Source organism: Pseudochaenichthys georgianus, unplaced genomic scaffold (genome assembly GCF_902827115.2).
Source record: "Pseudochaenichthys georgianus unplaced genomic scaffold, fPseGeo1.2 scaffold_180_arrow_ctg1, whole genome shotgun sequence".
NCBI classification, from domain to species: Eukaryota; Metazoa; Chordata; class Actinopteri; order Perciformes; family Channichthyidae; genus Pseudochaenichthys; species Pseudochaenichthys georgianus.
Window position 1 is genome coordinate 925752 of NW_027262575.1, and position 61963 is coordinate 987714.

At 43.6% G+C, this 61963-nt stretch overlaps 2 protein-coding genes across 2 annotated transcripts in view; both read left to right on the forward strand.

The window, feature by feature from the left end:
* Positions 1 to 7938, forward strand: part of LOC117441589 (zinc finger protein 383-like) — a 13962-nt gene extending 6024 nt beyond the window's left edge. The window contains exons 3-4 of the mRNA XM_034077656.2: positions 5816 to 6894; positions 7744 to 7938. Coding sequence (XP_033933547.2) covers positions 5816 to 6894; positions 7744 to 7938 — 1274 coding nt within the window. The remainder of the gene's footprint in view (positions 1 to 5815; positions 6895 to 7743) is intronic.
* Positions 7939 to 35938: 28000 nt separating this feature from the next.
* LOC139433302 (zinc finger protein 271-like) lies at positions 35939 to 58706 on the forward strand. The gene is made up of 4 exons (XM_071202243.1): positions 35939 to 36833; positions 52803 to 53189; positions 54587 to 55645; positions 55860 to 58706. Exons 1-4 carry the CDS (start codon positions 36752 to 36754, stop codon positions 56948 to 56950), a joined length of 2619 nt encoding a protein of 872 aa, XP_071058344.1. The 5' UTR covers positions 35939 to 36751; the 3' UTR covers positions 56951 to 58706.
* Positions 58707 to 61963: the final 3257 nt, after the last annotated feature.

A 61963-nucleotide genomic window follows, 5' to 3' on the forward strand; every position in this document is an offset into this window, starting at 1 on the left:
TTTAGTTGGTGCTGTTTGATAACTTTGCGTTTTAAAAAGAGGGTGTTGACAGCTTCATAGTATGTTGAATACTTAAAACGAAAGTTAGTTATAATTAAATATAATCAATTATATTCTTGTATAACCCACAATGAAAATGCTTCATATTTTAGGTTTTTCTATATTTACAGCATAAACAAAACAAAGTGGTTTGTTTAGTTGAGTGTAAGGCCTAAAAATGATTTATGCCCTAATCTCTGATAAGAGAGTAGGCAGGTTCTTCCCTCTCCTCTCACTGCAGGGAGGGGGGCTCCGGACTTAAGGAGAAACACATTGAGGCCTCAAAAGGGTGGTTATGTCATAGTCATAGAATATGTCTAGTCATGTTTTGTTTTACACAAACTTGGGAAGGTGTGTCTTATGCCAGAGCCAATAGAATATGTTGGTTGGGTATAGAGGAGGTGTTTGTGGGTTTTCTATCCGGTTTTTTGAGCATATAAAGACTGGCTTTTTTGGATTTTAGGGGAGAGAGGGGGAAACCCCTGGTATACTCTCTCCTGGTAAGCTCTGTCCTTCAGAGCTGGGTTAATAGCTCTCGGTAAGGTTCTCTCAAACTTGGTAAATATCTCTTGATTTTCTTCATTGAAAGCTGAGTGAATGTCTTGGTTGAAATGCTGAGTGAATTTCTTGGATGAAATGCTGAGTGAATTTCTTTGAATGCTGAGTGGAATGATTTGAGGGGGAGAGAGGGGGAAACCCCTGGTATACTCTCTCCCGGTAAGCTCTGACCCTCAGAGCTGGGTTAGATGGCTCTCGGTAAGTGGTTGCTGGAAGATGTTATTAGAACGACCAGAATACATGATTTGGGTTTTCTGCTGGAAGATGTTATTAGAACGAACCAGAATACATGATTTGACTTTTGCTGGAAGACGTTGCTAGAACTACCAGAATACATGATTAGACTTTTGCTGGAAGACGTTGCTAGAACAACCAGAATACATGATTTGGGTTTTCTGCTGGAAGATGTTATTAGAACGAACCAGAATACATGATTAGACTTTTGCTGGAAGACGTTGCTAGAACGACCAGAATACATGATTTGGGTTTTCTGCTGGAAGATGTTATTAGAACAACCAGAATACATGATTTGGGCTTTTGCTGGAAGATGTTATTAGAACAACCAGAATACATGATTTGGGCTTTTGAATGAATATGAATTAAGGTTTTAGATAAAAAATATAACCCCAGCATGATATGTTTTGTATGATTATAATGTGTTAAAAGGTAAAGACTCTGTATTGGTTTGGACCTACTTTTTCTTCAAATAAACTGATCTCACCTTTTGGATTGGGACAATAAAAGGGAAAATCTGTGCTCTCCTCTCCTGCTTCAAAGGTAAGACTGCACCCTGCCACACACATGTTTAGGTAGGAACACACCCCATTTACTGATACCAAAATCCTTCGGGATCGCTTAAACAGATTAAAAAGAGTTGTCTGAATAGAAACAGCAGTTAATTGAACCTGGTTCTTCGGGGAGTTACTAGAGGTGAGATCTTGCTGACGTTTGGTGGATCTGAGCCAAGCAGTAAACTTACATAGACTCAGTAACTTCGGTCAGGTCAATTAGTGAGGTCAGAGTAATTTACCGGAATAAATTATCAGGACCTCACCTATACTCTAAACACACTGAAGTTCTGCCACTGTCTGTGTTTAAGTGGATGTCATTGAAGACCTTTACAAGAGCAGTCTCAGTGCTGTGGTTTGGACGAAAGCCTGACTGGAACACATCGAAACAACTATTTAAATGCAAGAAGTTACTAAACTGTTGAAAAACTACTTTTTCAATGATTTTACCTAGAAATGGGAGGTTTGATATGGGCCTGTAATTGTTCATTACTGAAGCATCTAGATTATTCTTTTTTAAGAGCGGTTTAATGACTGCAGTTTTCAGGGCCTGTGGAAAAATACCTGAGTGAAGAGATTTGTTTACTATATGAAGTAGATCTGAGGCCATGCAAGGAAAAACATCTTTGAAAAATCCTGTTGGAATAATATCAAGGCAGCAGGAGGAGGACTTCAGAAGTTGAATAATGTCCTCTAGGTTTTTATCATTAATCTGATGGAATTGTGTCATGGTGCTTGAATTGATATTAGGTGGACACAGAGACAAAACATTTGCTGTTCCTGATGCAGAGGCACTGACTGCTCGTCTGATTTTCTGAATGTTGTCAGTGAAGAAGGAGGCAAAATCATTGATAGAAATTCAGAGGCCACTGACTCTGGGGGGTTTGTTAGTCTGTCGAGGGTAGCAAACAAGGCACGTGCGTTGTTTTTGTTTTTGGCAATGATGTCAGAGAAGAAAGACTGTTATGTAATTTTCCATTCCAAATTATAAAAGCCAAGTCTCTCTTTATAGATTTCAAAATGAACCTGGAGATTTGTTTTTCTCCACCTAAAGTAACATAAAGTACCGCGACCGCTGTTTGCACCATGTAATCAGAGGTATTGTTGGAAAGCTCCATCTCTCCTGCACAATCTCATTGGATCCAAATATGGTAATTTCCTTTATCAGCAACCAATCGTGAAAGTACAAAAGGGGTCTTAAACCAAAAAAAGGAAATCTCATTGGATGGTATACATTTCTGATGACGTTATTCGTTCAGATGCGTCACGTGTAGGGATGGGTATCGTTTGAAATATATCGATTCTGATTCTGCTTATCGATTCCGGTTATTATCGATTCCCCGTTTCGATTCCAAAATTGTAAAAGAAAGAGGTCAAACGTTTAGATAACAAAAATATATTTATTCTTTTAAGCTTGAACTGAAATGTTTACAAATAAAAAATATACATGCAATACAAATGTATTGCACAATAGCTGTGCTTTATTTTAACTGAGCTATGCCTGTGGCAAGCTATTAACAGGCATTACACTGTGCCTTGTCTTTTTCTTTTTTAGTGTAGTGGAGCCTCACTTCAGAGCGTTTACCATCTTCATCTTTGGTGTTATGAAGTGACTGAGCTTGTGAACTCTCTACGGGAGGGCGGGGGGGAGCCTCGCTGCGGGGCATCTGTGGACCTCTGTCGACTGTCAGCGTAATTTACATGATGCCGTTTAAAATTAATTAAGGGTGGTGCCGGCCGTCAGCGAACCGAGCCGGCTTTCAGCGTACCGAGCCTGCCGTCAATGACCCGCTGACGACCGGCCGTTCTGTGATTTTCCAGAACACACAGATGGCCAGTCAGCCTTTACCCTGTATTCCACTGGGTCACCGTGGCGCCCGGCATTTTCTTATCAGTTCTCATCTGGAACCGAGTTTCGGTTCCCAACCCTAGTCACGTGGTGTGCTAAAACACTTCCTGGTTTAGCTTTCACTGGAAATTTAAATCTCAAAATGGCAAAAGCGAAAAAAACGTTCACAAAGAAGACCACAATAAGTGTGAACTATAAGGGGCTAAGTGAAGGTATAAGTGAACACCTCTGCATTTAGAGAGCTGACAGTTTCCAACAAACATTTAAAGTCTTCTTTCAGCACTTCTGACTCTTGTTTCACAACATCATTTGTTCCAATGTGCAGAACCACATTCTTCACAGTCGGATGTTCAGCCCCAATATGCAGGATCTTCTCAGCCAAGTCAGAGACCACATCCTTGGGAAAACAGAGTACTTGGTGTTGTTCTGATTGCACAGACTTTTGACATCTCTTAGAGCAGAGTCACCCACAATCAGAGTTTCAGGCCCAGTCGTTAGCTTTCCCACTAGCCTTTTACTTTTGAAGTAGCTATTGGTCCTTACCCTGCTGTGTGAAGAGGACCAACCCAGTCTCATGGCATTTCGTGTTCACCAACACGATTTCCCCCTTTTTTTCATGTTGCACAGGACGATTTTAAAAGCAATGTATTTCTACTGGTAATGTGTTTTGTGCCTGCAGCACGTCTTTTTCTCCGGTCGGGTCGTGGAAGACCGGAAGCTGTGAAAAAATCTAACTGAAACTCTGCCGCACGGTCCCCTCGTCCCTTGGAAGAGGCGGAGAGGTGGGTGTTTGTCATCTGCTGGTGGACTACCGGAGAGAATTACAGTGCTGGCCTCGACGGGGAGGGATTGCATTGAATTACAGGAGCAAACGCTTGCCTCAGGGAGAGAGAAAAAGAGCCACAGCGGAGAATAAACAGAAGGGCAACCATGACAACCATGCGCGGGAAGTCTTCTTCGCTGCTTTTGTGGCAGACTACAGCGCCACTTACAGGCCTGGAATATGTACTACAGCGTCTCCAGCGCTTTCGAGCTACAATGGCCGTGGCCCAACCCCCCATTCCCCTGATAGGTGGAGAGTTGCCCATATAGGTGGAGCTCCTTGTTTCTGACGTCAGAGATATTTCAAATCTGGATCAGTCTAGATCAGATCCGTTGCAGCCCCGTTTTTAGAGATTTGGGTAAGGAGGAAAAGAGAGAGGGTTGTGTTTTCTGACACTTGGTGAGTTCCCTGACACACCGGGGACACATATTCATGTATAAAAGATGTACAAGAGTGCATTTTGCATGATAGGTCCCCTTTAAGCTAAATAGCATGCAGTACCAGGCTTTAGCTGTTGCTAGGACTGTTGCTAGACTGAAGTCGTCGTAAACATATTGAAATAAGGCTGAAACACTCTGTCTATTTACGAAGAATAACTGTCCCAGTGATAAGTTAATGTCCAGGAGCTTCTGCTCGAAATTTTCAGAAAAGAAAAAATAGGAAAATCAGCATAAATAAGTAAGCAGAGGCAAGAGCAAGCAAAAAAGCATCTGCACTGTAAGAAAGCAAGGTCGCAAGGTCATAGCGTTTGATGTTTTTTGCGACTGAACTTGAGGATACATTAAAAGTTCTTGACATTTTCCAGATCGACTGGCCTTAATTTCTCAAAGTGATGATGGACGGCCGTTTCTCTTTTCTGAGTTGAGTGGTTCTTGCCATAATATGGATTACAACAGCAGTCAAATAGGACTTTCCACTGTGCACTAACCCTACCTCTGCACATCACAACTGATGGTCTCAAACACATTAAGAAGGCAAGTAATTCCACAAATGGACTCTTGACAAGGCCCACGTGTTAATTGAAAACCATTCCGGATGACGGATTTGCCAGCCGAATACAGGAAAACAAAGCAGGGGACCCCTTTCAGCGCCGAAGCCTTCGTCCTCCTTTCGCCGCAGATTACTGAAGGAGGCCGTGACCAGGAGACGCTCTGAAGGTCTCATTCTTTAAGGAGCAAACCCCACATCCTCGCCGCAGCAGACCCCGGCTCTGCCCCTGAGTTTGCCGCTTGGTTTGCATCTTGCAAATTATTTATCTATATATCCATTCCATTCACTTGTATATACACTCTCTTGCACTATTTACTATTTTATTTGTATTTACTTGCACATCTCAAAACATTCTTTTGCACTATTTCATCTGTTTTATTTGTTTATGTCCTATATATATTCATGTTGCTCTGTTGGAGGAGCATGTGACTTTCATTACCATATCAACAATGTAGCTGCTGAGCACATGATGATAAAGCCTTGAATATTGAAGCTTGAAACCTGGAGCTCAACGCTCTTAAGATAGTGAGATGGTTGTGGACTTCAGGAAGAACGCAGCCCCACCCGCCCCCATCACTCTGTGTGACTCCCCAGTTTTTTTAAATAGCTGTCATAACAATCCTATTTTATTTAGTTTTGCTAAGATACTTCTTTCTGTTTATTTTTATGTACCACATATACTAAAGCAAATTCCTCGTATGTGTAAACCTACTTGGTAAATATAACCGATTCTGATTCTGATGAATATGTGTTTCCTGTTTCCTGCAGACGTCCAGCAGCTGGTGGTGGTTAAAGAAGAGGTTCCCCCTGAGCAGCAGGAGTGGAGCTCCAGTCTGGACCAGGAGGACCCAGAGCCCCCCCCACACATTAAAGAGGAACAGGAGGAACTCTGGATCAGTCAGGAGGGAGAGCAGCTTCAAGGGCTGGAGGAGGCTGATATCATGAAGTTCACATTCACTCCTGTCCCTGTGAAGAGTGGAGATGATGAAGAGAAACCTCAGTCCTCTCAGTTTCATCAAAGACAAACTGAACACCTGGAAACAGAAGCTGGTGGAGAGGACTGTGGAGGACCAGAACCAGCCAGGAACTCAGATCCAGAGAGACATTTACAACCAGAGACTGAGGACAACCCTGGAGACTCTTCTGAACCTGACACTGAAGATAGTGCTGATTGGAAGAAGACCAGAGAACCAGGTTCAAAGTCTCAGAGAAATAAACAAAACTCTGTCAGTGATTCAAGACGTAGTGCAGGAGAGAAACCATTCAGCTGCTCAGTGTGTGATAAAAAGTTTGCAAGGAGAGGACTAAATCGGCACATGAAAAGCCACACAGAAGAGAAACCATTCAGCTGCTCAGTCTGTAAGAAATCTTTTAAACACAGTGGAACTTTAAAGGACCACTTGAGAAAACACACAGGAGAGAATCTCTTCATCTGCTCAATTTGTAAGAAATCATTTGCAGTGAGAGAAAGTTTAAAGGGCCACATGAGAATACACACAGGAGAGAAACCATTCAGCTGCAGTGTTTGTGACAAAAGATTCACCTGGAGTCATTATGTCAAAAGACATAAGTGTCTTGGTCGTAAGTCCTCACAGCTTCATCAAACTGAGGAGAACAGAGAGGCAGAGCCTCCAGCCAGCAGCTCAGCTGAACACATGGAAACAGAAGCTGATGGAGAGGACTGTGGAGGACCAGAACCAGCCAGGAACTCAGATCCAGAGAGACATTTACAACCAGAGACTAAGGACAACCCTGGAGACTCTTCTGAACCTGACCCTAAAGACAGGGCTGATTGGAAGGAGACCAGAGAACTAGGTTCAAACTCTCAGAAAAGTAAACAAGACCCTGTCAGTGATTCAAGACGTAGTGCAGGAGAGAAACCATTCAGCTGCTCAGTCTGTAATCGATCTTGTAAACGGAGAGGACATTTACATGAACACATGAGAATCCACACCGGAGAAAAACCATTCAGCTGCTCAATCTGTAATACATCTTTTTCACAGAGAGGACATTTAAAGAAACACATGAAACTCCACACTGGAGAGAAACCATTCAGCTGCAGTGTTTGTGACAAAAGATTCACCCTGAGTAGTCATGTCGAAAGACATAGGTGTTTTGGTCGTCAGTCCCCACAGCTTCATCAAACTCAGACTGAGGAGAACAGAGAGATAGAGCCTCCAGCCAGCAGCTCAGCTAAATACATGGAAAAAGAAGCTGATGGAGAGGACTGTGGAGGACCAGAACCAGCCAGGAACTCAGATCCAGAGAGACATTTACAACCAGAGACTAAGGACAACCCTGGAGACTCTTCTGAACCTGACACTAAAGACAGGGCTGATTGAAAGGAGACCAGAGAACTAGGTTCAAACTCTCAGAAAAGTAAACAAGACCCTGTCAGTGATTCAAGACGTAGTGCAGGAGAGAAACCATTCAGCTGCTCAGTCTGTAATCGATCTTGTAAACGGAGAGGACATTTACATGAACACATGAGAATCCACACCGGAGAAAAACCATTCAGCTGCTCAATCTGTAATACATCTTTTTCACAGAGAGGACATTTAAAGAAACACATGAAACTCCACACTGGAGAGAAACCATTCAGCTGCAGTGTTTGTGACAAAAGATTCACCCTGAGTAGTCATGTCGAAAGACATAGGTGTTTTGGTCATCAGTCCCCACAGCTTCATCAAACTCAGACTGAGGAGAACAGAGAGATAGAGCCTCCAGCCAGCAGCTCAGCTGAATACATGGAAAAAGAAGCTGATGGAGAGGACTGTGGAGGACCAGAACCAGCCAGGAACTCAGATCCAGAGAGACATTTACAACCAGAGACTGAGGACAACCCTGGAGACTCTTCTGAACCTGAGACTGAAGACAAGGATGATTCTTAAGTTTAAACTCTTTGGGTAAGTCATATATAAAACCTGTTTGGTCAAAGTAAAGAGAGGACTGTGGAGGACCAGAACCGGCAACATTTACAACCAGAGTCTGGGGAGGTTTCCATATTGGTATATATAATTAAAACAAAAGTTCATATAATCAAATGTAATTTTGTAGAATCCACAATGTAAAATGCATGATATGTCACATAGCTCTATACGTATATACTAAATGTACATGGTTTGTTAAACTGACATGAAAGAGTGTAAGGTCTGATATAGCTTATCACTAAAGGTGTCACTATTCAGCAGAGGGAAGATACCCTTACTCTCACAGCAGGAGGCCCCTGACTCAATGGGATGTTACTGTAAGCTTTAGTTTAGTCTTTGAGGCAAGTCGGGACATGTCCAGTCTCACACCTGGAAGCAATGACTCTTCTCTACATACATGGGTCTGTTGGTGTGTATTCACTTCTGCTTCTGTTGGTATGATATAAAAGCAGCAGCGGAGAGAGGAAAAAAGGTCTTAGGGTTCTTAACTGGGAATCTCTCCCTAGATTGTATTTACCCGCTGTCATCCTGGCTCCAAAATGGTGGAATGAGCTCCCCATTGACATCAGGACAGCAGATAGCTTACACACCTTCCGGCGCAGACTGAAAACTCATCTCTTTCGACTCCACTTCGAGCGATAGAACTATTAACAAAGCACTTATATACTAATAAAGGGCTGGCTTATCTAAAGCCAGTTGAGTAGCACTTGAAATGTTTTAGCTCTATGAAACCTGATGTACTTATATGATTCTGTTTTCTTTAAGTTTGTATTTTGTTGGTCGAACGCACTTATTGTAAGTCGCTTTGGATAAAAGCATCAGCTAAATGCACTGTAATGTAATGTAATAAATGAGGAAATGCCTCTGAAGATATGCAGGGAGTTTTAACAAAAAGGAAAATATGCTAACCGGTAAATTAATAATTAATACCAGAGAGTAAAACATTGTATAACTGTCACATTGTAACCAGATAAAGTAACAAATGGTGTTAGAGTGTGGACCATCTCTTCATAATAAAACCATCTCACCCATTTGGACTGGGGTAACCTAAATGAATGATGCGCTGTCCTCTCCTGACTTAGGGTAAGATTGCACGACTTGCCACACTCACACTTAGATAGGGCCTCATTACAGATACTAGAATCCTACGGGATCGCTGCAGCAAGATGTTGGAGATCTTCTACCAGTCTGATGTTGGAGATGTTGGAGATGTTGTAAAAGGCATTTACATCTTTACAAACAACATAATAATCATGCAACGAAAGGCCAGCAAGGCAATAACAAAAAATAAATAGATAAAAGGCAAGGGATATGTCTTCATGTTGTTATAGTCTTGAAGATACATGTATCTGTTAGCTATTGTTCCAGTCAAATGTCTTTGTTTTGAGTCCAATGTTCCCACTTTCTGTTGAGTTTCTTGTAATCTCAATTTATGAATCATTTTTTCCGTAAAAAATATTTCTTCCATGATTGTTACCCATTGGGTAATCGATAATCAATATTAGCAGAATTTTGATCAACTATCTGTCACCTGCAATCATTTCCTAAGTGAATTTACATAAATAGAGTACTGTGGTGGTGTTTTAATCCTTGTCTACAATTTAATAGCCACCTCTGTCGGGATTGTGGGTTTTGATGCGCCTCTCTTTGTTTCAAAACAATTCAGCGGAGATCCTAGTTGAATCAGATGAGCTTTATTCATTGATCCAAACGGTACATACAGGAGGACACATTTATTCGCTTCATAAGATTCCAAGATGGTAGTAACCTCGCCTCCTCAATAACACCAGTGAGGATATTTTAACGTTTTCTACTCATTTAACTCCTAATTTTTAAAACGATCTAATTGTTTTTACTTTGTTTTTTAACTCCGTCTAAACCACCGAATCAAAGATTGCATTAAAAGTGTACAACTGACAGAGAACTGCACTCTTTTTGCGCCCAGCAAAAGTTTGTGTTAACCCTAAAGACGCTCGCAGTTACAAGCATGGCTGTGTGTGAGAACTGTCATACTGCGTACTCACGACTGGAGGGTAACAACTCACAGGCTGAGAATAGAAGTCAGGGAAAAAGGAAAAATGATCGACAGCTTTCTATCGATCGCCCATGCCCAGTCCATACACATCTCACAGATGCAGGCGTCTGTCGTCCTGTCACCGTCTTCCCAGCTGTTGCAGGCCACGGCCTCGGACTCTGCGGATACACTTCCATGGCTGTCAACAACCAATGCTGGTGCTGTTCCTGATCCAAAGATGGAGAGCCCGGTAGCTGTTGAGGATAGACTATCCAACAGGTGTCGCTATTGCTGTTGGAGCCGTTCGATGTCATTCCTCCGGCCGAGGCCCCTGCACACCCGGGTACTGACTGGGCTTGAACGGGAGCCAGACCCAAGGCCCCAACTCTTACTTCCACACCAAATCGGTCCCACTATGCGGTGCAGCCATCCTGGTCCGAGGTAGTTCGTGGCGGAAGGAACTGCTTTGCTGCAGCGACACTATGGCCTTGTCTGGAGACATCGAACCGTTTTGCTGCTCTTCCTGATGAGGCTCCTGCTCATCCGTCGGATGCCGCTGTGGTCTCGACACACCTGGAAGCATCTCCTTCTAGTGTTGCCGTCTCTCCTCCATCTCATCCCCCATCTCCGGCCCGGAGGATTTGCCAGCCGAATACAGGAAAACAAAGCAGGGGACCCCTTTCAGCGCCGAATCCTTCGTCCTCCTTTCGCCGCAGATTACTGAAGGAGGCCGTGACCAGGAGACGCTCTGAAGGTCTCATTCTTTAAAGGAACAAACCCCACATCCTCGCCGCAGCAGACCTCGGCTGTGACCACCCAGCCTCAGCTGGTAAGAGCTGCTCACGCTGTGGATACTGATTGTGACCTGTTCGGTTCTGGCGGAGCCCCGTCTACACTCCCACGGCCGCTCTTCTCCCCCTCAACCTTGATTATCGGCGATTCCATAGCCAGGAATGTGCGTTTTTTTTAATGCATCAACACACTGCCATGACATCAGACATTCAGAAAAAGCTCCTGGATTTACTGTCCACACTCTCGTTATCTATCAAAAGAGGGATAATCCACGTAGGCACAAACGATGCAGCTCGTCAACAGTCTGAGTTGACCAAATCTGATTTTAACCACCTTTTTGACTTCCTAAAGAACCGTGGAATGTCTGTTTTTATTTCGGGGCGATTCCCACTGTAGACTGCGGCACCACTCGCTTCAGCAGACTGCTCAGTCTTCACACCTGGCTGCAGTCCACCTGCACAGCTCAGAACATCGGGTTTATTGACAAATGTAACCTTTTCCGGAATCGCCGGTCTCTTTTTAACAACGACGGCATATATCCAAACAGAGCAGGTTCTCAGATGTTGTCCGCTAATATTCAACAATTAGTGTTCGAGTGCTGTCCTATCCTCGTGCCTGACTATTCACATAAAACTAATCTTCTTCTGGGGTCAGTCTGCTGACCTGGGGATTGGCGCCCGCTGCCATCGTCCACTGTCCCCTACAGCTACGCCAGCGCTAGTCACAACAACGGTCACTGACCCTGAACGCATTATCTCTGTTTTTCCGCCACAGACACTCCCAATCCTGCTCGCCAGCTCTACCCAGTGGCCAACGAGGCAAATACAAAGAAGAGGAATTCTCCACAAAAACCTCATAAAAGTTAACACCAAAAGTACATTAATGCAACAAAACAAGACAATCAATTGTGGACTGTTAAACATCAGATCTTTGTCGTTTAAGGCTGCATTAGTTCATGACTTAATAACAGACAATCAGATTGACTTTTTTGCTCACCGTTCTTGTGATCACTTTGACCCCACGGGGTGAGGTCTTGCGTGGAGCCCCAGATCGAGGGAGATTATCAGTGGTCTTGTATGTCTTCCATTTTCTAATAATTGCTCCCACAGTTGATTTCTTCGCACCAAGCTGCTTACCTATTGCAGATTCAGTCTTCCCAGCCTGGTGCAGGTCTACCATTTTGTTTCTGGTGTCCTTTGACAGCTCTTTGGTCTTGGCCATGGTGGAGTTTGGAGTGTGACTGTTTGAGGTTGTGGACAGGTGTCTTTTACACTGATAACGAGTTCAAACAGGTGCCATTAATACAGTTAACGAGTGGAGGACAGAGGAGGCTCTTAAAGAAGAAGTTACAGGTCTGCGAGAGCCAGAAATCTTGTTTGTTTGTAGGTGACCAAATATTTATTTTACTGAGGAATTTACCAATTAATTCATTAAAAATCCTACAATGTGATTTCCTGGATTCTTTCCCCCATTCTGTCTCTCATGGTTGAAGTGTACCTAGGATAAAAATTACAGGCCTCTCTCATCTTTTTAAGTGGGAGAATTTGCACAATTGGTGGCTGACTAAATACTTTTTTGCCCCACTGTATGTTGCCACTCTACCCAGTCATATAAATACTCATTTTGCTAGAGTCACTGGTCGAGGAGGCGGAGTCGCAGCCATCTACGACTCAAGTCTTCTCATACATACAAAATCAAAACAAAACTATAACTCTTTCGAAAGCCTGATTCTTAGTCTTTTGCACCCAACTTGGAAAACAATTCAGCCAATATTAATTGTCACAATGTATCGGGCCCCAGGTCCTTATTCATATTTGAATTTTCAGAATTGTTATCAAGTTTAGTCCTTAAAACCGATAAAGTCATTATTGTGGGTGACTTTAATATTCATGTTGACGTTGAGAATAATAGCCTCAATATTGTTTTTACCTCATTATTAGATTCAATTGGTTTTATACAGAATGTACATCAACCAACCCACTGTTTCAACCACACCCTCAACCTTGTTCTAACATATGGTATTCAAATTGAGCATCTATCAGTCAGTGCTCATAACCCTGTTTTATCTGATCACTACTTATTAACTTTTGGTGTTCTGTTATTAGACTCTATTAAAAAATGTAATGCATTATTATTATTATTATTATTATTATTATTATTATTATTATTATAAGCCACTGCATAAGAATGCCTACAAAATAAATCTATCAGATTCTGCTGTAGCAACATTTATGGAAAAAATTCCATCAGTGCTTAGCTCATTAACATCTCACAGTCCAAGGGAGGACTCCTTTACTAACCTTACGCCCCCCAAATAGATCATATGATTGATAGTGTTACAGGGGCGCTAAAAATAACACTGGACTCTATTGCCCCTTTTAAAATTAAGAAAATTAAGCTAAGAAGACTAGCTCCATGGCATAACAATGAAACACGCATAATAAAGCAGAGGACAAGGCAACTTGAAAGGAAATGGCGCTCCACCAAGCATGAAGAATTTCGGTTACTCTGGCTTGATAACCTTAAGGCACTACGCACTGCCAGAGCAGCTTATTATTCCTCCCTAATAGAAGAAAATAAAAACAATGCCAGGTTTCTTTTTAGTACAGTAGCCAGGCTGACCGAGAGTCACAGCTCTATTGAGTCTTCTATTCCTACATCCATCAGTAGTAATGACTTTATTAACTGCTTTGTGCGCCTGATAATGGACTTGCCTCTATCCTGGTTCTGTTAGATCTGAGTGCTGCCTTTGACACTATTGACCATAACATACTACTCCAAAGAATAGAGCTTTTGATAGGAACTGCTAAGCTGGTTCAGGTCATATCTATCAAAACGGTCTCAGTTTGTATCTGTCACCGATGAATCCTCATTACAAACTACAGTCAGTCATGGAGTACCGCAAGGGTCTGTACTTGGACCCATCCTGTTCATCATATATATGCTACCATTGGGCAATATCATAAGGAATAACTCCATCAATTTTCATTGTTATGCAGATGATACACAATTGTATCTATCAATTAAACCAAATAAACAATTTCCATTAGTTAAACTGCAATAATGCTTCACAGACATAAAGACATGGATGACCAGCAACTTTCTATTATTAAACTCTGACAAAACAGAAGTCATTATACTTGGCCCCCAGCACCTTCGGAACAAACTGTCCAACAACATAATTTCTTCGAATTGTATTACCAAGTCTTGGTGTTATCTTTGACGAGGATTTGTCTTTTAAATTCCATATAAAGCACATTTCAAGGACTGCCTACTTCCATCTATGGAATATTGAAAAAATCAGGCACATCCTAAATGACAACAATGCAGAAACACTAATCCATGCTTTTATCACCTCCAGGCTGGATTATTGCAATTCCCTTTTATCAGGCCGTCCAAACTCATCATTAAAGACCCTTCAATTCATACAAAATGCTGCAGCACGGGTTTCAACAGGAACAAAGAAGATGGACCACATCACTCCTGTTTGAGCATCCTTGCACTGGCTACCAGTTCAGTCCAGGATTGATTTTAAAATACTTTTACTCACATAGCTAAATGGTCAGGGACCATCCTACCTACAGGATCCTTTAATCTCCTATTGCCCCTCTAGGGCATTAAGATCCCAGATCCCAGTCTGTTGGTGGTTCCCAGAGTCCACAAAAAAAGGTCAGGTGCTAGAGCTTTCGGCTAACCCCGTTCCTCTGGAATCAACTTCCAGTGACGATTAGGGAGGCAGACAGTGTCCACACATTTAAGAGTAGGTTAAACACTTTCCTCTTTAGTATAGCGTACAGTTAAGACTGGTTTTAAACCCCCTTTTATGCATCCTCATGGACCCTTCGTTTTATGGAATTGTATTTATTGTACTCGAACTGTATTTGTGTCATTGTGTTATGTTCCTTTTTAAATTGGTATTTTCACATTGATCTTGTAAGATACGTTTGTTGTTTTTACAGTGTTTTACATTTCCAATTGTGTTTGTTGACTTGTGAAGCCCTCTGAGACAGATAGGATTTGTGATTTTGGGCTATATTTAAATAAACTTGAATTGAATAGTAACTCAAATTGTATCATTTTTAAAAAGAACATAAAGAACACTGTCAAAAAACTTTTCCGTTTCCCGTCTCATCAACATCAGCTGTTTCCTATCAACCTACCATATATAGCAGGGGTGGGCAAACCTTTGGGCTCAGGGGCCACCATGAGTTTTTAAATTTAACTGACGGGCCAGTAGCAGATCGGTCTACTCCTCATTATACACTCGGCACTCAATGTCGACTTTTCTTTTCTTTGGTCCACTCATTCTTACAGATGCAGGTTCAATCAATCAATCAATCAATCAATGTTTATTTATATAGCCCAATATCACAAATGTTACATTTGTCTCAGTGGTCTTCACAGTGTGTACAGAATATCAGTATGACAATACGACACCCTCTGTCCTTAGACCCTCACATCGCACAAGGAAAAACTTCCAAAGAAAACCCAGTTTAAAGGGAAAAATGGGAGAAACCTCAGGGAGAGCAACTCAAAGGTGAGTTAGGTTCAAAGGTGAGTTATTGCGTCATTAGCCACTTTCACACCGCAGGACTTGCAGTACCACAGCACTGAATCCGCCAGGGGGCTAGTGCCAATCGCATTCACACCGCAGACCTTTCCCTGAGGCAAGATTACGCTGATGTCACTTAGTCTTCTTCTTCTCTGGGTTTACTGGCAGGCCGCAAAACCACTTCACGGCGAGTACAAAAAAAAACGAGAGAAGAAGAACTACACGGGGGAGGGGGTATAAACCCCATCCGCTGTATGAGGCGTTTGTTTACTTTCCGACCTCAGACATGATGGAGTTCATAAGGGTAATTTACAAATAAAATACCCCATTATAACAATGGACTTTATCTTTATGTATTTATTATATATTACCCCCTCAGGCTGATTTTGGAAAAGGACAAAAGTGTTTTTCCCTTATTTATCTAAAACAAATGACATGATAAATGACTTGTGTTTATGTGTGTAAGACTTGTGTTTCTGATCAATTCAACCACCGACACCTGTCTGCTCTCACATTCTTCTATTCTGCAAATTTGGGGTGGGACACAATAAATAAAACTTCGCCAGTTTGTTTGTTTTATTGCACAGTCAAGACATAACAATAACGGCATCATGCTGTTCCAGGTGTGTCGTATGCATGTACATTGAAGTTAAATAACAGTGTGAAATAGTAGTAGTTTCAAAACAATGTAACAGTGGCAATATATATAGCAGCAGACACGCCTTAGTGCAAGTTAGGTGTCAGTATTAAAAAACAGTGGCAATATATATATATAATAACAATAGAAAATCGTTACCACTCTTATTATTGTGGTCTTTAATTTTGTTATAGTCCTGCCTGAGTTTCTTTATTTTTACCCGGCATCCGTGTGCACTGTGCACGATTCCCAGCTCAAGTAGCGAACATCGCTCAAAACATTTGGAGTTGGGAACTGCTTTCTGTAGAAGCTGCTGCATCCCGTCCTTGGAGTAAATTTCCAGAAGCGCCGACACTTCCTCATCATTCCACCGCTCCGGTGTTGTAGTACGTGTGGTCATAACTGCTTTAAAGTACAAAAACACTACTCGCTCAGGTGTGGATATGGTTTTGTAGCGAAGAAAAAAATGGCTGCCTAACAAAAAAATATCAGAGTCTAACGGGGTGTGGTTTGCAATTCGCCCAGCCAATAGAAATAGAACAGAAATTGGCACTCTTTTATCACCAGGTTCGTACCACCTCTCTAGCAGGGACTGAAAATGGCCAAAAGAGTTCCCGGCACTGAGTAGTCCCGGTGTAGGTACCAGATGTGTTCGGGGTACCAGATATGTTCGGGTGTATTTCCGTCGCAACCGTCATCCGTCATATCCGTCTACTCACCTCCCTCTGCTCCCAGCGCTCTGCTGCCACACACCGGCCGTCTGCGGAACTGCAGCCGGAGGAACTCGGTACAGCTTGTTATGTGTGTGTACTTGTGCACATAAATAATGTTTCTAATTATTTACAATTAAAAAATATATATATTCTGCGTTACTTTAGCCAACACTTTTATAAGGCCACTAGATTAGATAATTACGAAATGTGTAGATAGAATACATATCTTTCAGGTTGTTATTTTGTCATTATGTTTCATGTTTTATTTACCTTTTAGTATTTTTATATAGTATCTGAACTTTGGAGAGGAGTTGGGAGACACACGACACATTAAATCAAATCTACAGATCAAGATAAAGCGAATGGAAGTACTCCCATACTCCTAGCGTGAAAATGTCTGTGAAAACGTGTGCAAAGTCTCCGAAAATCCTAAAAATAAACTCATATTTGAATTCCCCATAAAAAAACAAATCATTCAGTAAAAACAAGGCCCCACTGATCATCTACTCTATAAGACGATTCCAGGAATGTCTGGCTTGAGTTTCTACCACCAGGGAAAGTGGACAAAAGTTCCCGAGATCAGCCTCTTAATTTACCCAGGGCCTAGTGCTTGGCTTTGGGCATGAAAATTCAGGAAACTTTTATTAAATATCTGAACTTTGGAGAGGAGTTGGGGGACACACGACACATCAAATCACATCTACAGATCAAGACGAAGCGAATGGAAGTACTCCTAGCGTGTGAAAATGTTTGTGAAAAACGTGTGCAAAGTCTCAAAAAACGGAGCAGTGGCTGTGATGCTAGCTTTGCGGCTAGCGGTTAGTTGTTGTTGTTTGAAGTTGTTGCTATGGAAACAACATGATGGAGAACAAATTTATATCTTCTACATATAATAACGAACAAAGTAAAGAATGAAGTGTAGGCTATGTCTGTTTGAAGTTGTTGCTATGGAAACAACATGACGGAGAAAAGTATAATAATGAAGTGTCGGCTATGTTTAAATGTTCGGAATTTGACCATCATGGCCCTCTTGAGTTGCCGTAAAATATGACTGATGACGGATGCGACGGAAATACACCCGAACACATCTGGTACCCCGAACACATCTGGTACCTACACCGGCGGTGTGAACGCGATATTATTGGTACTAACGGAACTAAAGAACCAAAGTACCAGGGAAAGTCCTGCGGTGTGAATGCGGCTATTGCGTCATCGTTTTACGTCGCTGATTTTCCCCGCAACATCGCTCACAACAACATCAATAGAGGACTGCGTCTGGTAGTTTTTAATCATAGGAAGCCAGATTAAATTAAATATCTACTTCTCCAACTTTATACCTTTCTCCAGAGTGCCGTGGTGCATTGTTTAATAATGTGGTTCAGTGGGATTACCACCCGCTGCAGTGCAGCTCGTTTATTCTACTGTTAACTCACGGCAGCGGCCGCTTGATAGAAATTTGTAGGGATTACTAGTCCGCATTCCAAATCTCTGCGCGTCCCTAACAAGCTGGTTATCATACAGGAAGGAATCCAGAGCATACAATTAACCGTTTAACAATAATCTATTTTAATGGTAATATAACAATGCAATACAATCAATACATTACCATACAAAACCATATCATATCATATGCGTAATGTCAGGAGTAGGCCTACTCCTGGCCCTTGTTCACAGGCCACCACGACCTTCCGGTCCGAGCGGCGCGAGAAGAGAGAGAGAGAACAAAAGGCCGAATAGCCTTTCATACCAACAGAAACAGGAAGGGGTGGAGTTTCACTGGTCGTCTTTTCCGGTCATCTCAAACAAACACCTCTGACATTCACTGTCTCCTATTTCTGCAGCCTCCACACACACACATCCCCCCACATTCCAGAGACCACAGTGGGGTCTTGCTCCACCTCCCCCACAGAGTAATAAAACCCTGTTTACTCTAAACAGTTCTTGTTTATAGCCATTTTAGTCCTCACATTTATGAAAGGATAAAACAGAGAAATCAATATAAAACACAAACACAGGTATTGTTTGAACAGTATTCACTTAACTGCTACTATTGATAATTACCAGAGGAACTCAAAGGACCTCTTTTAATATCTGGAAATTGCAACAAGACTTTCTGCCATTTCAAATGTAACACACTTCTTAAATATCAGATGCTGCACGCTGTAAAGTATTCACCAGAGGTGGGTACTCGATTCGCATATTTTTGGACTTGAGACTTGCTAGACTAAGATTGATAAAAGACTTGACTTGACTTTGACTTGGTATTCATGACTTGAGACTTGACTTAAGCTTGAGATAGATGACTTGAAAGGACTTGACTTTTTAAAATGAAATATTTGCATTTGTTTTTGTATTGAGAATTACGTTTAGTTTTTTCGAAAAACGTGATTATAGCGCCATGCGCGCAAACCTGTCAACCCACTAGAAGGCAGGAGTCTCAGTTAACATGGCAGCGGCTAGCGTTACTCCAAAAATAGTGAAGTTTGGATTCAAGGATTATTTTGTCGATGACGGTAATGTCTTATGTCTTTATTAGGATCCCCATTAGCACTAGCATTACATAGTGTGTTGGATATGTTCTGTAGTGTGTTAGATATGTTCTGTAGTGTGATGGATATGTTCTGTAGTGTGTTAGATATGTTCTATAGTGTCATGGATATGTTCTGTAGTGTGATGGATATGTTCTGTAGTGTGATGGATATGTTCTGTAGTGTGATGGATATGTTCTGTAGTGTAATGGATATGTTCTATAGAGTGATGCATATGTTCTGTAGTGTGATGGATATGTTCTATAGTGTGATGGATATGTTCTGTAGTGATGGATATGTTCTATAGAGTGATGGATATGTTCTATAGTGTGATGGATATGTTCTATAGAGTGATGGATATGTTCTATAGTGTGATGGATATGTTCTGTAGAGTGATGGATATGTTCTGTAGTGTGATGGATATGTTCTATAGTGTGATGGATATGTTCTATAGTGTGATGGATATGTTCTGTAGTGTGATGGATATGTTCTGTAGTGTGATGGATATGTTCTATAGTGTGATGGATATGTTCTGTAGTGTGATGGATATGTTCTGTAGTGTGATGGATATGTTCTATAGTGTGATGGATATGTTCTGTAGTGTGTTGGATATGTAGTGTCAGAATAAGTGAGAAATGAATTTAACTTCTGTTAGACAGCTATCATACTGAATAAATATTTACTGTGAATGTATGCAAACATGTATGGCATATGGCTGTCTAACAGAAGTTAAATCCATTTCTCACTTATTCTGACAATGTACTTAACCCCAAATAAAATAACCCAATAAAAAGAGTTGTTAAATAATAGTGAAGTCACGTTGTAATAACAATAACTCATCTCTCTCGTTTTATTTTTCAGCTTTGCCAAAAGCCACTGTGTCAAGTGTCCTTCCTTTGGATCGGGTAGTGACAGTCAAAAGCCTCATCCCAATACCCCTCCTCGACTCCTCTCTTCCCCTCCTCCGGGATTTGACCCGGAAATCGATCAAGACACGCCATGTGTCCCCGATTTTCGCGGGAGACTCCCGATTTCATAGCCCTCTCCCGATTTCCTCCCGGAGTCATATTTCTCCCGCATTTCTCCCGATTTCTGACAAAATCAGATTTACTCAGGACTGTTTCCGGACTTTAATACAGCTACACCATTGTTTGGTTTCCATGGTAGCAAGTCCCTTTAGTAGCGTGCGCAACTGAAAGTCTGAGAGGGTGAGGAAGACAGTCACAACAAACAGAGCAACTCGACCCTCTGCTCACTCCCAGTGGCGGTTCTAGACCAATTTGACTGGGGGGCCAGTTATTTTCTGAGGGGGGCACAATAAATGCAGGACGAAAAAGAGAACTAGACAGTATGAAGTAATTGCGCATAAGAAAACAATGCAATACAGTTATTGGTATTTGTTTCAGTACACTCATTTATTTCAGATATATCTTATAGTTATTACTGTTAGCTTCAGCTTAAGTTATAGTACAATTTTTGCACTAACACCATATAATATTTATATAAAAATAAAGACAATGAACAGTTACATCTCTACTTTACATCTACAATTACACGGATACAATAGTTTAACTCACCTCCAATTATCGTGGTAGTCTCTCGAAACGTAGGTTTCAATCAGTCTTTCTTGGATGCAACAGCCTCTGATGATCCGAGATGAAAAGTGTTTGTTTTTTGCGCGCTTCAGCCGGACAGTGAAAGTGAGTGCACCGCTCTAATGGGTCCTGAGTGCACCGCTCTAATGGGTCCGACTACAATGACGAATAACGTTAGTTCCATCTATTCCGTCATTCAATAAATCGTGTAATAAATCATAAATCTTTCATTTTTTTCACTTTTCATTTTTAGGGGGGCCACAGGGGGGTCAGAGGTCAGTGTTAGGGGGGCACTGCCCCCCCCCCCCCCCCCCCCCCCCTAGAACCGCCCCTGCTCCTTTCCTGTAAAATACAGGTCCAGCCCACACATATGCTCCATCAAGGATGGTGCTACAGGCAGCAAGGCAGTGCACTTACAACTACAATAAGCATGTTAATGTTAATCTAACACAGCTCCGGCGATCTCCACTAGCAGCACCCCCCTCAAAGTGCACTAGATTGATGCTTTTAACTTCAATATTTTAAAAATAATCTTCCTGGGGGAGCATGCGCCCAGACCCTCCTAGAGGAGGTTAGGTCCACCCCCACCTAAAACATGTTGACATGGATACGATACTAAATACATTTGCACACTTTTTATATGGTGGCCTATGTCCTTATATGTTTCTGTTTTGGTGGTCGTGCCACAACCGTGCATGTATGCATACAAGTCATAGGTGCGCTATACAATAGCACTACACCCTGCAATATGTGTGAAAGACAATAGACTTTACAGCATGTTTTTTGAAATTGAAGTTGCGTTGGTGTTTGTGTGTTGGTTGTTGACGGCAGTGTGTCCCCCTTGGTAAATGATTGCCCCCCCATTCGATTTGTTCTAGAGCCGACCTTGTACCTGACTATGCCGGACTTTTGTGCAGCCTACGGATGCTCCAATCGCTGCTGTCTGCAAACAAGAACCCGTGGAATCCCCTTACACGTGTAAGATATGACAATATTATGACTATAATTAGGATAATCGTTAATTACTTAGTGGATGTATGTACATTACAAGTCCTGCTACACAGGATCAGTGCGGCTATGTGAGATAATAGTATTGCCAGATTGTTGTTGACCCAGCCTCTTTAGAATATGTTGTTACCATTTCTTTACACAATTATTTAATGTTTCTATTGGACACCTTTTTTATTACTCTTAGTGTGGTTGTCTTATTCTTAAAGTATACATTACATACATACATACATACATACATACATACATACATACATACATACATACATACAATAAACCCAAAAATATGATAATTTCGGTGTGTATTTTTGTCCTTACCCTTAATGTTAAAGGAAAGGGAGGAGGGCAATGTTGACAATAATTTATATATCTGGATACCTTTCTCATGTTTTTAAGGTTTCCCAAAACCGGAGAGAGGAGGCGGCAGTGGGAAGTTGCCCTAAGAAGGTACGGGTTTGTTTCCTGTGGCAGGACACTGCTCTGCAGTGATCACATCAGGAGTGAGGACTTTGACAGGACGGGGCAGACTGTCCGGCTTAAAGATGGTGTTCTGCCAACAGTATTCAATTTCCCAGCTCATCTCCAAAGGGTATGTGTATCATTGGCCAACAAGAATTCAAGGTGTATAAGATTGACATATAAATATGTGATTAAATGTCACACTTCAGTTTTTCTTTCTGCAAGTTTAGGAATAAATAATGTGTTGTGTATTACAGCACATTTTAAACACTCAAAATGTCTTTAATTATGTTTATTTTAGCCGGAAGCAACAAGAAGCACAACCACTTCAAGAAGAGTGGAAGATGAACCTCAGCCTAATGTTGTGAGTATTCTGAATGTGGCCAAGACCAGAGAGATGGTCATTGATTTCAGGAGGGTGAGGACGTCTCCTCTACCCCTGTGCATTCTGGGAGAGGATGTGGCTGCTGTGGAGGACTACAAGTACCTGGGAGTGCACTTATGGGCTGAACTGGAGGATCAACACTGACGCTGTGCACAAGAAGGGGATGAGCAGACTCTATTTTCTGAGGAAGCTGAGATCCTTCCACGTGTGCAGCAAGATGCTGGAGATCTTCTAGTCTGTTGTGGCCAGTGCACTCTTCTTTGTCTGCTGGGGGGGGGGCAGCATCAGAGCCGGTGACACCAGCAGGATCAATAAAGTGATCAGGAAAGCTGGGTCTGTCATCGGCATCAAGCTGGACCCCTTTGAAGCTGTGGTGGAGAGGAGGACACTGAACAGGATGTTGTCCATCATGGATAACCCAGCCATCCTCTCCACCTGCAGCTGGACAGTCAACGGAGCTCCTTCTCCAACAGACTGCTGCAGCTCCGCAGTGCCATAACTCTGTCCAACAAATCACCTCTGGCTGGAAGATAACTCTCTGCTCCATAGTTTCTCTTGAATATAACCACGTTGTACATTTTACACATATATAATCTATTTAATATTTAACATTAATATTCCAAATGCCTTATATTTATGTATATGTATATTATATATATATATAATATCCTGCCAAACTCAACATGTATATTTTCCTCTTTCTTTATTTTCTTTATTTTTCTTTCTTATTTCTAATTCATTGTAAAATGCCTTGTCCCTTATGCTGCTGTAACTAAAAATGTTTCCCCAAATTGGGATCAATAAAGTTCGTACCATCTTATCTTATCTTATTTGCATGTGGAATGTCACTAACAAATGAGAGCATCATATGGCTTGTCATATGAAATCCTTTATCTCGGTGGTACCCAGGAAGGTCTATGATGGTGTTACTAGGAGAGCCCAATATAATTTGAGGTGGTACTCTGTGTAAAAGGTTTGAGAACTACTGGCCATCTCACTTGCTCTATGTCACTCATACACTTGAATAAACATGTGCAAACATTGAAACTACACCCAGGGCGTGGCAACTTTTACAATCAAAATAGCCATTTTTGTCCAGAGCCTCAAAACATATGTTTGCCTTATAAGGACAAGCCTATTAAGATCAATTTCTTAAAAGTACGCTGAATTGTCTTTTCTGTTGGAGAACGTACAAAAAAATTAGGCTCACAGTATTTATTTATTTTTATTTATCCTTTATTTATCCAGGAATGTCCCATTGAGATACAAGATCTCTTCTTCCAGGGAGTCCTGACAAGGATAGTATTGATAAGTGAACATTGAATTGTTAAAAAAGTAACTTATTAATTTCCATATTACTATTATTTATATATTCGTATATTTTGCCAAAGCAACAGGGAGCCACTGGAGAGAGGGGAAAGAGCACCAAGTGGCAGGGCACTGACCACCCATATGCATTGCCTGCTTGCCCCGAGGCTATAAAGGCCAAACTCAACAGAGCCTCAGCGATTTTGAGGAAACTGCAGAAGAACCTTGAAGCCCCATCTCTCCCCATCTGCCCCTGCTTCCTACATCCCCTCCACACCAAGTTGTTCTTCTTAATAATAATAATAATGCATTTATTTTGGGGGGCCGCCTTTCACAACACCCAAGGACACCTTACAGGGCATAGGGGCAATATAGGGAACAATTAAAACAGTGGATTTAGTGAGATATCAGCCGGGGTAAGACAAGACAAACAACAGTAAATGGACTACAGAAGGACACAAAAGGACGCAGGGTACAGTTTATATTATTCTTGGGATTTTTTCGACTACAAGAACCCAGCATGCTGTGAAGTGGTAATGTATTTCAAAGGTTCTGGATTTGTTTACAAATCTAGAAACTAAATACAAAAGTAGGACGATATGACGATCCGATGTCAAACATAATTGTGATAAATGATAACATGAGACCGATTTTTATATATAAAATATAAATGTATTTTAATTTTATAATTATTTATAATTTATTTTAAATATTGACAATATAATAAAATAAATGGAAATATATACACCGGCAAATATTTAATATAAATACCTTGTGTGTGTGTATAGCTATTGCTTTATCTGATTAATGTTATTTTCATATGAAAGTCCATGATTATAAGTATGCAGTATCATAACTACATCTTTGATGTTTATAAAAAACCAAACCGTTTGAAAATTGGTTGAAAATTGAGCAAGCTATGGTTATTTAAATAGTAAACCATAATGTTATGAATGAGAGCACTGCCTGTAGCAAGATGGCGGCCATGTGGCAACATCGGTCTCCATTGGCCAGCAGCGCGGGTGAGTCATCTAGTGTTTATATATATCTATGGTGACAGTGGCCCCGTCTCAGGTCGGTTAAATGAAATCCTTGCTTCCCTCACTTGCGTCGTTTCCCTGCGTCTAGTCCCTCCCACCAGGGAAGCATGGAGGGACGCAAGGAAACCTCCAATATGATCTTGCTGCGGCCGCGGACAGTACACGACACTACACGACACGCCCACCTGACACGACACTACGGTGGCTGAGAAGGGTCTAGCTGCGGCCGCGAAAGTTGTACTTCCAAATATGGTCAGAAGAGAGTACGCCCTTGATTGATTGATTGATTGATTGATTGAAAAGTTTATTAACAGCTTGTATATTGGGTACAGTACAGCTCAAAAAATACAATTGTTAAGGGGATGCAGACCAGAGAAAGACTTTCGTCTTGTTTACATCAGGGTCCCCCATTTCCAATTCATCATATCATTTAAGACATATAAGACATATTTGACATACAGATGGCTTATTTACAATTTACATACAGGTGGTTTTTTACATACAGATTGCTTATTTACAATTTTCATTTTAGATTTCGTTCTAATACATCCTAACCGGACATTTAAGACATACCAAGTCTACAGATATACAGTTAGTAACAGAGTCTAAAATGCGAGTATATACATAGATGGGGGGGGGAGCTGTCCATTGGACGACCGGTTGAGATTTGTACCAGCACCGGGGCCAGTTGTGCAATGCTCTCCCCTGAAGGTGCTCTTTAAGAGAGGTTTTGAAGGTAAGTAAAGTTTTATTTTCCTTTACAGCTGTGGGAAGAGCATTCCACCTTGATGTGGCATAATTTCGAAATGTGTATTCCCCCTTTTTTGAGCCAAATCTGGGTTTCACATGATTTGTGGAGCTCCCTCTGGTGTTATGATCATGGTATTCCTTGACCTTTGGGAAGAACGTTGACATGTACCTGGGTGCCAGAGAGGTGGAGTGGATCTTGTAGACCAGGCCCATTGCAAGTAGCTGTACTCTGTCGTCTACTCTAAGCCATCCTAGGCTGTCAAAGTGGGCAGAGGTGAGGTGGGTTCTAGATGAAAGGTCAAGCAGTAGTCTGACCAGTTTATTTTGCGATGTTTGAAGTTTTATATTTAGCGCCTTGGAGGTGCTTTGGTACCATGACGTGCAAGCATAGTCATAGTACCCTTGAATGAGTGCTCCTGCCAGAGTCTTCAGGGTGTTTTTGTTTACCAGAGAGGAGATCCGGTATAGAAATCTAGTTCTTTGATTGACTTTTTTTATTACATTGGATGCCATTTTGTCACAGGAGAGGTTTGCCTCAAGAATAGATCCTAGGTATGTAATTTCCTTCTTACTTGTGACAATAATGTCACCCTGCAACTGAGAAGTCGTCAGATTTGCTGAGAGTCTCACGTGAGCCCAACACGTGAGACGCTGACGCAAGGATATTTAAGGAGACATGGAGGTTTACAGACAACAAACAATATGGCGCACCGAGTACTGGTAATTAACGTATTGTGGTTTTAGATATAATTACATACTATTTAGGTTCTCGTTTGTTTGTCGGTGTGGCTGTTTAGCGCAGTGTAATTGTGTTTATTTTGCTGATTTGTATTTTAAATATTAAATGTAAAGGAATGGAATACATATATATATATTAGTGCTGTCAAAGTTAACGCGTTAATTTTGGAGATTAATTTTAAACATTTAATGCATTAAAATGTTTTAACGCAATTAACGTGGTTTTGTTTACTTCCGGTGGCGGCTGACCCATAACCTTTGGTCACTTGCGCGGGCAAACTGGGCAGACATCTATCCTAACTAAAGGAGAGTCTATGGCGGAAAGATGGATAAGGGCGGACTTTTAGGGGGAAAGTTTCATTTTAAAAAGTTGTCCGACGGCTCGTTGGACAAAACCAAGGCAATTTGCACAGTTTGCAAAGCCGAATTTAATTACCACAGAAGTAGCACGTCTTTAGCGTATCACCTCAAAGCAAAACACCCTGCGGAAATTACCTCCACGGGACCTCGCCAGTCTACACTACAGGAGTGTGGCACTCGTGGGCGAATAACGAAACCTGTAAGTGAAAAGTTAACTAATTCCTTGGTTACTTGGATAATTTAAAAACTGCCGCCCAGTTAGCACAGTAGAGGATGATGGACTGAGAGAAGTAATTCGTGTTGCATCGGGAGATACCTCTTATAATTTACCCTCGAGAGGAACCATTATGTCAAGAATACACACGTTGTATGAGGGTGAGAGGGCACAGCGGACGAACATGCTTGAGCAAGCAAAGTACATCGCTGTCACAGGTGACCACTGGACGTCTGTCAACAACGATCATTATGTGGGCGTCACAGCGCATTTCATTGATCAAGACTGGACTCTGCAGTCGTTTGCACCAGTGAGTAAAACCGAGGAGCGACATTATGCCAAGGCATGTGCTAACCATTTTCTGGATGTTGCAAACGAATGGGAAATCAAGGAAAAGTTGACCACACTCGGCACTGACAGCGCTCGTAACGTGGTAGCTGCCGCGAGGCTACTGCCATTTGAACACCTGCCTTGCATGGCCCACAGTCTGCAAAGAACGGTCACAGTCTCACTTAAAGACAGTGGATTTGAAAGTGTTCTGGCCAAATGTCGCAAGATTGTCGGGCACTTTAAACATAGTCCATCTAACGCTCAGGAATTAAACGAAGAGCAAGTTGCACACGGACTTAAGCAAGAATCACTCGCTCAGGACGTTGCAACAAGATGGAATTCTACGCTGGAGATGGTAAAGAGGATGCAGAGAAACAAATCTCCACTGACCACTACCCTGGCGCAGCAAAAGAGCAAGGTTGCCATGGTGACTGACCCGGAGCTTGCCAAACTGCAAAAGCTGGAGGAACTACTTGAACCTTGCAGGTAAGTTATTTATGTCTTGTTTCTCCTCCCTCTCTTTCTCCCTATCTCCTGTGTACAGTATATGTGTACCGTTTTCTCTCCCTCCCTCTCTCTCCCTCTCTTTTTCGTGTGTGTGTGTGTGTGTGTGTGTGTGTGTGTGTGTGTGTGTGTGTGTGTGTGTGTGTGTGTGTGTGTGTGTGTGTGTGTGTGTGTGTGTGTGTGTGTGTGTGTGTGTGTGTGTGTGTGTGTGTGTGTGTGTGTGTGTGTGTGTGTGTGTGTGTGTGTGTGTGTGTGTGTGTGTGTGTGTGTGTGTGTGTGTGTGTGTGTGTGTGTGTGTGTGTGTGTGTGTGTGTGTGTATTCCATTGCAGATATGTGACTGCACTGCTGGGGGAGAGCAGTATGTCTCCTGTTCAGTGGTCTTGCCAGCCTTACGCCACTTGTTCAGAGTTATGGAGCCCTCAGACGATGATCCAGTTTATGTTCTGGGTTCAAGAAGGCCTTTACCACAGACCTAGCTCAAGGGAAGGATAGCACCAACCTCAACTGGCTGAAGATCAATACTGCCCTTGACCCTAGGGTTAAAGACCTTAAGTGCCTTACACAAGATGAAAGGAGTGCGGTGTGGGCTTCAGTACGCACCTGATGATGAGACAACAGAGCAGCCGGCACCAAAGAAGAGGAGGAGGATGTCCATCTTGCTGTGTTCTTCTGATTCAGATACAGATGACGAGGAGGAGTCCATAGAGCATTGTCTGGATCGCTACAAAGCAGAGAGGGGTGTCAACTACAATGGTGGTCAGAGAGAGAGGGAGCACATGCCAGGCTGGCACCCATTGCACGCAAGTACCTGTCAACCCCCAGGCCACATCGTACAATAGAAGCACGCTTCTTTGTCCCCTCATAACGTAAACAAACTGGTCTGCCTCAGTAACTGGCTGAATGTAAAGAAGGACTAAGTACTAGGGCTGTCAAGTTAACGCGTTAATAACGCGTTAACGCAAAAAAAAATTAACGCCACTAATTATTTTAACGCGATTAACGCATGTGTATTTTTTTTCCTCGGCCGCCCCGTAGTTTCAGAGCGCATCGAGTTTAAAATACCATCTACAAGCTGATGCTGCTGACAGCCCCGCTCCTGCCGCCCGCTTGTGGCAGACCACACTTCCACGCTCACCGGCAGGCACCGACTGGCCATCGGGAGGACCGGGAGTGTGTGTGTGTGTGTGTGTGTGTGTGTGTGTGTGTGTGTGTGTGTGTGTGTGTGTGTGTGTGTGTGTGTGTGTGTGTGTGTGTGTGTGTGTGTGTGTGTGTGTGTGTGTGTGTGTGTGTGTGTGTGTGTGTGTGTGTGTGTGTGTGTGTGTGTGTGTGTGTGTGTGTGTGTGTGTGTGTGTGTGTGTGTGTGTGTGTGTGTGTGTGTGGCGCGAGCGAGCGAGGGAGAGACCTTACGTGCATTACCGTACCGCAGTGTGAACGCAGCTATTGTTGTTGTTAACATCTGGTGCTAGCTAGCTGCGCTAACGGATATAAGGAGCTGTTTAAATGAAAACAGAGGAGCGCTCCATCCACACAACTGCGCCGAGCACTTGACTTGATGCAGGAAGCAGACAGCGGGACATTGTAGGATAAGTCAGCACACTCATGATTGCAGCAACATGATCGCAGCGTCCAGGCAGCTCCCGTTCGAGCATATGCCTTGAGTTGCACATAGCTCCAACGACCACACACACACACACACACACACACACACACACACACACACACACACACACACACACACACACACACACACACACACACACACACACACACACACACACACACACACACACACACACACACACACACACACACACACACACACCATTTGTATTGTATGAGAGAGGTTCCAGGTTGTTGTGTTTAATATTCATGAGAATATTTGTCATTGTTCAAATGATAATAAACATTAGCATAAAGCATATTTGTCCACTCATATGTTGATAAGAGTATTAAAAACTTGAAAAATATTCCTCTAAGGTACATTTAGAACAGATAAAAAATGTGCGATTAATTTGCGATTAATCGCGATTAACTATTTTAATCGACTGACAGCCCTACTAAGTACATTATGTCTATGGAGTGAAACATGTTCAATGTTCTGAATTATTTTTTGTATTTACACTGAGCATGTGTGCACCTTAAGCCATTAAAATGGTCTTTGAATTTAAATATACTTTCTCTACATTATTCTACATTAATTTGATGATTTTACATAACTAAATATTCATTATAAGCTTCAGTCTTAAGTAGAAAATGCAATTAATTTATTGATAGATTAATCGCGATTAATTACAGAAATGTGTGCGATTAATTAGTTAATTTTTTTTTATCTATTGACAGCCCTAATATATCTTAGCTTGACATGCTCGACGTTCAGTTAGCATGTCAAGCTAAGATACATGTATGTATCTTAGCTTGACAGATGGAACAATGTATGTACTCTCATTTTTACAAGAATCTGATTTTGTGTAAGTTTTAAATATTAATTGAAGGATGTATTTAAAACATGTATTAGCTGCTATACTCTAGACATGTATCATTATTATTTTAAGTGTGGTTTAAAGTTAAATGGTAGTTATTGGGTAGAGCCAAGTAACCCAGGTGGATGCAATCAGGTAATTAGGACAGAGCCTCTGTTTGTAGATGGGGTTTGTGGCCATGCTGTAGGCATGATAATTAAACTAGCTGAAGGGCTTTCTGTTGGAACCACAGTGACATCTAGAGGTTGTTTTGTGCATAACATATCAACCAAAGAGTAGAGCTGGCTGAATCAGATGGAGTTCAACTTTCTTATTTTTTTTTCAACAAGATATCAAGACACAAAATGTGCTCTACCAAATGGTGGCGCTGGCAGTTAAAGGGTTACCTTCTGAAAGTGAGGAAGTATGACCAGCTTTGTCCCATAGGATTATACAGGCCAGTCCATTGCTGCTTGTTTAAGGAGTTAAATATTTCCAATATTAAAGTCACTTAAATTGTATTCTATTTTATTCACCTATAGACAAACAACACAACACTCCGTGATGGAGCACGCCCAGAGCTCAGCCAATTGGACTCGGACACCTTCCAGTGTCCATTTTGTGACCGTGTCACGCCCTGGTCTGATGGCTCATTTGCAGAGCCACCAGAGGTCACTTGTGAAATATGGAGGTAAGTAAATCTATAATTCTATATGATCATTGTATACTTCATCACATTACATTTGACTTGTTAGATGTGTTTAATGCCTCACTCATTACATGTGTTATTTCTGTGCCCCAGGACATCCTTGCTGTAAATTAATTTTGAATTAGAAATTGAACATTAAAAATTTGATTTATATTCAGGTTATGAAATGTTAATAATGCTCGAATAGTATCCTTATTTGGGGTAGGCACAATATGAGCATAATCACACATTCAATCTGCAAAAATTCAGTTTATAGGCAAAGATATTATTGTTGGTGACATGATTATTTATTGCTCTCGTACAAACACAAGAAATTCATTTTGGTTTGTTTCTAGAATCCTCTAAACCACTTTCTGTCTCTTTTTTAGGTTATAATGTTTATAAATGCCATCTCAAATGTGTGGCCAGCAGCCATTATCACCGTGGCTTTTGCCCAACAATCATTGGGAGAAAGGAGATGTTCTTTAGTCACTTTAAAAACTGCTGCACCGAACATCCAACTACGTTGGCGGCGGCCCCAGCAACCACAACGACTCTTCCAGTGATGGCCCCGACGGCCGCTCCAGTGATGGCCCCGACGGCCGCTCCAGTGATGGCCCCGACGGCCGCTCCAGTGATGGCCCCGACGGCCGCTCCAGTGATGGCCCAGACGGCCGCTCCAGTGATGGCCCCGACGGCCGCTCCAGTGATGGCCCAGACGGCCGCTCCAGTGATGGCCCCGACGGCCGCTCCAGTGATGGCCCAGACGGCCGCTCCAGTGATGGCCCAGACGGCCGCTCCAGTGATGGCCCCGACGGCCGCTCCAGTGATGGCCCCGACGGCCGCTCCAGTGATGGCCCCGACGGCCGCTCCAGTGATGGCCCAGACGGCCGCTCCAGTGATAGCTCCGGCTGCTGCAGCAACATGGCACAATATTTCCACAGCCCCCAAAATTGATGTCAAACCACAACATGTTGTTTTTGTAGCCTACAACTAAAAAAGAAAAACCTACAAATGCACATACAAAGGCACCACTCATCTAAAACATCGGACATCACAGCAAATCGCCACCTAAAATCACAGAGCATAGATAAAAAAAGGGGACTTTTTGCAGTTTCCAGGACCTTTAAGGGTCCTGTGCCGTGTATCCATGTCCAAAAATCTAACTTGGGTATCACCTGTCAGTTGGAAACGTGCAACAGGGCATATGACTATGCACGGAGAAGTGGGCTAGTCGGGTTTGACTGCGTCCATGTCCAGTCCTTGACGTACAGCCCTCTGGCCACCAATTCACCTATTGTTCACGATGAAGGGATTCTCACAGACATGGTAGTGGGTTACTACTCCTAAAACACATACTACTTATCGTACATGCAACATTTGTTTTGTGTGGTACTGTGTCATTCTGAATCGAGCCTGGATCATTTTTGGAGAAGTTAAACCGTGCATGTCAAAATAATGGTTGACTGTCTGATGCCCCTGGACACTGACGAGGACCACTCCTATAACAGGAGGCCTTACAGCTTCCTTCCTAAAGAGTCGGTTAGTGAATGGACACATTAAAGTGTACAACCCCTGATGCATCTGATTTTATAATATTACATATGACTTCTTTATACCATCTTGTCTTATCAGTGAGATGAAACTTTGTTCTCATGACCTCACCAAGAACATGAGTGAGGAAGCGCACCAAAGGCTGAAGGACTTGTGAAAGATTCAGAGGAGTTTTTAAATAGGCTTTAAACTCCTGCAGGTCAATCTTTTTTTAAGTTGACCAGCTCTGATTGTCCACATGATGTTCTGTTCAATAAATGTTCATTGAGGAAAACGGTATCAGTGTCTTATTTTATATTCATCACAGTGAATGCTGAACTTTCTGGACCGTATACTGAAAGTACACAATGAAACACTGGCTTGCTTGTATCAAATCAATACAATTCCCACATGCCCTACCCCGGAACCTGCCGTCTTCAGACTCTGGCCCCCCGCACCAACCTGCGATCCTTCGGGGACAGAGCCTTCAGTGTGGCAGCCCCCACTCTCTGGAATGCTTGATGCTTGACGCCTTCAAAAGGGCCCTCAAGTCCCATCTGTCTGCCAAGGCTTTTGGCTCCAAATCTATTTGTTGTTTTGTCCGACTGCCTTTTGTTATGTTTGTTTCTACTTCTGTTCTTCTTTTTAAAGCGACCTTGGGTCTCATGAAAGGCGCTATATAAATCCAAGTTATTAATACATACATCCCATACATCATTGGAACGGTAAGAATCTCAGCTTCAACACTGACTAAAGCCTTTCCATCTCCAGTATGCCTACATGACAAGCATTTTTATAATATACAGTAAACATATCTTTGACTTATTGCAAAATTATAAAATAAAATTCACCCCTGCTGTCATTCTGGCTTTCACAGTTCAAATGAGATGTCAACCATCAAAATGGGACAAGGGGTTCTCAAACTGATAGTTATTCATTTATTTGCTTAATATTTGCTTAAAATGCTACAATAACATTTGCAATTCGTTTTTAATCTGCCACCGTAGTGTCGTATCAGGTGGGCGTGTCGTGTCGTGGAGTGTCGTGTACTGTCCGCGGCCGCAGCTAGACCCTTCTCGACGGATCGGGTAGTGACCGTAGTGACACACTCTCTCAGAAGTTGGGCGATGTTGTCATCCATGCGCAACTCTCATAGGAATGAATGAGGCCCCGCCTTCCACGCTGTATCCAATTCTTATAGAGTGCCACAGTGACGCGTCCTAAAACCCGGAAGTAAGTTAGCATTTTTACCACGTCCGGTTCCTTCGATAAAAAGCAATGCAATTTCTCCATAGGATTTTTGAAAATAGCTCCATATAAGGTCTGTGTTTGACACACATTGAAGAGACGGATCACGTTTTGTTCTACGACATTAAATCCATCAGCAGTAATCCCGCTGGTGATTTTTGATGAGTTTACGTTTCTGAAAAACGATGGTTGTTAACAAGTGACTGAATAGGACTACAGAAGTTGTCCAGGCCGTTTTACGTCATTACGCCGAACACGTAAAACACTCTAAGTTTGTTCTGCTTGAAAGCAAGTCCCTGCCTCCTGCAAACTGTTCAAACAAACGCTTCAACTTGTACCAATTACAATCTGTATGTTTGAATATGGATCTTAAGTTGGCGTGACGGTGAAGCAGCGACCCTGCTGTAGTTCCTTTATAGCATAACGTTAGCATTTTGCTTCTGGCGACTAGATTTACGATTAGAAAATTATAAAAGTAGGATAGACATGTGGATATTATCCGGCTGAACAAAACGTGACCTGTCTCTTAAATGTGTTTCAACCACAGACCTGATTTCGAGCTATTTTCCAAAACCCAATGGAGAAATTGCATTGCGTTTTTGACGAAGGAACCGGAAGGAGTTTACATCCGGGTTTTAGGACGCGTCACTGCGGTTCTCTATTATACATCCATGGAAACTACAGTTTTCTATACAGCGGACTACAACATGGATGTATAATAAGAACGAGGGACTCATCTAGAGACTCCGTGCTCTGATGCTGCTGCTTTGCTTTATGAACGTGGACAACAGAGAAACATATTCTTCAGGACCAAAGCTGGAATTGAAATAAAAAATGAAAGTGAAACTTATGCTCGTCACCCTCTCCCTCCGGTCCACATTAATACTAATGATCCCAATACGTATGATTGTATGAACTATGAAAATATCTTAAAATCAATACAGATGTATTTATTATAAACGTTAGTCCTTAACATCTATCACTGTGTATATCACCATTCAAACATCTTTTAAAAACTCCACACAGCTCAGTAAAGACTGTGAAATGTTGACTTTATTTGATAATTTCAGTAAAAACTAAACCAAACAAAGCACTTTCGCAACTTACCACATACGTTTTAAAAAGCTTAATAAGCACCGTAACTTTCATGATATAATTTCTCGGTCATAATCGGTTGTGTCCGTGAACAATGCTGCGGCTGCAATATTTTCTCCTCTCCTTTCGGTTAGGGAGGTCCAGTGGTTCCTAAGCTAAAGGAGGTTATAAAGGAAGTTTGAAACCTCCTTTCCTATCATCTAGAGCAGTGTTTCTCAAACTTTTTCATACCAAGGACCACTTAACCAATGAAAAAACACTCGCGGACCACCTAACTCCACAAATATCCCAAAACACATCGTTATTCTAGAATAGATTACAAATCACCTGAAAATGGTACAAACAAGTGGAACGTGTGTGATGAAGGTGTTGAACTGGGCTATATCATGCAATTGAAAGTTAAACTTAAGCTTGCTCCATTGCGGAGATATTCACGCGAGAGTGCGGAAAACTTAAATAGATTAATTTATTTCAAATGTGAAATGTTACCAAAATACTCACGGACCACTAGGGGGCGCTCACGGACCACCAGTGGTCCGTGGACCACACTTTGAGAAGCACTGATCTAGAGAATTCGAACGGCATATATCATGGCTGCCACTGAGGGACTTCCGGGTCATTTCACTCGGTTAGGAAGCTTCCTAAACTAAATGGACTATTCGACTGCAGCCAACGAATATTTTCCTCAGAGTCCGGCGCACTTCCTTGGGGCTTGGGTGCTGAATTGAAAAACAACTTCCGATGCTGGCCTTCACAATAAAACCAACGGGTTTCTCTCTTCACGAATATTATATTAAATAGGCTCTAGGAAGAGGGGGAATGCATATAACATGAATACAGGTGTTTCAGGAGAAATAAACCGGTTTCTCTCCGCTGCTCCGTGTCTGTGACTGTGTGTGTAAAGGTTTAGGTATTTCCTGAGGGGAAATCATAGCCGCTTTTATTTTTGAAGTCCTCTGCACCGGAAGTGATGGTCCTGCTCTTTCTAACTTGGAACCAGATCGCGTGTGTGTCCGGAAGAGAGCGGGACTAGCAGCAGTGATCAGTCTGTCTCCAGTTAGCTGTATAACAAAGTCCTGAGGAAACACAGCGGCCTCCCAAGGAACAGCCTGCCTGTCTGCCTCATTTCAGAGTGGGTTATTGAAGCCGAAGCCTGGTGCTTCAGTCCGGGAAGACTGCAGAGAGTCCTCCCCTGTATTCCTCCACTACGGTCTGGGAGCAGCATCGATCTCCACTGTTGCTGTAACCATGTTAATGTCCCTCTGTGGGACCAATAAAGGACTTCGGATTCTGCGGACAGACAGAAGAGAGGGGGGAGGGCGGCCTTCTTCTTTTCCCGGATTTGAAGAGTCCTCTTCCTCAGTTGTGGCTAGAAAAGATCCGTCTTGTGTATATATATGACGTCACGTTCTCGTTGTAACTCTCGTTGTAATCGGAGCGGCTTGGAAACACATCTCCAGCAGTAACATGATGCAACATACACATGAATGCAGCAGCAATATTAACAGAGAAACATCAGACATAATAAAAATAAACCATAGTGTTGGTGATCTACAGTGTTGTCATTCTTCTTTGAGCAGCAAGACCGCTAACTCCCTATTTCATCAATCACACTCCCTGTAATTGACATAATTAATAGATAGTTTAGCTTCTCACCATCATTTGCTGTGGCCCACTGATGTTAACGATCGTAACTGAAAGGCTGCCTGCCAAACGTAAACATTCAGCCACGTGACTTGCAAACTCTCCCGAGAGTTTTACACAAGACGGGTCCTTTCTAGCCATAACCCTCTTCCTCGCTGCCCACAGTATCCCAGGATGCAATGCGCGCCGATGACGAGGAAACAAAGAAAATGTCGGTCCGGTCTCAGAGAGAAAGCAGCACGCCAGGAGTAACTGATACATGTGAGTATTGGGTTTAACTTACTTTAATAACTGATTGTGAGTATTGTGTGTTTTGTTTTCGTACTGTATGTACAATCAATACTCCAGACTACGACGTGCTATATTCAACGTTTATTGTTATACCGGAGACGTAGACATTCATGTCTGGTAGGAAGGTGAACTATGAGGTGTGATTAGTGCCAAAGAACGAACTAACTGAGCAGCCAATCGTGTCGATATTCGCCTACCATACCGTGAACTATGCCGCGAGAGAACTAACGTGACACTCGTTGCCACCCCCTCGTCTGAGAAGCTACCTGACGTCTGCGTCTGAAGTTACTTTACTTAGTTATCACTAAATAACCCAGTAATGTTACAGCTACTTTGTTGCTGTTCAAGCTAGACTCTGTCTCAATATAGTTTTGGTATTAAACTAATGTTACACCTCTTTTATGCCCTGAACGCCAAAACAACCACAGACAACAACCTATTTTTAATTATCAAAATGATAACAAAGGCTGAAAAAACCGAAGAAGCCTGTCTTCCCTTGGTCTCCAGGAGAAAACGGCACTGTATATCACCACGTTTTCATATAGTAGCCGACAGTGTGTAAAATAGATCGCTGCAGTGAACACGACTTTATGTATTTGTTTATGGTTTATTATATGGAGGGATCATAGACTGATATATAAATGGACGTAGTGTCCGTGACGTCACCCATAGCATTCTGCAGAGTTGCCGTGAAGCCCTTAGTGGGCGGAGTCGGCCACTAACGGCTCGACTGTGACGTCAGAGTCTAATCCTGTTGCCTCCGAACTGGAAGTAAACAGAGCTAGCTCAGGCTAAGAAGCTAAGCTAACATGAAATACATGCATACCAAGTTACTGCTAACAGTGTAGTTCCCCTATATAAACGTTACATTCATAATCAAATGAGACAATCTGCAAGAGAATTAGCTATATTTTGTTATTCTTAATGCTTGTCATTCACACGTTGAGAAAAGACGGACTCCACCGCCCGGACCTAACGGAGCCGCAGTGGGCTAGCTCCGGGACGCCGGCTGGAGCTAGCCCCCTGCGGCTCCGTTAGCTCCGGCGCCCACCACTGGGATAATCGGGTCCCCTATTAACATTTGCTGCCGTTTAGCATTATGGCCGTCATAGCCATAGACTATAAAAGTCTTACCCAAGGCTGAATCATAAACTAAAATGTATATGTATGTATAAAGGGTTATATCCTTAGCTGGCTAATAAGTAGCAAGCTAAGCTACCAAGCACACAAACACCTGCGAACGGGGTTAACATGTATAATATTATAATTTTAGACTTCTTGGAAGTTCTGTTAGTACATTCAAGCGCACAGCACGACATTTTAATTGTCTGGTATTTGTAACCATATTCCCTAAAAGGCACAATCACCACGAACACGGCTAAAGCTAAAGGGTCAAGTACAGTAACTACAACTAACTAACGTTGTAGCCTCTATGGTTGTGGCCTAGCAGAGTGGACAAGTTGCTGTTAGCCGACAGTGAGGCATGTCCATCAAAGTGACCACGCCCTAAGTTATGCAAAAGCTTTAAGGCTTAATTAAACAGATGAGTTGAGAAAAAATGCACCCCCCACACAGTAGTCATGAAGGGGGAATCTAACTATACAGAGAATATGTTTTTTTTTAACCACGATGTAAACATGTTTATTTCTGCTGTAAAGTTGGGCATTTTAACATGGGGGTCTATGGAAATTGCTCCCTTCTGCAGCCTGCTCCTACTGGCCACTAGATGAACTGCAGTGTGTGGCACTTCCGTATTGGCGTCCCGGCTCTTCCCCAGAGTTTGCCGCTTGGGAGGGATGCAGTATGCATAGAAGTTCAGAGAAGAAGCAACCCCTATATTGTTTATTTCGTTTCATTTTTGCACCATGGCAGAGGCAAATATAGAGTTAATGCGGAGATTATAATGTCCCGTTTACTAAAATATGTATTGTTTCTATGATGTTTAGTTGACAAAATAGTCACTGAGCTACATTTTGCTGCACTCAAGCATACATCTGAACACAAGAGTTGTTTCCCCCCTTTGGCCACAAGAATGAGCATATCTTTAAGTGAGTGCTTCTGTCAGGAGGAAACAAAAGCCGCGTTCACACTGCGGTACTTTTCCCACAAAGGTTCATGCGAACTTAGTTCATGATCGCGTTCACACCAAAAAGAGCCGGTACTAAAAGTAGTTCATGCGAACCTTTTTACCCCCTCGAAAGTCCCTGCTAGAGAGCAGGGACTTTCGAGCGGCTCTTTTTTGAGAAAAGAGCTATATGCCTGATTGGCTGGGCGAATTGCAAACCACGCCCCGTAAAACTCCCAAAAGTTTTGTGAAGCCGCCATTTTATTATCCTCGCATTAGCATTATTAGCATTAGCATTAGCCCAGCGCAGAAACGCAGAGAGACTAACTTATGGCAACACAAAATAAAACATGGGAGCGGTGGAGATGAGGAGGTGTCGGCGTTCTGGCGATTTACTCGGAAGGCTTCAGTAGAAGCTGCTGGGAGTCCCAGCAGCTTCTACTGAAGCCTTCCCCAACTCCGGGGACTTCCGGCCGGGGACTCCGGGTGGCAGTATACGCCGTGAAGTGGTTTGCGGCCTGCCAGTAAACCCAAAGCAGAAGAAGAAGAAGTGACGTCAGCGGCTTCATTTGCCTAATCCACCCCCAGGGACTTTTTCTGGTGTGAACGCGATCTGTACTTAGTGGGAAAAGTACCGCAGTGTGAACGCGGCTAAAGGTTCGCCAACACATTACTCTACTGCTGAGAAAAGGCTGAACAAAGACGTGAAACGATGTGCTGCAATGTCTGTGTATTGTTGGAGAATGCCAAGTAAAGGAAGAAAGTAATAACTCGCACTGAGTCTTGATACATGACTTTTCATTATCCCCCCTTCATTTGAGAAACACTATCCAATGATGTATTATTTCTGTTACACACCATTACTGAATTAATTCTAAAACCAAGAATAACCTACATACAAAAGAGCCCTGGCTCAAGACGGACAAAACAAGGACACCACACATGATTATTTTCCAATTACAGTATATATATATTTAAAGAGTAACTCAATTGTGATATCAGTTTAATCCGTAATGTGTGTATAAATCTACTTGCCAAATAGAAACATATGGACATAGGATTTTGTAAAAAAAAGCGTGCGTATGTATTTGGGAACCTATCAATGTGAACATGTTTTATTTGGGGGTGGACCTCAAATCCCATAGGGCAGTGCTTCTCAAAGCACTGCCACAAGAATGAGCATATCACTGGTGGTCCGTGAGCGCCCCCTAGTGGCCCGTGAGTATATTGGTAACATTTGAAATAAATAAATACATTTAAGTTTTCCGCACTCTCGCAGGAATATCTCCGCAATGGAGCGAGCTTAAGTTTCACTTTTGATTGCATGATATAGCCCAGCGCAACACCTTCATCACACATGTGGCCACTTGTTTGTACCATTTTCATGCGATTTGTAAAAAACGATGTGTTTTTGGATATTTGTGGAGTCAGGTGGTCCGCGAGTGTTTTTTTATTGGTTAAGTGGTCCTTGGTATGAAAACGTTTGAGAAACACGCCCATAGGGTGGTCCGGGCCGGGGCATGCTCTCCCGGGAAGATTTGTTTTTTTTATTTTGGAGTTAAATGGCTTTGGCTACTGATATCAGCTCTGCTTGCTTTCCTATCTCGATGCAACCCGCTTCTTTCATGCTCTTCAATTCTTTGGTGAACATGCTTCATGCCTGCATGCCTCCTTTCACAAAAGCATTGTCACTGGCAGGCCTGGCAAACATGAGACAGAGCGAGCAATATAGAGAGTGCGATGATTCACAGTAAGTTAACCATTTCCTATTTGTCCCATCCTTGCTGTGGAATACTTTGGGAATGGCTTTCTTGGAAGTTTGTTGTGGGTGATTGGCTGAGGGCGAGCAAAATAATCAAAAGGCCTCTCTGTCAACTTCCTGTGCGTCTCTTTCGCTGTCTTTCTCCTCAGTTGCAATTTCCCTTGTGCTGGACCCTGAATCTTGACTTGTCTTTTCAACCTTCTCGGCATCTGCTGGTACTGAATAAGAACCAGCATATGGATTAAACTCTTATCAATAACTATATAGTAACTTATTGAGAGAACATAGCTTGCTTATACTGTTGTCATTACCTTCCTTTGGTTTTGTTCAGTGTTTTCATAGCCTATTGAAACATTCCTCTGTACCTGCCAGTTCTGTCCTAGCACTGAGCTCTGCCTGCATCTCTCCCTCAGAGACATCAGCATCATCATCATCTGATAGTGGAACTGCATAAGGAGAAAATGTAATCATTACATTAACAACTATTTATGAAATAACATCATTCAAGAACATATATTATACAGCACTTATTTGATCACTTAGTTGACCCTGTATTTGCATGGCCTAATACTAGGGATGCACCGAAAATTCGGCCACCGAAAATTATCGGCCGAAAATGGTTAAAAAGGCCCTTTCGGCCGAAAGGGTTTTAGCACCGAAAAAATATCACCGAATGTCAGAACAGGCAACCTAACGTGTTGTTGTGATGACGTAATAAAGACGCGGCGAGGCAGGGACCATGCTCACGGCTGGCTCACAGTCAACATGTCTGCCGCTTGGAGATACTTCACAATATCAGAGTCGCGGATTGCGATTTGCAAAACGTGTTCAGCTGACATTTCTCGAGGGGGTGTAACTTCAAAGACTTTCAGCACTTCGGGATTACTCCATCACCTGAAATCTAAACACCCGGACCAATATACGGAGTATGATGAAATCACCGGCGCACAGAAAAAAAAAAGCGAGAACCCTCTTGGATACTGGAGAAACAAACAAGACCGCTTTCCTGACCTGGCCAAGGTGGCACGCAAGTATTTGAGTGCTCCATGCACAAGCACTGACAGCGAGAGACTGTTCAGCGCTGCCTCTCATGTGCTTGATGAGAAGAGGAACAGACTCATGGCTGATAAAGCAGAGAAGCTACTGTTCATTAAAAAGAACCTCCCACGTTTCCTTAATAAGTAGACAAGGCTGGCTTATCATAAGCTTTCATTTGTAAATACTATAGTTACATTCATGTGGATTTATCCAGTTTGCACATTTGTATGCATGCACTTATAGGTGCATTTGTTGTTGTTGTTGTTGTTGTTGTTGACACTATTTTGTTGTAGGCCTACTGGCCTAGATGTTTATGCTGTTTTAAAGCCCCTTGGCTTTGTTCTGAATGCACTTTGTTGTAGTTATTATCCTACAGAGAAAATAAATGTACAAATGTTCAAAAGTGCTGAATAAATGTTTTATGGACCCATAATAGTGATTATTATTTAAGTTATGTTTTGCCATAATCATGTCTATTTCCATAATCAGGTAGCTGAACAACATTGGTAAAAAATGTATACATTATATATATATATTTCTATTAATCATTTTCGGCATTCGGTTTTCGGCCAACTGTTTCCTATTTCGGTATCGGTTTCGGCCAAGAATTTCCCATTCGGTGCACCCCTACCTAATACCATAATTATTGTCTCCCCTTTGTTGTTATTCACTCACGGTATGAGGGGGTTGTAGCCCCACAGTTAGCTGCAGTCTCTTGAGTAACATTAAGGACATGTTTGGGGTTTGAGTAGCCTTACAGTCTCCAGTCAGGCAATGAGGGATCTGTGGTGTTTGGAGCAAGACACTTCAGAGACATGTTTTGAATAGATATGGCCCTATAATATGTTGTTCGAATATAGTATAATACGGGACCATTAAGGTTAAATGACCGTATCCTTATCCCATAATAATAAGACCATCAGAAATGGATAGAAGTCCTTTGCTTGATTTTTCTTTGTGTCGTGCTGTCAAAAGGATGCTAGCTGTGACTGTCACTTCTCTTTTTTCAAAACTAAAACAGTACGTCATTTTAAATATGGTTTAGTCTGTAATGCTGAGTTACATAATTCTGCCACCATGTGGTTATTATTATTATTTATTTTGTTCTCGTTTACTGTGTGATTAGGACAATTCTGGAGGACTGGGTCTGCTGGGGAAGGAGCTGCCACCCACACAGGACCTCCCTTGGTGATATTGTCATATCATATTCACAACTACGGTGTAGTTATGCTATGCAAACGTAGGTCACAGGCTCCTCAACCGTACAATAACATGACATACATTTTCATAAGAATAAAATGGCCAAAAAATAAGAATAGTGCAAGGTCGGGTGTTAACTCGTCTTATGGCCTGTGGGATGAAGCTGTCCCTGAGTCTGGGTGCTGCGGTACCGCCTGCCTGGGGGTCTTTTATAATCCTGAGGGCTTTGTTCCTGAGCCGCTGGAAGTGGAAGGCAGCTCCATCCTGAAATGGATTAACACTTTAGACTCGTTGTTAACTGTTAGTAGGGATGCATCAATTAACAAAATGTCTGCCGATGTTTAGAGTACCAATTTTGCCGATGTTTTACTGTATATACTGGAATAGTAGTGTTGAGAACACGGCGTGCAAAAATATACGGGTCGTGCTGCATCGAGATTGTCCTGTCCTCTGTACGAAGGTGACGGTGACTGACTCTTCTAACTTTATCAACTTGATTGACTCTCCAGGGTAGTGACTTGAACATGCAATAGTAATGGGGGGTGGCATCTGTAATATAAAGAGAAATGGATACAAATAAACATGTATTATAGAGGGATAATGACCAGGGACTTGTGTTACACAGTAAATCAGGTAGGTACACCAAGTACCACCTGAGAAATAGAAATAGTTGGCTCTCCAAGTACCACCATATGACCAATGTTTAAATGCAGTCTATGCACAGTTCATGCTGGACTCTGAGGCACATTTATTCATAATAACATTTTTTATTGTTAGCCACAGCTACATGTACAAAGGGCAGTCTCTCTCACTCATCACTCACTCACAAAAGAGAACGGAACAAAAGAATAACGCATGACAACTGTACAGTACTTCATTCATACGCACTCTCTCTCTGCCACACATACAGCACGTTGGTGTCCATTGACAACTCACCTAAACCTAATGTGAAGGTTGCTCCTGTCTCCGTGAACACAGTCCTTTGGTGTCTGGGGCAATCGAGGTGAGCTTCAGTCTCAGCTCTGGCTCAGCATTCAGCCTGCTTCTGTATTTGGTTTTAATAACAGCAAGGGAAGAGAAGCCTCGCACAGATATGTGGTCGCACAAGGAAGGAGAAAGCGCCCAGCTGTGTCAGACAGGGCGGGTATTCTCTGTGTTGCTTTATCCAAAAGTCCACTGAAGACTTAGTGTTTCATCTCAAGACAACTCTGTTAAACTCTCCTGCTCAGCCGCAGTCCAGAGGCTTCCACGCTGAACGGGCTTCTCATCCAGCTGTTGTCTTCGGTCATCACTGGGAAATACTGGCGGAACTGTTGTCTGAGTGAGACAAGGTGTGCAACCATGTTGTCCCTCACTCCATCATCAAGGGTCAGCTCCTTCTCAGACAGAAAGCTCTAAAGCAGGGAAAGCTGAAACATCGCCTGCCTTGACTTTGACTTCCAATAACTTTTCAGCATTGTTGATTTTGTCCTGCACATCAAACACATTGATGGAGACTTCCTGTAGTCCCAAATCCAGGTCGTTTAAACGGGAGAACATGTCTGACAAGTATGCCAACTGGCTGAGCCACACTGTATCATCAAACACATCTGATAAGGGGACGTTTCTGTCCTGTAAGAAGACTTGGACTTCCCTGTGCAATTCAAAAAGCCTTGAAAGCACTTTCCCTCTTGATAGCCATCTTACTTCTGTATGGAGCAGAAGTTGGACATGCTCGATGCCCATCTCATCACAGAGCACTTGGAATAGGCGAGACTGCATCGGTCTGGCCTTTGTGAAGTTGACACTCTTCAAAGAAGAGACTTCAAGCCATCGGGCATCTTCTTCACTGCCAGTGCCTCCCGGTGGATGCTGCAGTGTGTCCATCGCATCTCCGGTGCGACCTCTTGGATCCGAGCTGCTACTCTGTGGCGGCCAGTCATAGCCCTCGCTCCGTCTGCGCAGACCAGGCTTGGATTTTCGTCATTTTAGGGGCAAGGCCATTTGGCCTTTGGTGTCACACATTCTTTCAGGGCGCAAAGGCCATTGAGGGAAACATTTGGATTTGGAGCTTACAAATAAATAACTTCACTTTCTATAAGAACAGGAATGGCATGGAAAACAAATCACTTTTCTAATATCAATAATGTCAAACATGATATCATCATATAGGCCTATGCCTCCTTAGTATTACCGTATATACAATTAAATACTCTACTTTGAATAATTAGTGTTTGGTATTTTTTCTATCTACTACTTCACCCATTCACAAATCCAAAATCAAATCTAAAATTATATTAATATGTAACAAATATATTCCATTTCAGAAGAAACAGCCTTCAAGGGTCAAACTCTGCACATCATTCAGCAGTGCACTGTGAAGCTCCAACATCCAACTGTATCAACAAGCAATACTTTGAAATGCAAAAGTGTGTGTGTGTGAGAGAGTTTCTTTAATCAACTCCTCACAGCTCCTCATATCTGTTCAGAAACTGGACAAAAGTTAAACGAGTACAAACCACAGACTGCCTGTGTCATGACGAACACAGTCGCTGCTTTAATTCTGTCTTTAGGACGTTGTGAGTTTGGATGGAGCAGCTACAGGTTAGTTTAGCCTGATCTGATCAAATGGAGATCGCTCCATTCTAGTGTTGCACGGTGTACTGATACTTGAAAGGTACCGCGATACTCTGCCGTTAAAAACCTTACGATTCCTCCGTTTCATTAGTATCGGTACTTTAAGAATGACGGGGAAAAGTACTCCGGTGAGAAAGCGCCGTTTTAATAAGAGCCGTGTGTGTTCAGCGCTCTGCTTCCACTCCCTGCTTGCAGCCGTGCCTGCAGTCCCTCCCCTCTCAAGCACGCTCTAAGTCCCTCCCCTCTCAAGCACGCTCTAAGTCCCTCCCCTCTCAAGCACGCTCCAAGTCCCTCCCCTCTCAAGCACGCTCTAAGTCCCTCCCCTCTCAAGCACGCTCCAAGTCCCTCCCCTCTCAAGCACGCTCCAAGTCCCTCCCCTCTCAAGCACGCTCTAAGTCCCTCCCCTCTCAAGCACGCTCTAAGTCCCTCCCCTCTCAAGCACGCTCTAAGTCCCTCCCCTCTCAAGCACGCTCTAAGTCCCTCCCCTCTCAAGCACGCTCCAAGTCCCTCCCCTCTCAAGCACGCTCTAAGTCCCTCCCCTCTCAAGCACGCTCTAAGTCCCTCCCCTCTCAAGCACGTTCTAAGTCCCTCCCCTCTCAAGCACGCTCTAAGTCCCTCCCCTCTCAAGCACGCTCTAAGCCCCTCCCCTCTCAAGCACGCTCTAAGTCCCTCCCCTCTCAAGCACGCTCTAAGTTCCTCCCTCTCAAGCACGCTATAAGTGCCTCCCCTCTCAAGCACGCTCTAAGTCCCTCCCCTCTCAAGCACGCTCTAAGTTCCTCCCTCTCAAGCACGCTCTAAGTCCCGCCCCTCTCAAGCACGCTCTAAGTGCCTCCCCTCCCAAGCACGCTCTAAGTGCCTCCCCTCTCAAGCACGCTCTAAGTGCCTCCCCTCTCAAGCACGCTCTAAGTGCCTCCCCTCTCAAGCACGCTCTAAGTGCCTCCCCTCTCAAGCACGCTCTAAGTGCCTCCCCTCTCAAGCACGCTCTAAGTGCCTCCCCTCTCAAGCACGCTCTAAGTGCCTCCCCTCTCAAGCACGCTCTAAGTGCCTCCCCTCTCAAGCACGCTCTAAGTCCCTCCCCTCTCAAGCACGCTCTAAGTGCCTCCCCTCTCAAGCACGCTCTAAGTGCCTCCCCTCTCAAGCACGCTCTAAGTGCCTCCCCTCTCAAGCACGCTCTAAGTGCCTCCCCTCTCAAGCACGCTCTAAGTGCCTCCCCTCTCAAGCACGCTCTAAGTGCCTCCCCTCTCAAGCACGCTCTAAGTCCCTCCCCTCTCAAGCACGCTCTAAGTGCCTCCCCTCTCTCGTGCACGCGCTAGCTGCCAAAGCATGCGAGAAAGCGAGAAGCGTGGCTGCAAGTGGGAGTGCAACTGCCGCTGCGCCTCGGCTTGTTGACAACAAAGACGCCAGAAGTTGTTTATAGATGATGCTTAATTGTATTTAATACAAATTCTAGTCATTTATTTTATTTATTGTTCTCATTGTTTAAAAGTGTATTATGGTTCTGGTGTGAAATAAAGCACAATAATTACATTTAAGACGGTTTCCCTTTTTTTAAGAAAAGGAATCGGAATCGCAATTCTTGACTTAACACTACTCCATTCAGAGAACACGCATTTAAAAAGTTTTCCGCCTGCCGTCTTGTCTGCACACTTGTCAAAGCATGGTTTTTACTAACCATTACTTCGGCATCATTTTGAAACGTGTATTACAATTAAATCACGGTAAAATAGGTTGATGTTGTCGTAGTTGGTTTCCACCATAGTATTTACATGGCTATAAGCCCCGCCCCCTCTCCAGTGCGTCCTGTTTGAATGACAGGGGACTTCTTGGAGGGATTGGATAATCTCCTCTCACACATCCCTGAAATTGGCCCTCCTGCTGTACTTCTCGGAGACTTCAACCTCCAGACGGGGAAGATAGACGAGCTAACATCTCTGTTAACCGCCTTTGCTTTCTCACTGTCTCCGTCCCCACCAACTCATAAAGCTGGCAGTGTCCTTGATCTCATATCCTCAAGGAACTGCACTACGTCTAACCTCTCTGTAAACCCGCTCCACACATCCGATCACTTCTTCATTTCATTCTCTCTACCCCTTTCCAAACATAACAAACTAATCTCTTCTCATCCTGCACCTGTCCGCCGTAACCTTCGTTCCCTCTCCCCCTCTACCTTCGCCTCATCGGTGCTCTCAGCCCTCCCTTCCTCTGACTCGTTCCAACTCCTGCCTCCAAACTCTGCATCTCTGCTTGTCTAGCACACGCGTCCAGGGGCTGGAATATGTGCTCAGCTGTTGCTCTGGTCTCCAGTGGTTGACAGAACAGAAAGTCTTCCTGAGCTGCACCATCATGTTCATATCCACCATAAACAACCATATTGGCCAAATCTGCAACATCAGTAGTCTCGCCCAGCTGGATGGAATAATAGCTACTACTTTTAATGCGCTCAATCAATGTATTTTAAACATCCTTCATCCATCTCTACTATTCTCCGTGACAGTGTCATTTGAAAGTGGCACCAAATGTAACTGTTTGGCAGCCTTCTCGCCACAAATTATTTTTGTCATTTCTTTTGCGAATGAGAGACAACGTTTCTCGCCAATTGTGCGGCTTACCGGCTTCTGCAATGCGGCGGCTGGCACGATACGAGGCTTCCTGGGCCTTGGCTGTGGGCGTACAGCTGGATTGGATCGTTGACTTGCACTTATTCAGTGCATCACATTTTCTTGTAAAGAATTCCGCTGGCTTGTCTTGCAGGTGGGCGTCTTTAGTCGTAAGGTGCCGTTGGAGGTGCGATGGTTTCATATAATCATTACTTAGCACTTCACCACAAATCACGCACTGTGGTCTGGGCTCATTATCTGTCCCACTGCAGCTGTATCCAAATGTCATGTAACCCTGGTTGTATTTCCAAACTGGTTTGTGTCTCCTTATTGCGGACTCACTTGCGCAGCTGCTGATGGATTCACTCTCAGCTACGTTAGCAGCGTTAGCACTGGGCGGCGCTGTGGCTGTGCATATCACTTTTGCGTTGCTGGCGGAGCCTGCGCTTGTGCTCGGTTGATGACTGTCCTCCTCCTCATTCAGGGAGGCGTGTGGTGCAGTGGGTTGAGCGTTGGTGTTGGGAACAGGGCGTCACAGGTTCAAACCCCACTGCAGTCAGCATGTCGTTGTGTCCCTGAAACACTTCACCCCAAATTGCTCCAGTGGAGATTGCCCACACCATATGTAAGTCACTTTGGATAAAAGCATCTAACAAGTGACATGTAATGTAATTCACTTGTTCACTTTCGCTGGTAATATTCTCCTCTGTACCTCTCTTCCGAATACCTCCCGTTTTGTGCCACGTTTTTTTATTTTTTTATATTTTATTTATCATGTTCAGGTTTATGTAACAATTAAACATAAAAAAAAAAAGTGTTGCATTAAAAACGCAAAGCATCCCCCCTCCCCCAAATAACAAACAAGTCAGTGTGTAAATCAAAACACAAGGAGATACTACACGTACACAGTGCCACTGTATATCCAGAGGCCTGTTGGTTAATCAGATGATATACCGATGGTGGCGTCAGTGATGCATCTATAAACAGGGCTGCACATAAAAAGAGCACCGGGTCATTTGAAAAAAGGCGCATTTGCGTACCAAAATTGGGAGAGGAAGAGAGAGGAGAGAGAAAGATATTTGCGAGTTGCATATGAACTCAGGGCCGGCCCGTAGCACTGGAGTTATAGATGTTCGCCGAGGGCGCCAGATCTGTGGAGACGCTGCGCTGACAGCTCTGGGAGGGAAAACAAATGTTTTGACCGTTGGTGCTCATCCTAATTTTCGGCCTTGATGTAACAACATTCATAATTAAGTAAATGTAACCCCTTTTCACCCCGGTTACACGTTTCATTCGCCCTGTACGATGGGCGCTGCAAGTGATGAAAATGGGGGATGTTGGCTTATCTGGCAACCGCAGCTCACAGCCAAAGTGCGAGTGAGGGAGAGAGAGAGAGAGAGAGAGAGAAGGGCGCACCATACAATGATGTGGAGGAGAGTCCTCTCCAGTCAGACTGAGAGGCTGATACTACAGCTCAGTGAGGTAAAGGACGGAGTGTTTAGATAGTTCACTTTAGTCTAAGTTCAAACGGTTTGGTCACAATTTATGTAAACACATATTTCCAAAGCTCTCCTTTATAATTATTGGGTTAAACAGGTTTGAAATCATTCCAACGCATACTATAAAACTGGAGATAAAAAATGCATAAATGTTAAGGTAAAATAAGATATGAATGAACAACACAAATAAAATAAGTTACATTAATTTGTTATTGGCTATGGTAGCTTATTGGTTATGTTCACATACTTATTTGATTACATCCACTTGTCTAAGATGACAACAGAGACTTTCGACCCAAACCCAGCTGTTGACTTGTGGATGCAAGCAGCTAGTCGCAGACTCACCCAGAGAGGAGGAAGTAGGCCTACATCATCAGCTACCATGTCTGACTGAGAGGAAGACAGTGAGGAGGACAGAGAGGAAGACAGTGAGGAGAACAGTGAGGAGGACAGTGAGGAGGACAGAGAGGAAGACAGAGAGGAGAACAGTGAGGAGGACAGTGAGGAGGACAGAGAGGAAGACAGAGAGGAGAACAGTGAGGAGGACAGTGAGGAGGACAGAGAGGAAGACAGAGAGGAAGACAGAGAGGAGGACAGAGAGGAGGACAGTGAGGAGGACAGAGAGGAAGACAGAGAGGAAGACAGAGAGGAAGACAGTGAGGAGGACAGAGAGGAAGACAGAGAGGAGGACAGAGAGGAAGACAGAGAGGAAGACAGAGAGGAGGACAGAGAGGAAGACAGAGAGGAGGACAGAGAGGAAGACAGAGAGGAGGACAGAGAGGAGGACAGAGAGGAGGACAGAGAGGAGGACAGAGAGGAGGACAGAGAGGAGGACAGAGAGGAAGACAGAGAGGAGGACAGAGAGGAAGACAGAGAGGAAGACAGAGAGGAAGACAGAGAGGAAGACAGAGAGGAGGACAGAGAGGAAGACAGAGAGGAAGACAGAGAGGAGGACAGAGAGGAAGACAGAGAGGAAGACAGAGAGGAAGACAGAGAGGAGGACAGAGAGGAAGACAGAGAGGAAGACAGTGAGGAGGACAGAGAGGAAGACAGAGAGGAGGACAGAGAGGAAGACAGAGAGGAGGACAGAGAGGAAGACAGAGAGGAAGACAGAGAGGAAGACAGTGAGGAGGACAGAGAGGAAGACAGAGAGGAGGACAGAGAGGAAGACAGAGAGGAAGACAGAGAGGAGGTAGTGATGACAGCTTGTAGGATTACTGGTCGTGCTAATGTTGTCTTGTGTTCACCTCTGCATGTGTGTTCTGTGTTCACCTCAGTGTGTGTGTTCAGTGTTCACCTCAGTGTGTGTGTTCAGTGTTCACCTCAGTGTGTGTGTTCAGTGTTCACCTCAGTGTGTGTGTTCAGTGTTCACCTCAGTGTGTGTGTTCAGTGTTCACCTCAGTGTGTGTGTTCAGTGTTCACCTCAGTGTGTGTGTTCAGTGTTCACCTCAGTGTGTGTGTTCAGTGTTCACCTCAGTGTGTGTGTTCAGTGTTCACCTCTGTGTGTGTGTTCAGTGTTCACCTCTGTGTGTGTGTTCTGTGTTCACCTCAGTGTGTGTGTTCAGTGTTCACCTCAGTGTGTGTGTTCAGTGCCGTGTGTCTGGCAAATAAAGTCAAGACCCCCTCAAAAGTTACGGTTTATTTCATGTTCAGGACGAGCACCAAGCAACATCTCCAGGTGCTCCTTGGAGAACCAGGGCACCCCTGGATATAAACTCTAAATAAGGCTGCCAGGTTTTCAGAAAGGTGTTCGTTTTCTAAGACCTTTCTGTGTGATCTTTTCAAGAGGAATACAACTGTTCGTTTCTAAAGACCATTTATCAATGAGGAGAGTCAGATGTCCATGTTACTGTTATGCATTTCCTAGCCACACATAAAGCAATTTCAATCAATGTAATTTGGGATTTAGTTGAAGATCTATTGAGACTTGTGAAATGGCCCAGTAAGCAAAGCTCAGGTTCTAAAGGGAAGGTAGATCCTGTGATCTCGGTTAAGGTCTCACAATAATCGTACCAAAAGGGCCTCACTTTTGTGAACAGCCAGGTGCCGTGTAGGAAGGAGCCGACCTCGATACCACACCTGAAGCACATCTCTGACAGCTCGGGCTTGGATCTATGTAGTGTCTGTGGGGTGAGGTACAGTTGATGGAGGACATTATAGTGAACCTGGCATTAATAGTAGCTGACAAACTGTCTTTACATACATCTGACCAGAGCTGTTCATCAATTGCTACATCCAGATCTGACTCCCATCTCGCTCTAGATTTGTGTAAACCTGGCTTTGGGCCCTCATTCAGCGTAAAGAGTACATTTTAGAAATACCTCTGTATACATTTCCCTCATGAAGCAGTTTCTCCACATCAGTCAACACGGGTAAAGTCATCCCAGGGCCCAGGTTGGCTCTAAGAAAGGATCTGAACTGAAGATAGCAGAAGAAGGTCTTGTTGGACAAGTCATATTTCCTCTTTAATTGTTCAAAGGACATGAGGAGTCTTTTTTTGTAGAAATCTTCCAAACCCTATAAAGCTCCCTCTGGAGGGCAGCGGCATAAATGATATTTTAAGTTAAGCATGAGAATCAGTAAAACCTTGCAATCATTTTTTTTTATCTGGGCATGTAAGGGTGAACACTTTTACGAGGACAATGTTTAATTAAATTGTTAATGTCAAGACATTTGATGAATGTAATTAATTAGCTATGTTGCTAGTTTATTCACTCAAGTGAAACCAACTTGTAGAGCTGCAGTGCAAGTAAGAAACGACTTAGTCTAATAGAGCCCTGTTCATTTCAGTGTTTTATTTTATTACATACACCTTAGAAAAAATACAGAGGGCCGGACCTCGTTGAGTGTAACGGGGGGTAAGGCCATGACTGCACTTCATTTGACTGACAGCGCTAGTTACTCTTCTAAATCATTCATATCTCTATTTAGAGCTGCCTTAAAAACACAAAAGGCAATCCGGGTCCCAAGCTGTATCCACGTGTGATTTTAGGGGTACAAAATATAACATGTTGGTGCATGAATGTAAAAAGATATTAGCCATAGGTATTTATGATATTAATTAGGAATATAGAAATAAGGGGTTCAAAACGGGGCTTTGAGCGGTGACGTAATGAACACAACAGCTGTTCTCTGTAACGTCTCTGTGTGTGTTTCCTGCAGACGTCCAGCAGCTGGTGGTGGTTAAAGAAGAGGTTCCCCCTGAGCAGCAGGAGTCCAGTCTGGACCAAGAGGACCCAGAGCCCCCCCCACACATTAAAGAGGAACAGGAGGAACTCTGGAGCAGTCAGGAGGGAGAGCAGCTTCAAGGGCTGGAGGAGGCTGATATCACCAAGTCCACATTCACTCCTGTCCCTGTGAAGAGTGAAGATGATGAAGAGAAACCTCAGTCCTCTCAGCTTCATCAAAGACAAACTGAACACCTGGAAACAGAAGCTGATGGAGAGGACTGTGGAGGACCAGAACCAGCCAGGAGCTCAGATCCAGAGAGACATTTACAACCAGAGACTGAGGACAACGACAAGGATGACATATTCTGTTCATTTTCAGGTTGGTATTAGCATATTGTCTTCACTGGGACATGTCTCCATGCTTTAATGTTGAAAAAGCTCTTTATTTTTGTTATAGTAACTATTTTCACCCTCTGTCTGAAACCAGAGCCCAGTCTGCTCTGAATGGTTAGCTGGCCGGCTCTGTTGTGATTGGTCGACCACTTAGAGATGTCCTGCCCCTTAGCCTATCAGTACAACGTGTTGTTCTTCCCCCATGTCAAATCAATCAGGATACTTTTCAGAGGGGAAATGTACGTTGTTACAACAGAAAAGAGACAAAGGCAGCTTAATGTTACGTAGAAGCATGCATACAAAATTATTAAAGTAAATAAAAAAATACAGAGGGCCGGACCTCGTTGAGTGTAACGGGGGGTAAGGCCATGACTGCACTTCATTTGACTGACAGCGCTAGTTACTCTTCTAAATCATTAACATCTCTATTTAGAGCTGCCCTAAAAACACAAAAGGCAATCCGGGTCCCAAGCTGTATCCTCATGTGACTTTAGGGGTACCAAACATAACATGTCGGTGCATAAATGTAAAAGATATTAGCCATAGGTATTTATGATACTAATTAGGAATATACAAACAAGGGGTTCAAAACGTGGCTTTGAGCGGTGACGTAATGAACACAACAGCTATTCTCTGTAACGTCTCTGTGTGTGTTCTTACATCTTACTTCTGTATGGAGCAGAAGTTGGACATGCTTGCTGCCCATCTCATCACAGAGCACTTGGAATAGGGGACACTGCATCGGTCGGGCCTTTGTGAAGTTCACACTCTTCAAAGAAGAGACTTCAAGCCATCGGGCATCTTCTTCACCACCAGCGCCTCCCGGTGGATGCTGCAGTTTGTCCATCGCATCTCCGCTGCGACCTCTTGGATCCGAGCTGCTACTCCGCTGTGGCGGCCAGTCATAGCCCTCGCGCCCTCTGTGCAGACTCCAACACACTTTTTCCATTCAAGTCCATTCTCTTGCACAAACGCGTCCAGGAGCTAGAATATGTGCTCAGCTGTTGCTCTGGTCTCCAGTGGTTGACAGAACAGAAAGTCTTCCTGAGCTGCACCATCATGTTCATATCCGACATAAACAATCAAATTGGCCAAATCTGCAACATCAGTAGTCTCGCCCAGCTGGATGGAATAATGGCTACTACTTTGAATGCGCTCAATTAATGTATTTTAAACATCCTCTGCCATACTATTCTCCATGACACAGTGTCCTTTGAAAGTGGCACCAAATGTAACTGTTTGGCAGCCTTCTCGCCACAAATTATTTCTGTCATTTATTTTGGCTTACCGGCTTTTGCAATGTGGAGGCTGGCACGATACGAGGCTTCCTGGGCCTTAGATGTGGGTGTTATTATCTGTAACGTCTGTGTGTGTTTCCTGCAGACGTCCAGCAGCTGGTGGTGGTTAAAGAAGAGGTTCCCCCTGAGCAGCAGGAGTGGAGCTCCAGTCTGGACCGGGAGGACCCAGAGCCCCCCCCACACATTAAAGAGGAACAGGAGGAACTCTGGAGCAGTCCGGAGGGAGAGCAGCTTCAAGGGCTGGAGGAGGCTGATATCATCAAGTCCACATTCACTCCTGTCCCTGTGAAGAGTGAAGATGATGAAGAGAAACCTCAGTCCTCTCAGCTTCATCAAAGACAAACTGAACACCTGGAAACAGAAGCTGATGGAGAGGACTGTGGAGGACCAGAACCAGCCAGGAGCTCAGATCCAGAGAGACATTTACAACCAGAGACTGAGGACAACCGTGGAGACTCTTCTGAACCTGACACTGAAGACAGGGCTGATTGGAAGAAGATGAGAGAACCAGGTTCAAACTCTCAGAGAAATAAACAAGACCCTGTCAGTGATTCAAGACGTATTGCAAGAGAGAAACGATTCAGCTGCTCAGTCTGTAAGAAATTCTTTGCAGTGAGAGGAAATTTAAATCGGCACATGGCAATCCACACAGGAGAGAAACCATTCAGCTGCTCAGTCTGTAAGAAGTCTTTTACTCAGCGAGGATATTTAAAGAAGCACATGTACATCCATACAGGAGAGAAACGATTCAGCTGCTCAGTCTGTGAGAAAACTTTTGCAGGGAGAGGAAATTTTAATCGACACAAAGCAATCCACACAGGAGAGAAACCATTCAGCTGCTCAGTCTGTAAGAAGTCTTTTACTCAGAGAGGCCATTTAAAGAAACACATGTACATCCATACAGGAGAGAAACCATTCAGCTGCTCAGTCTGTGATAAATATTTTACACAAAGTGGAATTTTAAAGGATCACATGAGAATTCATACTGGAGAGAAACCATTCAGACAAACTGAACACCTGGAAGCAGAAGCTGATGGAGAGGACTGTGGAGGACCAGAACCAGCCAGGATCTCAGATCCAGAGAGACATTTACAACCAGAGATCGAGGACAACGACAAGGATGACATATTCTGTTCATTTTCAGGTTCGTATTAGTATGTTGTCTTTACTGGGACATGTCTCCATGCTTTGAAAAAACTCTTTATAACACGTTGGTGCATAAATGTAAAAATGTATAGGTATTTATGATATTAATTAGGAATTTACAAATAAGGGGTTCAAAACGGGGCTTTGAGCGGTGACATAATGAACACAACAGCTGTTCTCTGTAACGTCTCTGTGTTTCCTGTTTCCTGCAGACGTCCAGCAGCTGGTGGTGGTTAAAGAAGAGGTTCCCCCTGAGCAGCAGGAGTGGAGCTCCAGTCTGGACCAGGAGGACCCAGATCCCCCCCCATACATTAAAGAGGAACAGGAGGAACACTGGAGCAGTCAGGAGGGAGAGCAGCTTCAAGGGCTGGAGGAGGCCGATATCACCAAGTCCACATTCACTCCTGTCCCTGTGAAGAGTGAAGATGATAAAGAGAAACCTCAGTCCTCTCAGCTTCATCAAAGACAAACTGAACACATGGAAACAGAAGCTGATGGAGAGGACTGTGGAGGACCAGAACCAGCCAGGAACTCAGATCCAGAGAGACATTTACAATCAGAGACTGAGGACAACTCTGGAGACTCTTCTGAAACTGACGACTCTTCTGAAACTGACACTGCAGATTCTACTGACACTTACACTGAAGACAGAGCTGATTGGAAGGAGACCAGAGAACCAGTTTCAAACTCTCCGAAACCTAAACAAGACCCTGTCAGTGATTCAAGACGTAGTGCAGGAGAGGAACCATTCAGCTGCTCAGTCTGTAATAAATCTTTTTCACAAAAGCAATATTTAAAGAGACACATGAGAGTCCACACAGGAGAGAAACGATTTAGCTGCAGTGTTTGTGACAAAAGATTTACCTGGAGTCAACAGGTCAAAAGACATAAGTGTGTTGGTAGTCAGTCCTCACAGCTTCATCAAACTCAAACTGAGGAGAACAGAGAGGCAGAGCCTCCAGCCAGCAGCTCAGCTGAACACATGGAAACAGAAGCTGGTGGAGAGGACTGTGGAGGACCAGAACCAGCCAGGAACTCAGATCCAGAGAGACATTTACAACCAGAGACTGAGGCCAACCCTGGAGACTCTTCTGGACCTGGGACTGAAGACAGGGCTGATTGGAAGGAGACCAGAGAACCAGGTTCAAACTGTCAGAAACCTATAAAATACCCTGTCTGTGATTCAAGTCGTAATTCAGGAGAGAAAACATTTGGCTGCTCTTTGTGTGAGAAAAGGGTTAAACGGAGAGGAAATGTAAAAGACCACGTGAGTATTCTCACAGCTTCATCAAACTCAAAGTGAGGAGAACAGAGAGGCAGAGCCTCCAGCCAGCAGCTCAGCTGAACACATGGAATCAGAAGCTGATGGAGAGGACTGTGGAGGACCAGAACCAGCCAGGAACTCAGATCCAGAGAGACATTTACAACCAGAGACTGAGGACAACCCTGGAGACTCTTCAGAACCTGACATTTTCCAAGTCAAATCTGCAACAAAATAAGAAGACAATTAATTAGTCCTACGACAATTCACATGAGAAAAATCTGTCTGGCTGTATAAACTCTGTTTGACAATATTCATACATGACAACTGAAGTTTTGAATATGTTTAATGTTTTTGTCATACTACTTTTCTGATTTATACTATAACCACTGACTGATTCATCTGCAGAGTAGTTTCTCTAATAATCTGTTTGGATAATGAAATGTTGTGACTTGAAACTTCCATTGGGATGTATTTGATAGTTCCTGTTGAGTTATCAGTCTGTTCTGGAAGAAGAACCAATGACGTATTGATATAGAGCAGGGGTTCCCAACCTTTATTGTGCCAAGGACTGGCAGATACGTTAAAAAAAATTGCGGGCCGGTTGTCAATTTTAACTGATTTCAATATTTACTCACCAGCAGGTGGCAACAGAGGCTAATTGTATTTAACAGCCTGAAGAAATACCAATATGCATCCAAAACATATTAACAATGTTTAAAACCAGGATACAATTAAAACAAAAAATTAGGACCGCTTTACACATATTGATATAACTGACATGTCAGTGAGACCACTGGGCTTGTTTGCCAGCCATAATAACATCATACCGGGGCGTTTGTCCGGTCGTTCGGTGCACTCCGACAGCATTTAGCACTACATCGAGATTAAGATTAACTTCTTTTGGGAACACCCACATACCTATGGAGTTGGCCAGATGTGTGTAAATTACTGTTCATGGTCATTTGAAAACAAATGCCGTTGTTACACACACACACATAACGCGCCTTTGTGACTGGACATTTCCTTCATACGAGTAATAGGAGGAATAATCGGGCCGTTCGATGTGTGTGTGTGGTTGAAACGTAGCAGCCTGCAGTGGGGAACACAGTGAAGGCGGTGTGTACGTGCTGGTGCTGCACTTCTCAGAGGCTGCCTCCTGATGCTGCAGCCATTTCATGAAGTGAAGCAGGCTTTACAAATAGAAAAATAGCTCTAAAATGAAGTCCGAGTTGTCTCCGGTGTACTCCACTTCCTATCGGCGCACCGGTAACTTTCTCTGCGCACGAGAGGCTGAGACCTTATGCTAACCAATTTTGATTTATTTTGTATGTTTTGGATGAATAATTTTTTTTAAATATTTATAATTCTGCTAATATTACGATAAACTCACAGCTATTTCGCGGCCCGGCAGTAAGACCTGTGCCCGGTAACGGTCCGCGGACCGGGGGTTGGGAACCCCTGATATAGAGAATATTTACGATGTTTTCAGTTTTATTCTATTTTGCTTATATTATCAAACCAAACTAACCTGCTACTATTCGATCCCTTGCATCTTTGGGTTTATTTAAGCATGCGTTATCATCTCACTTTCACCTGGTCTGCTCTTATCTATATCTATTAGACACTACTGTCTATCAAATTGTAATGATTGTAAGTATTACTTCATGCATTTTACTTAACAGACTGTACGTGGTTTGTCCTGGTTTGCTTTCTGTTATTTTGTTCATGTATGTCTGTAAGTTGTTGCTTCTGTCGGGACCCCCTTGATGGTGCATCTCAAGGGGTTTATCCTAATAAATACATTTCTATATAAAAGAAAAATGCCTTCGAAACGGACTCACATTCCTGCATATTGTTTGTGTTTACAGATTACAATCAGCTCATTTAGAGTTCAGATGGAGTTTCAGGATTATTCCTGCGTTTTGAAACTGTAGTACGGGCTCATGGGTTTCATTGTTGGTGTTCTGTTTAATGAAAATTGAAGTCCTTTCACCTCCGTTGAATCAGGATGGAAGCAGAAATAATAACTTAAGATATTCATTGCTATCGGGATGTTAAGAGCGTTCCTACTCCACCTTTAAGTTGAATACTTTCTGCTCTTTATTATTGAAGGTTTATTGTAGCTGCAGAAACAAGTAATAAACAAGGCATTGCACTAAAGTTAAAACTATTATAAGAAAAACACGATATACAATACCTCCAGAGTTCATATGGTAGACACACAATAAGATATACAGAATAAGTTAGAGTACACTGTAATCAACAAATCATAATATTTAGACACAGGATAAACAATATGTCCTCTGTAGTTGCAGCTTCTTTTTAAATTAAATAAGGTAAAATGTGATGATCATTGTGATGCCCCTGTGGGTTCATCTGGAGAGGGTGTGGCGGTGCTGTGTCCAGCCTTGATTGCAGTAACTCAGGGCACGTGGGTCTCGTGCCCTGAGACCCAGCAAAGTTCAGAAGGTGCAGGAGTGGCCGGCGCCTACATCAGTCCAAGAAGTCCGCCAGTTCATCGGCCTTGCATCATACTACAGGCGGTTCGTTAAAGACTTTGCCTCCGTGGCTGAGCCTCTCCACGCCCTGACAAAGAAGTATGCCCGTTTTCACTGGAGTGAAGAATGCCAGGAATCGTTCAGCAAGCTCAAGCGTCTGCTAACCACAGCACCAGCTTTGGGTTATCCACTCGACCAAGGCTGCATGATACTGGACACAGATGCCAGCGATGTGGGCATTGGCTCTGTCCTCTCTCAGGTTCAGCAGGGCGGAGAGCGCGTGCTGGCCTATGGGAGTCGCAAACTATCCAAAACCGAACAGAATTACTGCACTACACGACGTGAACTGCTGGCTGTGGTGGAGTTTACATCACACTTCAGGCAGTACCTCCTGGGCCGGCCCTTCACAGTGCGCACTGACCACAGCAGCCTTCGCTGGCTAACACGGATGAAAGAGCCTGAGGGACAGCTTGCCAGGTGGTTGGAGAAACTGGGTGAATACGACTTTGAGATTGTTCATCGGCCTGGCCGGCTGCACAGCAACGCAGACAGCCTCTCAAGGAGACCCTGCCGCAAGTCTTGTAAGCTGCCATGCCCCTCCCCTCAGCCGGTGAGCTTTAGTGATCAGGCGGTGCAGTGCCAGTTGGACTCTGACATCAACCAGGCGATGGTGAGTCCAGTGGGGGTAGGAGAAGCTTCACCTGCTGAGATTGACAATGTAAATTCTGGAATAATCTACCGGACTACGATCAGGAGGCTGATCCAGACATAGGCCCCATCAAAGCATGGATGGAGGCCAGCGACGAATGGCCACAATGGGTAACAGTCTCCCCGTGCAGCCCAGCTACAAAATCATATTGGCGCCAGTGGAAGCGGCTCTACTTCAAAAACGGAATTCTGGTTAGGTGGTTCTACTGCTTAGATGACACACAGTTGTATCCACAAGTGGTGCTGCCTCGAGTCTTCCGCCCTGATGTCATGAAACAAATGCATGACGGCCAAATAGGTGGACATTTTGGTGTAATGTGCACAGTGGCCCGGCTGCAGACCCGATACTTCTGGTACATAATGAGAGAAGACGTTGCCCTCTGGTGTAGCACCTGGACCAGCTGCGCATCCAAAGCCAGGTACCCCTAAGACACCACAAGCTCCAATGGGCACTGTCAGGGTAGGAGCCCCCATGGAGCGCATCGCCTTGGACATCATGGGGCCCCTGAACGAGACAGATCGCAAAAACTGTTATGTGCTTGTGATACAGGACTGTTTTACAAAGTGGGTGGAAGCTTACCCCCTTCCCAACCAGCAGGCTGTGGCTGAAGTGCTGGCTTCAGAGTGGGTGTGTCGTTATGGAGCACCACAGATGCTACACAATGATCAAGGCCGAAACTTTGAATCCGAAGTGTTTCAGGAAATATGTAAGCTGTTTGGCAACACTCGCACAACACCTTTCAGACCTCCATCTGATGGCCAAGTCGAAAGATTTATTGCCATACTACAAAAGATACTGGCCACAACAGCTGAGCGCTGCCACTGGGACTGGGACCTCATGATCCCCTATGCTGTTATGGCTTACAGAGCAACCAAGCACAGTGCGACTGGTTTCACCCCCGACTTCATGATGTTTGGCCGGGAAGTGAGCGAGCCGGTGGACCTGGTAGCTGGTCTACCCCCAGACTCTGACACACTCCCTTCAGCCCCTGAATATGTCCAGCAGACCCGACAACGCCTGGAGCTGGCTCATCAAATCACCAGAGAGGCCCTTGGTGAGTCTGTAAAACGTGCTAAGAGACAATACGACAAAAACTGCTGTCGCACACAGTACCATATTGGTGATGCTGTGTGGTACCTGATTAAAGGAACACGGAGAGTCCAAAACAAAGTCAGGAAGTTTCTCCCGTCGTACGAAAGACCATACTTCGTCCTGGGTCACTTTGATGATCTGGTGTATCGCATCCAGAAAAGCGTGAAGACTAAAGTGAAAGTGGTTCACCTTGATCAGCTGAAACCCTACCGCTGCCGTGATCCACTGGACAACGCCTGGGCTGTGGAGCACGCCCGGAGATTGACACCTACGGAGGTGTCGGCCCCTGCCTTGGACATGGATCCTGTAGATCCTACCCTGGGTCTATCTCAACTGTTCACCGACACTGACGCCGCAGCTGAGGAAGGCTCCAGCTGCACCCCGTCAGATCCAGAAGTGGAGACTGTCGCTGCTGCCGGACTCTTCTGCTATAAATCTGCACTGAAATGTTGTACCCTTTAATGTACCATGTAATTTACTGTGCTGGATTAGAATTGTGTGCAATTGCCATCCAGAGTGGGGGTAGTGTTATGACATTAGGGTCATGCAGAGTGAGATCGCTACCCCTTTAAGAGAGGGGTGTGGTGCGTGCGTGCGCGTGTGTGTGGGTATGGTAGAGCGAGAGTGAGCGAGCGGTATATATGTTTTCTGGAAATGAAACGAGGCAGCAGGAAAAAGCATAGGTCTGTGATGTATCTTGTGAAACGGAAGAACTAAATAAACACAACGACCTCCCAAGACGAGCTCGCCTCT

Coding starts and splice junctions, on each gene's coding strand:
- LOC139433302 (XM_071202243.1), top strand. CDS start 36,752: ATGCGCGCCGATGACGAGGAAACAAAGAAAATGTCGGTCCGGTCTCAG. Junction 53,190..54,586: donor CATATTCTGTTCATTTTCAG/GTTGGTATTAGC, acceptor TGTTTCCTGCAG/ACGTCCAGCAGCTGGTGGTG. Junction 55,646..55,859: donor CATATTCTGTTCATTTTCAG/GTTCGTATTAGT, acceptor TGTTTCCTGCAG/ACGTCCAGCAGCTGGTGGTG.